The sequence below is a fragment of the Acinonyx jubatus genome, chromosome B1 (genome assembly GCF_027475565.1).
Source record: "Acinonyx jubatus isolate Ajub_Pintada_27869175 chromosome B1, VMU_Ajub_asm_v1.0, whole genome shotgun sequence".
Taxonomy (NCBI): Eukaryota; Metazoa; Chordata; class Mammalia; order Carnivora; family Felidae; genus Acinonyx; species Acinonyx jubatus.
In genome coordinates this window covers 36953820-37025908 of record NC_069382.1, presented here as the reverse complement: position 1 = coordinate 37025908, position 72089 = coordinate 36953820, and the positions used below count along the sequence as shown (strand labels likewise).

General features: G+C 35.6%; 1 protein-coding gene across 1 annotated transcript; it reads left to right on the top strand.

Annotated features, from left to right (window-relative positions):
* The first annotated feature begins 33697 nt into the window (after positions 1-33697).
* On the top strand, positions 33698-59746 carry LPL (lipoprotein lipase). Its single transcript, XM_015068753.3, has 10 exons — positions 33698-34006; positions 41206-41375; positions 45822-46001; positions 47506-47617; positions 48371-48604; positions 49830-50072; positions 52041-52161; positions 53354-53536; positions 55336-55440; positions 57822-59746. Coding segments are annotated over exons 1-10 (1437 nt in total). The 5' UTR covers positions 33698-33918; the 3' UTR covers positions 57823-59746.
* Positions 59747-72089: the final 12343 nt, after the last annotated feature.

Here is a 72089-nt window from a genome sequence, read left to right as displayed (position 1 = left end):
TTCATTCCCCCATTGTTGGAGATTAATTGACCATATCGTTATGGGTTTATTTCTGGGTTTTCTATTCTGTTCCATTCATTTATGTATCTATTTTTGTGGCAGTACCATACTGTTTTGATCACTACAGTGTTGTAATATGACTTAAAGTCTGGAATTGTGGTGCTTCCAGCTTTGTTTTCCGTTTTCAAGATTGTTTTCACTTTTATGGGTCTTTTTTATTTCCACACAAATTTTAGGATAGTTTGTTCCAGTTCTGTGAAACGTGCTGTTGTATTTTGATAGGGATTGCATTGAATATGTGATTGCATTGGGTCATATAGACATTTTAAGAATATTTATTTCACCCATGAGTATGGAATGCTTTTTTATTTCTTTGTGTCATCTTGGATTTCTTTTTACAGTGTTTTATGGTTTTCAGACTGCTGGTCTTTCACCTCCTTGGTAAGTTTATTCCTAGATATTTTATTGGTTTTGGTGCAGTTGCAAATACGATTGTTTTCTTAATTTCACTTTTTGCTACTTATGCACTTACTACAACAAACTTGCACATTGATTTTGTCTCCTGTGACTTCACTAAATTCATTTATCAGGATGCTATATAATAATAAATTGGACAACCAGACAAGAAAATATAAAAATTGTAAATATTTATGCACTAAACATTACAACACTAAAACAGTTTACAACAAATATAAAGAAAATTATGAATAGTAATATAATAATAGTAGAAGACTTTAACACCCCACTTACATCCGTGGTCAGATCATCCAAAGAGAAAATCAACAAGGAAATAGTGGCTTTGAATGACACACTGGACCAGATGGATTTTACAGACATATTCTAAACATTCCATCCTAAAACACCAGAATACACATTCTTGTCAAGTGCACATGGAACATTCTGCAAAATAGATCACATATTAAGCAAGAAAACAAGTCTCAACCAATAAAAAACAAAAAATAAAAGTCATAGTATGCATCTTTTCCAAACACAACAGTATGGACCTAGAAATTAACCACAAGAAAAAAATCTATAAACACCACAAATACATGGAGGTTAAATAACATGCTACTAAACAATAAATGGGTCAACCCAGAAATCATGGAAGAAATAAAAATTACATGGAAACTAATGAAAATGAAAACACAACAGTCCAAAATCTTTGGACTGTAGTTACAAAATGGAAGTTTATAGAAATATAGGCCTACCTCATGAAGCAAGAAAAAGCGCAAATAAACAACCAAACGTTCCAGCTAACGAAGCTAGAGAAAGAAAAACAAACAAAATAAAAACTCAGCGAAATGAAGGAAGATATAAAGTTTAGAGCAGAAATAAATGATATTGAAACTAAAAATATAGTAGAACAGATTCATAATACCAGGAGCTGTTTCTTTGAGAAAATCAACAAAATTCATAACTTTTAGGCAGACTCATAAAAAGTTAAAAAAAGGAGAGACTCAAGTAAACGAAATCACTAATGAAAGAGGAAAAATAACAACCAACACCACAGAAATACAAACAGATGTAACAGAATATTATGAAAATCTACATGCCAACAAATTAGACAACTTAGGAAAATGGATAAATTCCTTAGAAACATTTAACTTAACAAAATTGAAGCAGGAAGAAGTAGAAAATTGAAACAGACCAATTGCCAGCAAAGAAATTGAATCAGTAAAGAAAAACCTTTTAACAAACAAAAAGTTCAGGACCAGATGGCTTCACAGGTGAATTCTACAAAACATTTAAAGAGGAATTAATACCTATTATTCTAAGACTATTCCTTTTCAAAAATTAACAAGGAAGGAAAACGTCCAAATTCATTCTATGAGGCCAGTATTACCCTGATATCAGAACCAGATAAAGACACTCTGAAAAAGAGAACTACAGGCCAAGACCTATGATTAACATAGATGCAAAATATTCAACAAAATACTAGCAAACTGAGTTCAACAGTACATTTAAAAAATCATTCACCATGATCAAGTGGGTTTTATTCCTAAAATGCAAGGTTGTTCAATATTAGCAAAACAATGTGATATGTCCCATCAATATAAGAAAGGATAAAAACCATACGATTCTTTTAATAGATTCAGAAAAAAAAAAACATTTGAAAAAGTACAACATTGATTCATGATAAAAACCCTCTGCAAAGTAGGTTTAAAGGGAACATACCTCAACATAATAAAGATCGTGTATAAAAAACCCATAGCCTACATCATACTCAATTGTGAAAAACTGAGATCTTTTCTCTTAAGGTCTGGAACAAGACAAGATATCCACACCCATCACTTTATTTCTTTCCTGTTCCTTTTAAGACTCTGTATTTATCCTTAATCTTTGACGTTTTAATTATTATGTGTCATGGTGTGGACCTCCTTGGGTTCATCTTGTTTGGAACTCAGTGCTTCTTTTACTTGGATGCCAATATTCCTCCCTATTTTATAAAAGGTTTCAGTTATTATTTCTTCAAATAAGTTTTCTACAACTTTCTCGTTTCTTCTGGGGCCCCTATAATACAAATGTTTGTTCACATGATGTTGTCCAAGAGGTCTCTTAACCATCCTCATTTTTAATATTTTATTTTTATTTATTGGAAAGAGAGAGAGAGAGAAAGAGAGAGAGAGAGAGAGCACATGCCAAAGTTGGGGAGGGGTAGATGGAGAGATAGAATCTTAAGCAGGCTCCGTATCAGTACATAGCCTGTCACAGGGCTTGATCCCACAACTCTGAGATCATAACCTAAGCTGATCAAGAGTCAGGCATTCAACTGACTGAGCCACCCAGACACCCCAATTATTCTCATCTTTAAAGTTCTTTTTTATTTTTGCTGTTCACCATGGGTACTTTCCATTACCCTGTTTTTTAGAATGCTGATAAGTTTTTCTGCATCCTTTAATCTATTATTGATTCCCGCTAGTGTGTTTTTTATTCTAGTTATTGTACTCTTTAATTTTGATTGGTTCTTTTTACTATTTTCTATCTTTTTATTGACAGTCTCAAAAAGATAGATTTATCTAACAGCTTATCTCTGTTTCATTTAGTTCTTTTCCTGATATTTTTTTTCATGTTCTTTCTTTTGGAGCATATTTTTATGTCTCCCCTTTTGTTTGACTTCCTGTGTTTGCTTCTAAGGATTAAGGAATTGATATGTTCTCTTAAACTTGAAAGAATGGTCTTGTGTTTGGTGTCCACTATGTAGAATGCATGTGCTTGGTGACTTTTGCTGTCTGGCTGGAGCTGTGACTGTATATGATACTCTTAAACTTTGGCTTTATACAGAAAGAAGAAAATAATAGTAGTAATAGTAATGATAATAATAAATGAAAAAAGAATAAAAGAAAAATAAGAGAATAAAAAGGTTTCAAAAAATAAGAAAACAGCCAACTAATCTTTGACAAAGTAGGAAAGAATATTCAGTGGAATAAAGACAGTCTCTTCAGCAAATGGTGGTGGGAAAACTGGACAGCGACATGCAGAAAAATGAACCTGGACCACTTTCTTACACCATACACAGAAATAAACTCAAAATGGATGAAAGACCTAAATGTAAGACAGGAAGCCATCAAAATCCTTGAGGAGAAAGCAGGCAAAAATCTCTTTGACCTTGGCCACAGCAACTTCCTACTCAACACGTCCCCAGAGGCAAGGGAAACAAAAGCAAAAATGAACTATTGGGACCCCATCAAAATAAAAATCTTCTGCACAGTGAAGGAAACAATCAGCAAAACTAAAAGACAACCAATGGAATGGGAGAAGATATTTGTAAATGACATTTCAGATAAAGGGTTAGTATCCAAAATCTATGAAGAACTTATAAAACTCAACACCCAAAAACCAAAGAATCCAGTGAAGAAATGGGCAAAAGACATGAATAGACACTTCTCCAAAAAAGACATCCAGATGGCCAACTGAAACATGAAGAAATGCTCACCATCACTCATCATCAGGGAAATACAAATCAAAACCACAATGGAATACCACCTCACACCTATCAGAATGGCTAACATTAACAACTCAGGCAACAGCAGATGTTGGCAAGGATGCAGAGAAAGAGTATCTCTTTTGCACTGCTGGTGTGAATGCAAGCTGGTGCAGCCACTCTGGAAAACAGTATGGAGGTTCCTTAAAAAACTAAAAATAGAACTACTCTATGACCCAGCAATTGCACTACTGGGTATTTATCCAAGGGATACAGGTATGCTGTTTCAAAGGGGCACATGCACCCCAATGTTTATAGCAGCACTATCAACAATAGCCAAAGTATGGAGAGAGCCCAAATGTCCATCTATGGATGAATGGGTAAAGAAGATGTGGTGTATATATACAATGGAGTATTACTCAGCAATCAAAAAGAAAGAAATCTTGCCATTTGCAACTACATGGATGGAACTAGAGGGTATTAAGCTAAGCGAAATTAGTGAGTCAGAGAAAGACAAATATCCTATGACCACTCATATGAGGACTTTAAGACACATAACAGATGAACACAAGGGAAGGGAAGTGAAAATAATATAAAAACAGGGAGGGGGACAAAACATAAGAGACTCTTAAATATGGTGAGCAAACAGAGGGTTACTGAAGAGGTTGTGGGAGGGAGGATGAGCTAAATGGGTAAGGGGCATTAAGGAATCTACCCCTGAAATAATTGTTGCACTGTATGCTAACTAACTTGGATGTAAATGAAAACAAAATTTCATGCCATGTAAATTGTATCTCAATAAAAACATAAAGGACTTGAAAAAAATAAGAAAACAGGAAAGAAAAAAAAGAAAGAAAAGAACAAAACCAAAAAGAACACAAATTAAATAAAACAAGACAAAGTTTAAAAATAATAGATAAAATAATGTAAAGAATTTTTTAATTTAATTAAAAAACAAACAAAAATATGAAAATACCATGGCTTATATTCTGTGTCCCAGCACCACTGATTTTATATAGATAGATAGATTAGATAGATAGATAGATAGATAGATGTATAGACAGATAGATGATAGTGGCAACTGTGTAATGGTAATGTAAATGGTGTTAAATGTATAAAGGAAACATAGTATCTAGGATTCAATTCATATGAAATTAAAGATGTGTGATGCCATATCTGTTTTGTGCAGTGATTCATCATATAGTAAGATCCTTTTTTAAAAATGTTTTTATTTATTTTTGAGACAGAGAGAGTACTAGTGGGGGAGGGGCAGAGAGAAAGGGAGACACTGAATCTGAGGCTGGCTCCTGGCTCTGAGCTGTCAGCACAGAGCAAGGTGGGGCTCAAACTCGTGAGCCGTGAGATCCTGACCTGAGTGGGAATCTGATGCTTAACCAACTGAGTCAACCAGGCACCTCTAGCAAGACTGTTATATTAGGTTCATACACAACACTACATGTATAGGCTAAAAACTAGAAAGAAATTACTAAGCTATTGGTAGATTTGCAAATATCCAGATATTTAATGTTATGTAGACAACTTATCTGAATAACTTGTATAAACTCTTGTAATGTAAACAAATTAGAAACATGAGGTGCTATGTTACTGAAGAGTTATTTGTCTCCCAACTACAAAACAAACCAATAGCACAAAAATAATAGATTTTCTTGTAGATACCCAGGCAGTGAAATATATTACACAAAAACAGGTTCTTTTTACATCTTTCTATAATATGTCTTCCCAAAACATGGGCTGATCCCCACTGAGATGTAGCAAATTATAGAGACTTCACAAGATCATTTATCCAGTTCCCTATCTTAAGCCAAAGCACTGTTAGTGGAATTTTTAGATTACAATTTTGACCATTAAAAAAATCAACCCAAATTTGTAACATTTAGGAAAATGAATCCTATTTGATTACATCTCCAAGGGCAAACATTTTTATAATAAAAAATTTTAAGCATAGAATAATTTCATAGGCATAGCAAAACAGCAATAAAATATGAGTGCTCTTTGTAAAGCTCAAAGAATGTAAAACCAAAACCTAAACCTAAAACAACAACTAAACAATCTTACTGCCTGTTTAAACAAATCCGTAAATGTACATGCAGTGCAAACTCTGCTTACCACAAACTAAAAAAGCAAAGACACAAAAAATTGAGACCACATTATTCACATATAACATAGTCTTCACTTCTTAAAAATGATGCTATATTCTAAAATCAACAACACAAGAAACAAGTGTTGGTAAGGATGTGGGGAAAGAAGAGTCCTTGTACACTATTAGTGGGAATGCAAACTGGTGCAGCCACTCTGGAAAACAGTATGGTGGTTCCTCAAAATGTTAAAAATAAAACTATCTTTCAATCCAGCAATTGCACTAGTAGGTATTTACCCAAGAATTAAAAAATAGTAACTCAAAGGGCTACATGCACCCCAATGTTTATAGCAGCATTATCTACAATAGCCAAACTATGGAGACAGCCCATATGATGAATGGATAAACAATGGAATATAGAATGGAATATTACTTAGCTATAAATGGGATGAAATCTTGCCATTTGCAATGTTGCAGAGGGAGCTAGAGAGTATAATGCTAACTGAAAGAAATCAAAGAAACACAGATACCATATGAGTTCATTCTTATGTGGAATTTAATAAACAAAACAAATTAGCATATGGAAAATATAGAGAGAAAGGGAAACCAAGAAACAGGCTCTTAACAATAGAGAACAAACTGATGGCTCCCAGAAGGAAGTTGGCTGCAGGGATGGGTGAAATAGGTGATGGGAATTAAGGAGTGCACTTGTTGTGATGAGTACCAGGTGTTGTATGGAAGTATTGAATCACTATATTGTATAACTGAAACTAATATTACACTGTATGTTAACTAACTGGAATTTAAATAAAAACTTAAAAAAATGATGCCATATTTCTAATGGAGAAAAACATTAAAATTCCAAACAATTTTCTTTCTCTGTCTTATTTAAAATAATTGAGATGTTTAAATTTAGAAGCTAAATAAGCACCCAGCAAGTATAGATGACGTTGAGAAGAAAAAAAATAGATTTGGGAATAGAGTACATTCCCACTTTCTAGGAAATCCTCTTAGCTGTGCTATCCTACTTGAGTTTATTCTAGAAATTTGAGGTTTTGATTATTTGTATTCACTAGTTACTTTTCAAAAAAAAAACCAAAGGAGGGAGAAATAGCAATGCTGAAACATGTTCAGCCACATCATATATGCCTACAATGTCCTGGTATAGGATTAAATCCAGGGAATGCCACCTGTCACTTAAATCCAGACCACTGGACATTACAATTTGAGCTGCCAGGAGCACCTGAGTGGCTCAATCAGTTAAGCATTCAACTCTTGATATCATTTCAGGTCATGATCTCACAGTCATGAAATTGAGCCCTGCATGGAGCCTGCTTGGGATTCTCTCCCTTTCCCTCTGTCCCTCCCCTGCTTATGCTCTCTCTCTCTCTCTTTCTCTACCTCACAATAAACAAACAAACAAACAAACAAAAACAAAACAAACAAAAAAAGAGATGTTGATATTCCAAAGCATTAAAGAGACAGAGGTTACAAACTGGTTGTCAAATAATTCTATAGTCTTCACATTTTCAAATAACATCTAAGCATATGCCCTTCAGAGCATCTTAAAGAAAACATAAGTAGGAAGCCAAACATCAATAAAGATTGTTTCCTGATTGACTCTTCTAAAATAACACAAAAGTATTAGATCAAAAGGAATAGCTCTCCTATAAAACTTCAGGCTTCAGGATATTCACAAGCACAGAAATATAAGATAAAAAACATAAACATAAGGGAAAGGAAGCAAAAATCATATAAAAATAGGGAGGGGGACAAAACATCAAAGACTCTTAAATATGGAGAACAAGCAGAGAGTTACTGGAGGGGTTGTGGGAGGGGGGATGGACTAAATGGGTAAGGGGCATTAAGGCATCTACTCCTGAAATTATTGTTGCAGCATATGCTAACTTGGATGTAAATTAAAAAATAAAATAAAGTAAATCACACAAAAAAGTAATAAAATAGCATGTGCATGTCCAAAAAGAAGAAGAGGAAGAAGAAGGAGGAGGAGGAGAAGAAGAAGAAGAAGAAGAAGAAGAAGAAGAAGAAGAAAGAAGAAGGAAGAAGAAGAAGAAGAAGAAGAAGAAGAAGAAGAAGAAGAAATAGAAGAAGTGGCAGAAGAAGAAGAAGAAGAAGAAGAAGAAGAAGAAGAAGAAGAAGAAATGTAAGAACTCTGGGGTGACTAACAAGCAACATAATGCATTGTTCCTTCATTTTCATTGGTAAATTCCTGTGCAGAGAAGTGGCCTTGGGATCTAGATTCTGAATTCATGTTCTGGTGCACTTCTTAGAGCTATGACTTTTGAAAGGTAAAGTTCTGAACATTAGGGAAAGTTCTTACATGTTGCCATAGTATAAACTAGGCCAGAACAATTCTGAGTTTGCTTTTCACTAAGATGTCAGTACAGTTTCAGAAACACCATCAATTTGAATAAACATAATGTGAAACTTATTTCTTGTTATTACTTTTAATTATTAGCTTTGAAAGTTTACTTTTGAGGTGCAACATAACATTTCAAAATACTACTATGTTATACTTTAGAAGGAAGGAACATCAAGAAGCTGCAAATAATCCCTAAACTCAACACATATATAGCACTCTTCATTTTACAAAGTCCTTTAAAAATGACCCATTTGACTTCAAAACACCCCTATGAAGGGGGTAGGATAGGTACTGTTATCTCGTTTTTACAGATTGAGAAACTGAGTCTCATACTGTTTAGGTAAGTTGTCAGCCTCTAGTTCATAATGTAAGTAGAAAAATAAGAACTTGAAATTTACCCCCTTAGCAGCATGGAATATCAATGATCATTGTATCTCACTTTCCTTAAATAATAATAATAGGAATAGCAATAGTAGTAGTAGTAGTAGTAATAGTAGTAGTAGTATAACAATAATAATAACAATTTTAAAAATAATAAAGCCTTTATACTTGACCTCTGTTAGCTTTTCTTTTGGTTCTCCTAAGCCACAACTAATTTTAGACTTTATTTAGTGCAGGAAAATTATAATTTCCCTTCAATTCTCATTAAAATATTGCACAGAAAAGCCATTATCAACAGAATTTTTATTGAGGATTTGTGATGTGGTCAGTAATGGGATAATAAATGTTTAAGATAACAAGCTGAAATTTTCCATTTTACTTATGTAACATTAAATATTCATATATATAAAAGTATGTATAATGTTTGATACATTTATATGCATCAAGATATGTAGGTGAAACACACAGGCAACTGGATCTTTCACTTTTTCTAGATATTTTGGCATTTTACAGAAAGATTAAAGATTTAGAAGAAAGAACTAGAGAGATCCAAGATCAAAGGAAAAAAATAAAACTACTATTTTGAATCCTCTGTTCTTCACTGTGGATATTGTTCTAATGAGAAGAACTCTGGGCTTCCAGGCAAGAGAGACAGATGGTAGTACCAGGTCCACCCCAATAAATGTCTTTAGGAAATTCATTTAGTTTCTCAACCTCTGAAGTTGGTAAATGTAAGTATGGACTCTTATCTGGAGGACAAGTATGCTCAACAATCTTAAAAAAAGGCACTAAAATGAAGAAAGTTGTTAAGGGTGAGAAATCAGTTGGGATATGGAGGGATTTTGAAAGTAAAAAAGAGTGAAAACAATTGCACTTAAAACAATGCAACAGAAAAGGTACTTCACTTTCCTTCCATGGGAGATCCCAGGGTCTTGCCTCTTTGTGACCAGCTCCAAGCTTAGCTTCTCTGGATGATAGGGATTTTTATTGTTGTTATGTCCAGATATGTCTTCAAGGTCTGGCGGCTAGTGACTAAAAATAAATTTGATTATCTTCACTCATCCTGCTTCCTCCTCAACAGACACACACACACACACATACACACACACGCACACACACACACACACCCACACACACACTAATATACCTAATCTATGCAAGAAAAAAAAACCTTCAGTGACAATTTACATTTGGAAAAGAATAATAAGAAATATGGTGGAGTTATCCTGTGTTTGACTTCATATGAACTGCTTGAGGGGAATAGCAAGGACTCCCTGCTATGCTGATAGAGACAGCTTCTTGGTCAGCTAATCTGACCACTTTCTGTTCTGCTTTCTTGTCTTTATTGAGATATAACACAAACCATACCATTCACACATTTAAAATGCAAATTTTAATGGTATTTTGTATATTCACAGATCTTGCAACCATCACTACAGTCAATTTTAGAATATATTTATTGACTCAAAAAGAAACTCTGTACTCTTTAGCTGTCACCTCTCTTTGCCCTGCCCTCTCTAATCCAAATGTCTTTTGATGTCTTTCTCTTATTTGGTGTTCTTAGACACATCTAAGTTAGTACTTGTAAATGATTCTTTCTGGGGGTTAGCAATAGTTTAACACTTCACTTGTTATTAATGTCAGTGGCAGGGACTTAAAGATTCTTAGGTTCTGAACAATAGAGTAAGTTGTTGGCAATAAAATCACCTTCCTAGCCTTTAGCTCTGTTTGCATTTGAAAGCAGTTACAAATTTAGAAATCTTTTTGAAACCAGTTCTATTTCAATTTTTAATTAAAAATTAAATTGTTGGTGGAGCCAACATGGTGGAGAAATAGGAGGATCCGAAGCTCCTTTGTCTCTCAAGCAAAGCAGTGTTTGAGCCAAAGGACTTTGAACTCCAAGAGTCCAGGAGGCAAAGAAACAGAGTACTTCCAGGGACCCATAAGGACAACCTGACAGGCCAAAAGTGTGTGATTGCAAACTGGGAGAGACGAAATGAATGAGAGGAGGAAGCCCCTTCTGCAAAGAGACAAAAGGAAGAGAAAGAGAGGCTCGGGAAGCATAGGACTGTATCTGGACAAAAGAAAAAATATTTGCCAACAAACTGGACAACCTGGAAGAAATGGACAAATTCCTAGACACCCACTTACTACCAAAACTCAAACAGGAAGAAAAAGAAAATTTGAACAGACCCATAACTAGTGAAAAAATGAATCAGTTATCAAAAATCTCCCAACAAATAAAAGTCCTGGACCAGATGGCTTCCCAGGGGAATCCTACTAGACATTTAAAGCAGAATTAATACCTATCCTTCTCAAGCTGTTCCAAAAAATAGAAATGGAAGGAAAGCTTCCAGACTCATTTTATGAAGCCAGCATTACCTTGATTCCCACACCAGACAGAAACCCCACAAAAAGGGAATTACAGGCCAATATCCCTGATTAACATGGATGAAACAATTCTCAACAAGATACTGCAATTTGAATTCAACAGAATATAAGAAGAATTATTCACCATAATCAAGTGGGATTCACTCCTGGGCTGCAGGGCTGGCTCAATATTTGTATATCAATGAATGTGATACATCACATTTATAAAAGAAAAGATCAGAACCATATGATCCTGTCAATAGGTGTAGAAAAACATTTGACAAAATACAGCATACTTTCTTAATAAAAACGCTCAAGAAAGTCAGGATAGAAGAAACATACCTAAACATCATAAAAGCCATATATGAAAAGCTGAGAGCTAATATTATCCTCAATGGGGAAAAACTGAGAACTGTCCCCTTGAAATCAGGAACATGACAAGGATGTCTACTCTCACCACTGTTGTTTACCATAGTGTTGGAAGTCCTAGCATCAGCAATCAGACAACAAAATGAAATAAAAGCATCAAAATTGGCAAAGAAGATGTCAAACTTTCACATTTAGCAGATGACATGATACTCTATATGGAAAACCTGAAAGACTCCACCAAAAGACTGCTATAACTGATACATGAATTCAGCAAATTCAGGGTACAAAATCAATGTAGAAAAATTGGCTGCATTTTTATACACCCATAATGAAGTAACAGAAAGAGAAATAAAGAAACTGGTCCCATTTACAATTACACCAAAAACCATAAAATACCTAGGAATAAACCTAACCAAAGATATAAAAGATATGTATGCTGAAAACTATAGAAAGCTTATGAGGGAAATTGAAGAAGACACAAAAAAATGGAAAAACATTCCATGCTCATGGATTGGAAGAATAAATGTTGTTAAAATGTCAATACTACCCAAAGCAATCTACACATTCAATGAAATCCCTATCAAAATTGCACCAGCATTCTTCTCAAAGCTAGAACAATCCTAAAATTTGTATGGAACCACAAAAGACCCCGAATAACCAAAGTAATATTGAAGAAGACAACCAAAGTGGGAGGCATCACAATCCCAGATTTTAGCCTCTACTACAAAGTTGTAATCATCAAGACACTATGGTATTGACACAAAAACAGACACATAGACAATGGAATAGAATAAAGAACCCAGAATTGGGCCCACAAATGTATGGCTAATTAATCTTTGACAAAGGAGGAAAGAGCATCCAATGGAAAAAAGACAGTCTCTTTAACAAATGGTGCTGGGAGAACTGGTCAGCAACATGCAGAAGAATGAAACTAGACCACTTTCTTACACCATACACAAAAATAAACTCAAAATGGATGAAGGACCTAAATGTGAGGCAGGAAACCATCAAAATCCTAGAGGAAGAAATAGCAACAACCTCTTTGACCTCAGCCGCAGCAATTTCTTGCTAGACACATCTCCAAAGCCAAGGGAATTAAAAGCAAAAATGAACTTTTGGGACCTCACAAAGATAAAAAACTTCTGCAAGGGAAACAATTAACAAAACTAAGAGGCAACCAGCAGAATGGGAAAGTATATTTGCAAATGACATGTCAGATAAAGGGTTAGTATCCAAAATTTATAAAGAACTTACCAAACTCAACACCTGAAAAAACGAATAATCCAGTGAGGAAATGGGCAGACGACATGAATAGACACTTTTCCAAGAAGACATCCAGATGGCCAACAGACACATGAAATGCTCAACATCACTCATCATCAGGGAATTACCAATCAAAACCACACTGAGATACCACCTCACACGGGTCAGAATGGTTAAATTAACAAATCAGGAAACAAATGCCAGTGAGGATGTGGAGAAATGAGAACCCTCTTGCACCTTTGGTGGGAATGCAAACTGGTGCAGCTGCTCTGGAAAATAGTGTGGAGGTACCTCAAAAAATTAAAAATAGAGCTACCCTACAGCCCAACAATAACACTATTAGGAATTTATCCAAAGGATACAGGAGTGCTGATGCATAGGGGCACATGTACTCCAATGTTTATAGCAGCACTTTCAATAATAGCCAAGTTATGGAAAGAGCTTAAATGTCCATCAACTGATGAATGGCTAAGGAAAATGTGGTTTATATACACAACAGAATACTACTTGGCAGTGAGAAAGAATGAAATCATGCCATTGCAGCAACGTGGATGGAACTAGAAGGTATTATGCTAAGTGAAATAAGTCAGTCAGAGAAAGACAGATATCATATGTTTTCACTCATTTGTGGAACTTGAGAAACTTAACAGAAGACCATGGAGGAGAGGAAGGGGAAAAATAGTTACAAAAAGAGGGAGGGAGGCAAACCATAAGAGACTCTTAAATACAAAGGGTATTTTATGTATTTCTTTCTAGCCTCTGTTGCTTTTGGTCTTTCTTCCACATTTAAAGGGTCCTCTTTAATACTTCTTGCAGGGATGGTTTAGTGGTCACTAACTCCTTTAGTTTTGTCTGTCTGGGAAACTTTATCTCTCTTCTATTCTGAATGATGGCCTTGCGGATAGAGTATTCTTGGCTACATATTTTTCCCCTTCAGCATGTTGAATACATCATACCACTCCCTTCTGGTCTGCCAGGTTTCTGTGGAGAGATATACTGCTAAACTGATTTGTCTTCCCTTGTAGGTTAGGGATTTCTTTTTCCTAAAAGAAATGGCTTCAGGATTTTTTCCTTATCTCTATATTTTGTAAATTGTACTATGATATACCTTAGTTTGGTCAGCTTTTGTTGAATTTGATGGGAGTTCTCTGTGCTTCCTGGATTTGGATGTCTGCTTCTTTCCCCAGATAAGAGAAGTTTTCAGCTATAATTTGGTCAAATAAAACCTTTTCTACTTTTTCCCTCTCTTCTTCCTGGATTCCTACAATAGGAATGTTATTGGGCTTTATGGAGTGGCTGAGTTTCCTTAGTTTACATTTTAATCCAATACTTTTCTTCCCTCTTTTCAGCTTCATTATTTTCCATAATTTTATCTTATATATCATTGATTCCTTCTCTGTTTTTTCCATCTTCATTGTCATTGCATCCAGTCAGTTTTGCTTCTTGGTTATAGCATTTAAAATTTCAGCTTGACTTGTTTTTAGTCCTTTTATCTATGCAGAAAGTGATTCTCTACTGTCTTCTTTGCCTTTCTCAATCTAGCTCGTGTCCTTACTGTTGTTTTAAATTCTGGTTCAGACATACTACTTCTGTTCTGATTAGATCCCTGGTCATGGCATCTTCCAGTTCTTTTTTTTTTTTTTTTTTTTGATAAATTACTCTGTCTTGATATTTTGCCTAGACCTGTGGTAGGTAAATCTATTGTGTTTCCTGCTTTAGAGAATAATGGCTATGACCCAATACTGTCTTGAACATGGTGCTTTAAGAAGTGTTTCAAAGTGTGCACTCTGCTGTTGTGTTTTGGCTACTCCTTCCCTCAGGTCAGTCCTCTGCAGTTTCTCCTTGCATGCAGTGGGAAGTGTTTGGACTTTGTTCACCATGTGGCAAGTTTTAACTATGTGAGTTTTGGTCTGCTTGTTAAAAGAGGCTATATGCCATTTCCCCTAGAGCTGAAGCTTTGCAGCACTCTATGATCGGTAGACTTGGTGCATGTGAGGGGTTTGTGCTGGTGTTCTAGGGGAGGGGCCTACTGTGCTTGTTTCAGGCAGACTTGTCTAAGAAAAATGTGCCCCCTCTTTGGGGATGCTGTGCTGCTCACTAAGGTCAGTTAGTGCTGGTATGTGGGAAGAAAATGGCATGGACCCACTTGCTCCCCCCTGGAGTAGAGAGTTCACACCTGTCATTTTTCAGGAAGCCCTCACAGAAGAGCAAACAATCTCCACTTTTTTGTTCCCAGCTTCCATCGGATCCTTGGCTTCACCCTATCAGTGTCCAAGTTGTTTGCCTTCCAGGCAGCACAGTTCTCCTGTGTTTTATCTCAGGCATGTGGCTGGGTTTCAAAACTCTAAATTTTAGAGACCCAACATAATGTAGACCTGCAATGATCCTCTGGTCTTGCCACGCTGTGTTTTACTCCAGTTTGTCCCAGAAAAGCAGTTGAATGACCATGTAGTGATTTGGAGTTTATGGTAAAGCACAGCAAAAAGCTGCACCAAGGTTTGCTGCCATATGCTAATGAACAGGGTAGCATGTTGGCACCTGCCAACTTTTTGTCCCCGGAGAGGCCAGTGACAATTCTTCCAAATTCACTCTAAGAAGGGGAACTGTAAGAAACAGACTTTTAACTATGGGAAACAAACTGAGGGTTACTGGAGGGGGAGGTGGGTGGGTTAAATAGGCGGTGGGTATTAAGATGGACATTTGTTGTGATGAGCACTTGGGGTTGTATGTAAATGATGAATCACAAAATTCAACACCTGAAACTAAAAAAAAATTTAAAAAAGGCAATAAAAGCAAATAAACAAGTGAGACTACATCAAAATAAAACCATCCGCACAGCCAAAAAGACATTTCAAAATGAAAAAGCAGTCTATAGAATGGAAAAAAGTATTTATAAATCACATGTTTATTATGGCATTAATAAACAAAATATATAGAGAACTCATACAATTATAAAAAATCAAGCAATCCAATTAAAAATGAGCAGGGGACCTGAATAAACAGTTTTTCAAAGAAGGTATAAAGATGACCAACAGGTGCATGAAAATATGTTCACCATCACTAATCATCAGGTAAATGTAAATCAAAACCACAATGAGCTATCATCTCACATCTGTTAATATAGTTATTATCAAAAAGACAAGAGATAACAAATGTTGGTGAGCATGTGGAGAAAAGGGAACCTCTGTGCCTTGATACAGCCATTATGGTAAACAGGGTGAAAGTTCCTAGAAAAATTAAAAATATTTACCATATATGATCCAGCAATTTTACTTATGTGTATTTATTTAAAGGAAACAAAAGCATTAACTCAAAAAGGTGTATACACTCATGTTCATTGCAGCATTATTTACAATAGTCAAGACATAAAATCAACTTAAGTGTCCACGGATGAATAATTAACAAATATATATATATATATATTCATATACACACAGAATATTATTCAGCTATACAGTGAAAGAAATCTTGTCATTTGCAACAAAATGAATGAAACTTGAGGGCATTATGCTAAGTGAAATAAATCAAACAGAAATGCAAATATTGCATGATTTTATATAAACCAAAAAATTAAATTCATAAATACAAAGAACAGAAGGTGGCCAACTTCCAATTATGAAAAATAAATAAGTCCTGGGGATATAATGTACAACGTGGTGACTGTACCTAATAATACTGTATTGTCTATTTGGAAGTTGTTAAGAGAATAAATTTTAAAATTCTTACCATGAGAAAAAAAATTAGTAACTATGTGTGGTTATGGATGTTAACTAGACTTATTGTGGTGACCATCTCATAATACATACAAATATCGAATCCTTATGTTGTATACTTCACACTAATATAATACTATAAGTCAATTATATCTCAATTACAAATATAAAGAAAGGGCTAAAAATGATCTTATACAAACAGAATTAAAGGAGGAAAGTCAGCTGGGGTGCCCGGGTGACTCAGTTGGTTAAACACCTAACTCTTGATTTCAGGTCAGGTCATGATCTCATGGTTTGTGAGATCTCATGGTTGTGAGATCTCTCTCTCCCTCTCTCTCTGCTTCTCTCTCTTTCTCTCTCTCTCTCTTTCTCAAAATAAACATTTTTTTAGAAAAAAGAAGAAAAAATAAGGATTGTGACAAGATGAATAGGAATGCTGAGGAAGAGGTCGAGGTTGTGAAGATAGTTTTAAAAGAATAAAGAGAAAATAGGAATGAGACAAGAAAATGCTGAAGAAGGAAAAAAGACATAAATGAATTCTTGAAATTGAATTGATGATACAGAGAGAGAGAGAGAGAGAGAGAGAGAGATGGAACCAGAGGGAATAAAAATCAAGTGTGAGGTGGGGTGGGAGTTGGGAGCTCTGGGGAATTACAAGGCTGAAAATACCAAGTGTATTAGCAAACAGAGAAAAATGTTGAAGAAAAAAGATTTGGAAAAATTGGGTCTTAGATATACAAAACTTATAAGCTTATTTAAAAATTAAAAATACCATGTCTTATAAGAGGAATAAAGGAGACTTTCTGCTGAAAATAAAAATAAAAAATATAAGAAAGAAATATAAGCTTATTTAAAAATTAAAAATACCATGTTTTATAAGAGGAATAAAGGAGACTTTCTGCTGAAAATAAAAATAAAAAATAAAAATTAGCAAAGCATTGGGCTTTTGAGTTGTAGTTCTGATATGAATAAGTTTGGTGGCAACAGGCAGGACACTGCTTGATGGCTTGGTTTTCTCATTCAAAAACTAAGACAGGATATCAATCTCTTATAATCCTTTCAACACAAAAAATTCAAAGAAGTAAAACAGAATAAAGTAAAAATTTAAGAATATACATATGACTTTAGTGTTTGGAGTTCACTGAGCTTATTTTTTTAGTTGATATTTAGATGATGTTTGAAAAGCATCTCAAGAAAATGCTCACAGATGCCATTTGCCGACTATATAGTGTGGTGGTATATGCAGACACACTGGTAGAGTTGAACATATGATTTAATATTTCTGGCACTGTTCTGTCATTATACTGTGTATATTCCTATATCTAGAGGGTCATTTTCTATAACTGGCTGTCAGTTTCTATAATTGGTCAAGATAAACTTTGGGTCATTTCTAAGTTCAGAATTAGGGATGAGGAGTGTAACATATAGAAGTGCATGGTTTCTTATGTGGAGATAAAGCAATTGCAAGTTGGGAGTAAGTAAAGGATTGATAAAGAGCCAAGAAGAACAAGGAGGACAGCCAAGTTGAAGGAGTAATGGTGCTCCTGGATGCATTTTTGTAAGTCTTCCAAGAATTTGACTAGATCTCAAAATAATACACTTTTTTTAAAATTAAAAAATATCCCTTGGGTAAAATCTTAGGAATTTTTAATATATTTTTTATATTCCTAGGAATATTTTTTAATTTAAAAAAAGTATATTAACTTTTTTAAAAATTAAAAAATATCCCTTGTGTAAATTCCTAGGAACTTGTAATATTTTTTTATATTCCTAGGAATATTTTTTTAATTTAAAAAAGTATATTAAAGTATATTATTTTGAGATCTAGTCAAATTCTTGGAAGACTTACAAAAATGCATCCAGGAGCACCATTACTCCTTCAACTTGGTCGTCCTCCTTGTTCTTCTTGGCTCTTTATCAATCCTTTACCTACTCCCAACTTGCAATTGCTTTATCTCCACTAAAGGGATACAGGAGTGCTGATGCATAGGGGCACTTGTACCCCAATGTTTATAGCAGCACTTTCAACAATAGCCAAGTTATGGAAAGAGCCTAAATGTCCATCAGCTGATGAATGGATAAAGAAATTGTGGTTTATATACACAATGGAATACTATTTGGCAGTGAGAAAGAATGAAATCATGCTATTGCAGCAACGTGGATGGAACTGGAAGGTATTATGCTAAGTGAAATAAGTCATACAGAGAAAGATACCATATGTTTTCACTCATTTGTGGAACTTGAGAAACTTAACAGAAGACCATGGGGGAGGGGAAGGGGAAAAAAAAGTTAGAGAGGGAGGGAGGCAAACCATAAGAGACTCTTAAAAACTGAGAATACACTGAGGGTTGATCGGGGGTAGGAGGGCAGGGAAAGTGGGTGATGGGCATTGAGGAGGGCATCTGTTGGGATGAGCACTGGGTGTTGTATGGAAACCAGTTTGACAACAAATTCATATTAAAAAAATAAAAAAAATAAAAATTGTATTTGTCATTTCAAAAAAATAAAAATAAAAATAAAAAATAAAAAATAAAAATAAAAATAAAAAATAAAATAAAATAATTAAAGTAAAAATAATTTTTCTTTTTCTTTATCATTATTAATGTTTTTGTAATCAGTTGCATTTGAAATATAGTTTTTGAGATAAACTTGACAAGAAAGTCAGCAGTATTACCAGAAAAAAAAAGAGAGTTCTTAAGTGGCATGAGTTCAAAGCTTACTGTAATTTTACAATAAAGGCAGTGTAGTCTTGGAATAAGTGTAGACAAATAAATTAAACAACAATTTGTAGAAACCAGACATACCAGATCAGTTGATTTTCAGAAAAGGTGCCAAAGGGGATAGAATAGTCTTTTAACAAATGATGCAACAATTTAAGAAATGATACAATAATTTAATATGCACATGGAAAATAATAAAACTATATATTTATCTTATAAAATTATAGATTATAGACATTAATATAAAAGTGAAAACTATGAACCTTCTATGAAACTACATAGTAAAATATCTTTGTAAACTTCCAGTTGGCAAAGAGTTCCTCAAGAAAAAAAAAAACTAAATAAGGAAAAAGAAAGATAAATTGGAATTCATTAAAGTTAAAACCTTCTGCTCTTCAAAAAAAAAACCAAAAGACTGTAAAGAATATAAAAAGGCACACCACAAACTGAGAGAAAATATTTGTAGTAAGTATATCTGATAAAAACCTAGTCAGAATATATCAATTTAATTCCATAATAAAAAAGATCAACACAATTTTAAATTAGGCAAAATGCATGAACAAAGGATAACCAATTGTCAATAAGCACATGAAAAACATGCTCAAAATCATTAATTATCAGAGAATGTAGAATACAACTATGTCACATCACTCTGTACACTTGAATGTCTAAAGCTTAAAAGACCAAATACATAAAGCATGAGAATATGGAGGAATTGGAATTCTCATAACTAGCTGCTGGCAGTCCAAAATGGTACAACTATATTGGAAAATAGTTTGACAGTTTCTTAAACAAACTTCTCTATGATCTAGTTATTTACTAGTTATATACCCAAGAGAATATATATATGTGTGTGTGTGTGTGTGTGTGTGTATATATATATATATATATATATATGAACATATATAAATATTCATAAAAGCCTTATGTGTAATAGCAAAACCATGGAAATAATCCAAATATCTACCAATAGGTGATTAGATAAACATGAATTCATATTTCTACAGTGAAATATTACTCAGCAATAACAAGGAACAAACCACTCATATACAAAATAATATGCATGAATCTCAAAAATATTAGTTTGACTGAAAGAAACAGACATGATAGAGTGTATACTCTGATTTCCTTTATATAAAATTGTACAACGTTTGAGACAACTCTCTGCTGTGATAAAAATATTCTATATCTTGATTAGGGTGGTCAAAACCTATTGGAGAAGAGTGACATCAGCAAAATGGCACAGGAGGAAACTCTGAGTCCTTGTACTTCCATGAAGACATCAAGATACAATCAAAACCTTGCTAAAAGAAACTAATAGGAGCTCTGAAAAATAGTTACAAGTCTATAGCAACCAAGTGAATACTCAAGAAAAAAAGACACATTTAAATTAGTAGGAAATTTTGTGATGTTTTGCTTGCCTTTTCCCTATCTCCTCTTCCACACGTTCCATGTGGACAGGCTTGGTGTAGAGGAGGAAGCAGTCCAATTCCCAGTTTCCTCCCTTGAAGTGAAAGGAATAAAGCAGACCATATTTGGAAGATTCTAACCTATATGGGGGCAGTCTGAAGAACTGCTCTCTTTTTCTTCACTCATATCTCAGGCAGAAGGCTCAGGAAAACTAATGGGAGACTTAAACCCAGATGCCTGGGGCAAGAGATTACAGATGAAGACATATGGTAGACCACTGAATGCAGCAGCCCAGTTCCCAATCCCTCCTTTGAACCAAAGGAAGCAGAGAAGATCTTGTTATATTCTAACCAGACGGTTTCACGAAGGACTAGTTTCAGTTTCTCCTAACTCAAATCTCAGGTAGGGACAAGCGTCAGTAATGTTTTAGGAAGACTAAGACTCACAGACACCTGGGGAAAGGGATTATGGATAAATGCACAACAATAGAACATCCAAGAAGAAAATATGAGGTAAGACTTGATACCTATTATGATGGCTATTATAAACTAAAATTAAACTAAACTAATCCCAAACAGAAAATAACACGACTTGGTGAGGGTATGAGAAATCAGTACCCTGTGCATTGTTGGTGGGAATGTAAAATGATGCAGTTTCTGTGAAAACAGCATGACAGTTCTTCAAAAAAAATTATAGGACTACTGTGTTATTTAGCAATTCTACTTAAAGGTATGTATATATTCAGAAGAATTGAAGGTAAGGACTCAAATAGATATTTATACTCCAACAAGTTGAAACAACCCAAATGTTCATTGATGGAAATATGCATGAAAAAAATGTTGTATATGCATACAATGGAATATTATCCAGCCTTAAAAAGGACAGAAATTCTGACACATGCTACAGCATGGATGAACCTTGAAAGCATTGTGTTAAAAGAAATAAGCCATAAAAAGATAAATATTATATGATTCCACTAATATGAAGGACCTACAACAGTCAAAATCACAGAGAAATAAATTATAGTAGTGGTTACCAGGGGCGGGGGAGAAGAATAAATTGAGAGTTATAATTTAATAAGTACAAAGTTTTGATTTGGGATGATGAAAAAGCTCTGGAAATTCTTAGCGGTGAGGATTGCACAACAATGTGAATGTACTTAATACCGCTGGATTGTACACTTTACAATGCTTATAACTGTGAATTTCATGTTATATGTATTTCACCACAATTAAAAAAACTCATTGAGTAATTTTGGTGGGCTTTGAGCTTTAAGCATGATCTCTAGTTGCCTAGTGCATGGCCTGGGAATGATTAAGACAGAGGAATATTGCCTCCTGGGTACCAGGCTAGATGGAGGAAATATGGCTCTAGATTGGTTAGTTTGCATTATCAAAGGCATGTCCCCAGCTGGGTCTTTTGCTATTTCTAAGAATTGGCTATCCCAGTGAGGGGCAGTCTCTCCTCAGCCAGAAATATTAAGATGCCCAAACATCATAATACACAGAAAATTAAAAATATATATGATACAGACACTTACCGAACATTTCACTTAGCAGTGGCAGAATATTCATTCTCCTTAAGTGAACATGGAATAGGATATACCATATGCTACACCATAAAATAAGTCTCAGTAAATTTAAAAGAATTTAAATTATACAAAGTATGTTCTCTGACCACAGTGGGATGAAATTAGAAATAAATAACATATGGAAATTCAAAGAACCTAGAATAACCATACCAAGGTTAAAATACAGAATAAAGTTAGATGATTCACATTTCCTGCTTTCAAACTTACTGCAAAACCATAACAATCAAGACAATATAGTACAGACTAGAAGACAGAGATATAATCAGTGAAATAGAATCAAGAGTCCAGAAATAAATCTTCACATTTGTGGTCAAATGATATTTTTAAATAGGTTTGGGGAAAGAATAGTCTTTCCAACAAATGTTGTGGAGCATGGGATATCCATGGTCAAAACAATAAGCTGGGGCCTCTATATGACAGCATACATAAAAATTAATTCAAAATCGATTACAGATCAAAATGTAAGAGCTAAAACAATAAAACTCTTAGAAAAAACAGGGATAAATTCTTGCAAACTTGGAGTAGACAACCGTTTCTTAGATATGACAACAAAAGCACACATTATAGAAGATAAAAAATACATAAATTGGACTTCATCAATATTAAAAACAACAACAACAACAAAAATATGTGCTTCAAAGGACACCATCAGGAATGTGAGGAGACAATCCACAGAACTGGGGAAAAAAATCACAAATTATATATGTGATAAAGAATTTATATGTAGAATACATGAAAAAACTCTTATACCTCAATAATAAAAGACAAATGATCCAATTGAAAAATGGGCAATAGATCTGAATGCACATTTCTCCAAAGAAGATATACAGATGGCTAGTACGCACGCAAAATGATCCTCAACATCATTAGCTATTAGGTACATGTAAATCAAAACTACAATAACACTTCACACTAACTTAGATGTCTATAATAAAAAAACAGATAATAATGAGTGTGAGGATATAGAGAAATTAGAACCCTTATACACAGCTGGTAGGAATGTACAATGGTACAGTTACTTTAGGAAGTTATCTGGCAATTCCTCAACTAATTAAACACAGGGTTACCATTTGACTCAACAATTCTACTCCTAGGTAAAAACACATGCATGTCCATACAAAAACTTGTATCCATGGATGTTTATAGCAGCATTATTCAAAATAGCCAAAAAAAGTTGGAACAATCCAAGCGCCCATTAACTGAAAAATGGATAAAATGTGGTATATCCACACAATGGAATATTATCTGCCATAAAAAAGGAATGAAGTACTGACACATGATTCAACATGATGACAAAACCATATGTTATATCATTCCATTCATATTAAATACTGAGAATAGGAAAATCTATAGAAATCAAAAGTATATTTGTGACTGCCTAGGGATGAGGAGCTTGGGGGAAATTGGGATTGACTGCTTATAGGTTTGAGGTTTGGGTTTTAGATGATGGAAATGTTCTAAAACTGATTGTGGTAATAGTCATGGAACTCTGTGAATATACTAAAAGACATTCAATTATTACTTTAAATAGGTAAATTGCGTGGTATGTAAATTATATCTCAAAAAAGCTGTATCTTTTTTTTTTTTTAAGATAGTAGGAAGGGTGGTTACAGGTAGCAGAACGTTACCAGGATAGGTAGAAAAAAGCAATGAGATACAAGTCATTGGGAGGTGGGCAGGGCTGCCATACGGTAGGTATGAATGATGCAGAAGAGACAACAACATTTCAGGTGTGAAGCACCTGCAAGTTTAAATTTTAAACTTAACCAGCACTAGCAATGATTGAAGGTGGACCCATGAGACTTTAAATGAGAGAGAATACAGGAATATCCTAGTCTGTTCTACCACTAGGTAGAGTCTTAATGAGCATGATGATGAGCATATTATATCTGGAAGCTCTATTTTCTTAAGGTTTACACCAGGTTTCTCAGTGTCAAAATTATTGACATTTTGGGCTGGATAATTCTTTGCTATGTTGAGTTGTATAAAGATGTTTAGCAGCATTTCTGGCTTCTACCCACTAGATGGCAGTAACACCGCCCCAGCCAGCTTTCTTGACAAACAAAAATGTCCCCATACATTACCAAATGTTGCCTGTGGGCCAAAATCACTCTTGGTTGAGAACCTATTTTGTGTGTGTGTGTGTGTGTGTTTATTTATTTTTGAGAGAGTGAGAGAGACAGCGAGTGGGGGGGAGGGGGCAGAGAGGAAAGGAGACACAGAATCTGAAGCAGGTTCCAGGCTCTAAACTGTCAGCACAGAGCCCTACTGGGAGATTGAATTCAGAGACCATGACCTGAGCCGAAGTCTGAGGCTTAACTGACTGAGCCACTCGGGCACCCGGAGAACCTGTGCATTACATGGTTTTAAAGGGTAGGAATAAATGCTGTACTGGTAAATATTTAGCCTACTCTCTTGGTGAAAAAAACAAAAAAACAAAAAAACTTTGTACTATTTGCCAATTTCTGTGGTGTAAATACTCCCTTAGTGGCTTATTTAAAGCTACAAATGTTATGCCCAGAATTCGTGATCCCCAAAGACCACTAGGGAGCCGAGTCCGATGCAAAAGCAAAGAGCCTTTATTCGAGCTAGCTCGAGCTCAATCCCCTACCTGCACCGATGCAGCGGTGAGATACCAGGGAAAGAGAGCGAGTTTCAAAAGGACAAAGGTTTTATTGGGGCCTGGGGGCAGTTGGTGAGGTAATGGCTATGGCCTCAGCCGATTGGCTGGGGAAGGGTCCTGGGGAAGGGTCGAGTCCTGTTAGGCAGGTGAGGGGGGGGTTACTCAAGGGGAGGAGGTGTGGTCAAGGTGAAGGACACAGAACAAGATGGAGTCGGCTGGCGTAGGCCCGCCCTTTCACAAATGCCATCAACCTACTTACATAATTCCTAAAGATTTAACAATCAGCTTTAGCAAGCTGATATAAGTCTGTTTCAGCACATTACAGATAAGGATTCACAGTTCTTGAGTGAATAGAGCATTCCAGCTGAGACTGCTGATGACAGTGATCCCTGTGCCAGGATCCTAGCAACCAGGAATAGGCCCAGAGTTCCCACTTTTGTGATCTCCTCTCCTTTCACTGTGGACTTCGCCACCTAGTCTCAATCTTCTCTATCAAGATCCAATGAGATTTGCTTTCCTTGGAATTTTTCACTAAATCTACTACAGCTAAGTCCAAGATGGAAAAGTCTGCATTCAGGCAGGATTGAGATGATGAGATTGCCTATTTTCTCCTGGCCAGTCAAGCAGACAAACTGGGTTCATGGCCTCTAGAGAAAGCCCTTAATAATGTGGACTCAAGGTCCTGGCAGATTTATACCCCTCTTTCAATGCTATTAGGTTATAAGTCAACTGGGTTGACCTGTAGCTTGGAATAGTCCAAAAAGTGCATCTAGAGTAGGGTATGTGCACTGGTTTGGGATGGTTGTGCAGAATTTTGGGCAAGGGTCAATTAAATCTCTATGTAGTGAGAGGACATATGGCAATTGGTGTGTGAAGTCAGAGAATAAAGCTTTTAGAAATAATTCCAAAGATCAATTTGCGTGCTGACTTTCCTGGTGGTTCTTTGAGAATTGCCCAGATCTAAGCAAATTCTCAATTCTGACTATGATGACTTAGCCTTTATAATAGTGAAGACTGTTCACATTTCTCACAATGTATTATTATTAAATTGTTTACATATCTTGAACAAAAAGTATTAGAATTGATACTGAACAACATATACATATTTTTTACCCCAATTTTATGTAATTTTAGCTTCACAAACAAGGGAACTCTAAGCTAAAGACTAATAGAATAATAGCTGATAAATTATATTGTAGTCCTTTTTTTAAAGTTATTTTTAAAGTAATCTCTATACCCAACATGGGGCCCAAACTCACAACCCCAAAATCAAGAATCACATGCTCTTCTGACTGAGTCAGTCAGATGCCCCTATATTATAGTCTTTTCATTGGTCTTTTTATTTTTCAAATTAATTTTTAAAATTTAAATCTAGGTTAATTAACATATAGTGTGATAATGGTTTCCAGCAGTAGAATTTAGTGATTCATCAATTACATATAACACCCAATGCTCATCCCAAGTGTCCTCCTCCTATGTTTATCTGTTTCTTAAATTCCACATGAGTGAAATCATATGATACCTGTCTTTCTCTGACTGACTTATTTCACTTAGCATAATACATTCTAGTGCCATCTACATTGTTGCAAATGACAAGATTTCATTCTTTTTGATTGCTGAGTAATATTCCATTATATATAGGTGTGTACATTATATATAGTGTGTACACACTCACACACACACATGCACACACACACAATACACCTTCTTTATCCATTGGTCAGTTGATGGACATTTGGGCTGTTTACATAATTTGGCTATTGTTGATAGTGTCGCTATAAAAACTGGGTGCATGTGCCATTTTTGAATCAGCATTTTTGTATTCTTTGGATAAATGCCTAGTATGTACTGGAAAACATATACATAATCTTTGATAAAATAGTACTCTAACTCTACTAGTGATGACAAAAAAAATCATAAAAATGGCAAGGTTAGTTTTTTTTTAAGGTTAGTTTCATACTAAAATATCAATAGAAGTAGGAGAAAAAAAATCACTTATAAAATTATATTGGTTGCTATAACGTATCTAAGTCATGTAATAAAAGTAGAAAGCACTACCATATAATTGCAAATATTTATGACAGTGCAAGCTTAGATAGATCCTCTTGATTTGGTTCTGATTTGCATTTCCCTTTACTTCATTTGTGAATGGCATTACACTGTCATGTTCAGTAATCCATAAGTTTATTTAATTTATCCTTTTAATTATGGATTTTTTACTTAACTATTTTGCTAAAGAAACTAGAAAATAAATTTTAAGATAAATATGAATGCCTTGCAGTATGTACTGATTTTTGTCTTTTAAACTTTTCTTTCCTTTCTTTCCCTATTCAATCATTTGTTTGTATAAATGCTTGATTACCTATGATGGTACCCAACTCTATGTTTAGTGCTAAGGAAACAGAAGCTATGATTGAGATTTCATCCTCAACTTTGTGAGGGCATAATCTCATGCAATTAATAGACACTAAATAACATCATATTATATGTATAATACTCAACAAATGAATACTATTTTGCAGCAAAGGAGGTCATGACAAACTCTCAGAGGGAAATCTGGGAGACTCTGTAAATAAAGAGCTACTTAATAATCTGGCATCCTTCAAAGGCTTAGAAATAGAGTTAGTTACCATTATTACTCAGCAATTCTACTCCTCCATGTATACCCAAGAGAATTAAAGACATACTGCTTACACAAAAACTTGTACATGAATGTGTATTAGCAGCATTACTCATGATGGCCAAAAAGTGTGAATAACCCAAATATTCATTAATTGATACATGGATAAATAACATATGTTATATGCATACAATGAAATATTATTTGCCAATGAAAAGAAATGAAGTACTCACTCATGTTTCAACATGAATGAACCTTGAAAATATTATACTAAATGAAAAAAGCCAGCCACAAAAACCACATATTGTGTGATTTCATTTTTATAAAATATTTAGAATAGGTAAAACTATAGACACAGAAAGTAGCTTAGGGTTGGGACTGGGGAAGGGAGAAGAGGGGAATGGCAGTTAATTGGTACAGACCTTATTTGGACATGAATAAAATGCTCTAAAATAGGTCATGTTCACACAACTCTGTGAACATACTAAAAACAATATAATTGTATGTCCTAAATGGATACATTGGATGACACATGACACATCTTAATAAAGGTATTTTATATTACATTAGTCATATATGAAAAGCTCTTATAATGGCACATATAGCAAGTGCTACATGAGAACTAGCTGTTGTTATTTAAAATAAAAATTAAAATGAGAAACAATTTTTCACATTCCAGGTTGCTAGAGATTAAGTAATTCAGTAATACATAGTGACGGCCGGAATTTCCACAATCACTCAACTCTCCTACACTGTAGGTAGGAATATAAATTTGTGTAGTTTCATTAAAGGACAAGTTGCTTTACTTATTAAGATGATAAATATTCATACTTTTTTACTCAATAATTTTGAAGAATTTGTCTTTTTTCATTATAGCCTAGCTTATATTATCAAAAGATCTAAATAACTGTGAACAATGTCTGGTTTAATAAATGATGGTACAACTATGTAAGAAAAACTTATATGGCCATAAAAATTTTCAAACAGGGAACTCTTCTTCATAAGCTCATCTATAAGTCACATATTAAATAAAATAATTGCAAAACAGTGGTTATGGTGTGCTCACATTACGGTAAAAAGATGTGACTTTGTAGATGAATAAAACATACATATGTACACATTTATGCTTGTAAATGCATAGACTTTTCTAGAAAGGTAAACAAGAAAGGGAACTGCTATGGGTAGTTGCTTCTAGACAAAGACTAGAAGACTGAAAGTATGAGGTCAGAGAAAGACTTTTGTTTGATTGCACACACTTTTGGACTGCTTTAAATTTTTTGTCTTTTGTGGTTTTATTTTGGTCAAGAATATATTACATTTTTAAATAAAAGGCTAATTAAAAGGAAGAACCAAAATATATGAGGCCAGCAGAAAGCTCCAGTCAGAAAAAAGTTGTCCTTCATTTCTCTAACGCAAATAATTTGGCTTAACTAGACTAGATTATGACAACAAGTTTCATAACTACAAAATTCAGTAAAAATTAAAAATAAAAAAAAATCTTGTTGTCTCCCCCATTTAGCACTGTATTATCTTTTACTCAGTGTTATTAATTCACCCAACAACTATTGACCAAGAACCTCTTAACTTCCCAGCGCAGTTTGGTGCTGTGGGAAGTACCACAGAAGTAACAAGAACAATACTTTCCTTCATGTTACATATAATTTAACAAAATAAACAAGAAAACCTCAAGTAATAAAAGAGCCTAATGATTACTCAAGTCAATTCTGTCTGAAGGCCCTTGAAAAAGCTTTTTGGAGATGTTAGTGTCACCAGGAAGTCAGCAGGGGGCACTTCAAACATATCTTGTGCTGAGTCTGACTTAGCTCACTTTCAGCTTAGGGCTTTGATGTTTGGTCTGAAGTTACCTCAGAATGTGAAGCCCTAAGCGAAAAACACTGGTGGTCTTACATATTCAAGTCATGAACTAAGTCTCAAAAAAAGTGTTCTTTTATTTCCTACATGGATTTAAATTTTAAGTTTTCTTTTTTTGAAAAAAATTTAAAATAAAACTACTTATAAATGAACATGGATTATAAGTCCAGTAGGTTATTTGTGGGGACATTCCTTTTTTGTTTTTATGACCTGTCTTCTAGAAAAGACTTACATCCTTCTCCCCTTCAGCCAGTCACAGTTCTGCTGTGACAGCATCTATCTGGTATGTTCTGATGTGTCTCCCTCAACATAAGGCCTTGTTCCAAGACATGCCATTGAAATGCATTGGCTTTTGTTATTGCTGTTCTTTCTTTCTTTTAAAAATTATCTTTTATTTCTCTTCTGAACTTTATTTAGAAAAATCTTTTAATGCTAATGTTAAAGCATTAATGATTTTAATGATTTATTTATTTTTATTTTTATTTTATTTTTTTTTGTTTGTTTGCTTTCTTTTGTTTTTAGAATAAGGGAAGGGTAGAATATCCCCAACTCAAGAAAACTAAAATCCTTAAACTGTGTCTGGATTATTTAACACCATACTTCTATTGTTTGAAGCAATTCTTTCCACACTCCACAATTCCTTCACCCCAAAGCAAAGAAAGTAACACTGGTTCCTTTATTCAAACCTGGTAAAGGAAGGAGACAGTAGCAAATTGGCTAAATATAATATTTATTTGTAGTTTATATTTTTGAAAATACAACATCCACTTTACCAATGGAGAGCTATACTCTCTGAATTTAGCCATCTTTTGAACTGCTACTTGGAATTTCTTCAAAATAACTTTGCTAGGTAATAAATAAAAGAAGTCTACAAGACCAGCATCCCCACTTAACAACTGCCCAGTAGGACAACTCCAGTCTCAGGCACCACATCCCAGACCTAAGATCTCAACTTCATCCTCACTCTCACTGTGACATCACCATCCTTGACAGATGCAACTTGTACTCCTCCCTGTCTACAATTTAATGGTTAAGTGGCACTGGAAAAGTCTTTTATGACCTTTTTTGGTTAACATTTTGGTTTTTTTTTTCTTATTAAAAGTCAGTAGACTTCAAGTACTTTTTGTATTTATAAGTTTATATTTATATATATTTATTTATTTAAATATATTTATATATATTTCTTTTCATTAACCAAGTTCTTTTCTACATTAAATGTAATTTTTGTGATAGAGACCAGATCTACTTCAGTACAGATGTTCTTTTAGACCCTAGACATTCCATCATATTTTAATGTAACAAAAAAATATGCAAAAAATATATGCCTTAAATTATGCATGTACAACACACATCTGCTTCTCAGCCTTTCCTAGCTTATAATTGCAGCATGATTAACATATAACCATCAAATACATTTTTTTCTTTCTTGGGATTGCCAAAGAAAAAAACGTATTTTATGACTTGTGGTTACTGTTATTTATTCTTCCTTGAGTTTCATCTTCCCTCAACTGTGCAATGGGAATATTATTAAGTCCAGGGTATTTTTTTGTAGTGATTAAACACAGAAAGGGTTGTAAAATGCTCAGTGTGTGCAAATAGTCCCTTAATCTAAATAATAGAGGATATGCAGACAGAACTTCACTACTGGAGTTTCTGGTCCTTTTTTTAGGTATGCCCATTGAACTTTTTATTTACATTATTTTAAACTTATACTAGGAGCAAGCGTCGTGCTGTTGAGTGCTGGTTTGTCAAACGTTTATAAAAAGTTTAGCTTTTTTAATCTGAAGCTTTTAAAATCTGTTATAAAGGAAATGCCAATTATGGAAACCGTCATGCGTCATGCTATGGGTAATCAAATAACTTTGCTGACGTTTGGACTAGGCATTTCACTGAGGCACTTTGCTAACATGTGGAGACCAACTTGGGCCTCCTCAGAACAACTCAGGCCTTGAGAACAGCCAATCAGGAGAGCGCGTTGCCACCACACCCATCTGTCCACTGCTTGTCCACTGATTGGAGCCAACTGTCTCCTTTTTTACCAGGCTGAATTGCTATGAGTTCATTCTTCCTGGAAATCTCTGCAACTCTTGTAGACATGCAGCATAACAGCACAGGCAGCTCCAAATCTGGTGTCATGTTTATTTTATTTTATTTTATTATTTTATTTACTTATTTTTTTTAAAGTATAGATTGAGAGGTGAAAGCACTTCATTTATTTATTCTTTCCTTTTTATTTTTTTTTCCTTCCCCTCCCCCATGGTCTTCTGGTAAGTTTCTCAGGATCCACATAAGAGTGAAAACATATGGTATCTGTCTTTCTCTGTATGACTTATTTCACTTTAAAGGTAAATTTATGGAGGGTATGTTATTGTTCCTAGGAAAGGAGAAATATTGAGCATCCCAGGAAAGATATTCTAAAGGCAGTTCACAGTTACCAGATGGATAGGATAAGCGTGCATCTGAAGATGAGGTACAAGAGTTCAATTACAATGCAATTCCCTTTAAGTTTCTAACCACCCCCCCACCCTCAACACACACACACACACACACACACACACACACACACACACGCCTAAAGGACTTCATCAGTAATTCACCTTCTCTCTGAAACTGATAGTCATACTTACTGACTCAGGCAGCTTCTGCAGAGTGCCAAAAACCAAATTGAATGGGTAAAAAAAAAAAAAAAAAAAAAAAAGTTTGGTGAGGGGAAAAAAAGTCAACATCCTATTTGACGGAATTGATTAGTCTTTTCCAATGTAGACACCTAACAGATTTGCTTTTCATTTGTATGGAAAAGATGTTTGTGAAAACAGAAGCAGTAAACTAGATAGCCCAATTTCTCCTCCCAAAATAAAGCAAAGAAGGAAGGCTAAGCTAAAAGTACACTGCCTGAAAGAAAGTGAAAATTTCCCATTGTTAACTCTTCCCCTGTGTCTCACTCCCACCTTTCAATACTACTATTCATCCATCCCTCCAGTGCTGAGCTCTACTCTATTTATGTGGAATCTGCTATTTTGCTGTCATCACCCATCACATTTAATTCACATGTTAGCCTGGAAATTCACTATGGCAGGTCAAATAGAAGTGCAGCTACTGAGCACTGACCCATATGCTAATGCAAATTCTTTACATACAGAAAGATATTTGAAAGTATTATGAACATTTTGGTGAAAAAAATATGCAATGTGATTTCATTATTCTTATTTTACTTGCATACCTCAATACAACATTTTTTAAATGTCTATTTATTTTTCAGAGGCGGGGGGATGGGCAGACAGAGAGGGAGAACACAGAATCCAAATCAGGCTCCAGGCTCTGAGCTGTCAGCCCCAAACGTGGGGTTGGAACTCTGGAACCATGGGATCATGACCTGAGCACAAGTAGGATGCTTAACTGACTAAGCCACCCAGGTGCCCCAATAGAACATTTTAAATAGTTTTATTAAGATGTAATTTAGGTACCATAAATTTAGGTACATAAACAAGTCAATGTTTTTAGTATATTTAACTAAAACCATAATGTAATTTTAGAATATTATTTATCACCTTCCCCCCAAAACTCCTCCACTCTTCCCCATCTCCAGGCAAACACTAATCTACTTTGTTTCTAAGATTTGCCTATTTGTGGATATTTTATATAAATGTGTTTTCTATAAACACATACAATATGTGTTTTTCTTTTTTTTTAAATGGGCTTCTTTCAGTTCACACGACAATCTAGTTTTAAGTTGTTTGACCTCAATATTCTGTCTGTGAGGATAAAATGTCATCCTTGAATTCTTTTATGAGTTTGAGGATTGGGTACAATTTTCATGACAGAAAACTTAAAAACTGGTTAAAGCAAGAGGGCTTTTCTGCGCCAGGTATGTTAATCCATTTTGCCAATGTTAATATACAAGATTGTGCAAGCATGAGCCACGGAACAATGTGTGTCCATGGATCCCTAAATTGACATTGTCCAGGAGAATTTTGGGGGAAAACAAACAACAACAAACACACTGCAAGTCACAAACAGGATCCATTAAAAGACAAGTGTAGTTTAAATACTTATGAAATGTAGTTTAACAGTTTAATTGCCCATCTTTGGAAAACTGGTGATTGAAGAGTATTTAACATAAATCCATATAAATTTGTGTTTCGTAGATAGGGGGCCTTTCTGAGCTAGAATCCTTAGGAAAAGCAAATAGGAACTTTACAGAGAAAGTAAATTCTCCCTTCTGCCCTTTCCCCCTCTTTTCTCTGGCAGGGTTGATACTCATTACAGTTTGCTCAAATACTTGGAAGAGAATTTAGAGCCCTCCCCCCAACTTCTGATTTTAAAGCCAATAGATGATGAGGTTTATTTGCATATTTCCAGTCACATAAGCAGCCGTGCAGTGGAAACAGTGTCAGACTCCATTCTCCCTTCTCCTCCTCAGAGGGAACCTGCCACTTCTAACTGCCCTGCCCTCCGTTTTAAAGGGCAACTTGCCTCACGCTGAACCGCGCCTCCAGCCTGCTCCCGTCTCAGGCTCAGCTGGTCCAACACTGTTCGCGCTCCTGCCAGAGCCCTGTAGCTCCTACAGAGAGCCCTGCCCGGAGATGGAGAGCAAAACCCTGTTCCTGATGGCTCTGGGCATATGGCTCCAGAGTCTGACCACTACCCGTGGATGGGTGGCTGCCGACGACAGTAAGTTTTGCGTGTACACTCCCCTCCACCTGCAGACTTCACTCTGTGGCCACTTCCACAAGTTACAAGGATGGGAAGGAGGAAACTGAAAGGGGTTGCAGAGGCACCCTGGAAACTTTCCTAGCCAGAGCGCCAGGCCGGGAGAAGAGTCACTGGGCTGGGATCCGGGAGGGGCAGGGAGGGAATTCTCCCTCCGATCTTGCTAGAGTCTTGCTGGAGTCTTTCCCTCGTTGATCCTTCCTATCTGGCTGAGGCCATATTTCCGGGTACGTAGGCTCAGAGAAGAGTAGCGGGTAGCATGAAGGGCGGACAAAGAGAGGTCGGAGGAAGGACTTAAATGGTGGAGATCCATAATAACTCTCTCGCATGCGGGCTCTGGAATGAAAGGCGCGCGGGTCAAGGTGACCCTGGCGCAGCCGCGACCCGGGCTCCGGCCTTCGTGAGCACCGACAGAGTGGCGGCTTCTGTAAGAGAAGGCCACGAAGAGGAGGGGAAGAAGCGTTGTGGGTATCTTAGAAGCACCGGGCACCAGCTCTCTGCCTTGACAGCGTAGTGGGGGACTGAGTCGCGTAGGTGGCAGCGAGTCCTGCTGTGCCAGCACCCTGCACCCCTTCCGGAGCTGGGAAGCTCGCCAGTTTCCTTCCTTCCTTCCTTTCTTTCTTGCTTTCTTGCTTTCTCTTTCTTGCTTTCTCTTTCTTCTTTCTTTCTTTCTTCCTTTCTCTTCCTCTTTCTTTCTTTCTTTCTTTCTTTCTTTCTTTCTTTTATTGAAGAGGGAGAGAGCGTGCATGAGTCGGGGAGGGGCAGAGAGAGGAGACGTAGAATCCCAAGCAAGTCCCTTTCAGCTTAGAGCCCCACGCTGGGCTGAACTCAGGAACTTTGAGATCATGACCTGAGGGGACTGAGACACCCAGGCACCCCTCCCTAGCTTCCATTCTTGCAGATGCAACTTTTCTTAGCACCCAGAAAACCTAGGGAAAAGTTGACCCTCCTGATAACGTGTCGCAGGGACTAGTTGTCTGTCGCCACTGACTTGGGGGTTACGGGTTTTGCAATTGGCTACCCTTAATGTCCTGGGAACTCAGTCCTGCTCTGACCTGAGAAGCAGCTGCTAGCAGTGGGGCTTCAGGGAGTTTACCCTTGAACCGCAGTCACCACCCTGGAGCCCCTGGCTTGCTAGGGTTAAGGTGCTACAGGAGAGATGTGAATTTCTTTATTGTAGGGAACACACAGGCCCAGCTCCAGACCCTTCCACTATGGAGGCAGCAGGCCTGCCCTTGAACTTTGGTTCATCTAATATGCAACAACAACCAAAAACCAACTGAAGCAAGTTATAAAAGGAGGCAACATTTTTTTCTCTCTTCCCTGGTAAAATTGCAGTTAGGTCAGTGTCACTTGGATGTGCTCTCAGGTAGCATGTCCACAGACGTTCAAGTTATAGTTAAGTTTGTCCATGACTTTTCAGTTGAAAGTTTATTTCAGCAGTGTGTTGTGATAGAACATTTTTGTTAAGGTTATTTAAAAAAAAGTAGATTTCATTAATATGATTGAATAAAAAAAGTATCTTTTCTGTCAGATCAGTTTAAGAATATTGGAGGTTCAATTAGAAAGTCTTAAATATCTTATATAGTGTCATGTTCCCTTCATAGTTCCAAGAAAATGGTAGGAACAAACTCCAAATTCTTATTTAAGAAAATACACCATGGTGTGATGTTCCTTTTACCATAAACACCCGAATATGTGTTGTCCACAGTTTGTTTTTGCTGGCTCCTTAGCAATTCATGACCCTAAATTCCTGGTCTAGTCAGTGTCACCTTTCTGGTTTTTAGATTCCTAACTCTAAAATGAGGAGTTCAGACTGCACTCAAAATTCTCTTAGGCTGGGGCGCCTGGCTGGCTCAGCCGATGGAACATGCAACTCTTGATCTCTGGGTTGTGAGTTTGAGCCCCACATTATGTGTAGAGATCACTTAAGAAAATAAAATCTTGAAAAAAAATTCTTGTAAGTCCCTCTAATTCATACTCTTTGATTTAAGTAGACACTTTGTGATTGATGAATTAAATTGGATTTTAACCAACACGTGCTTTTCCTGGCTGTAAATGTATTAAGGGAAGAATCATTTTTAAGTACACTTGAAATTAATCCCTCCTATCCTTCCCTCCCACTCTCACTCCACCACCCCCCACCCTTTATATTATGCCTTTCCCATCACAGCAAATTTCTACCCCTTTTCTCCTCCAAATGAATTCATCTAGGAATGTAAGAATTTCATAGCCAAAGGATACAAGTGTGAGAGAATGGTAAGCAGCACCTTCTCTGGGCTCTGCCTTTACTTATTCTTGATTTTTTTCTAAGATGAAAGTAAGGATATGAGGCACTACCCTCAGGCTCTTTGTTCTTGGAGCCACCTCAGTCTCTGCAGAGCCTCATTAGGAAACTTGAAGAGCTAAGCAAGGAGCATATGGGTCAGTGCTCAGTAACTGCACTTCTATTTGACCTGCCATAGTGAATTTCCAGGCTAACATGTGAATTAAATGTGATGGGTGATGACAGCAAAATAGCAGATTCCACATAAATAGAGTAGAGCTCAGCACTGGAGGGATGGATGAATAGTAGTATTGAAAGGTGGGAGTGAGACACAGGGGAAGAGTTAACAATGGGAAATTTTCACTTTCTTTCAGGCAGTGTACTTTTAGCTTAGCCTTCCTTCTTTGCTTTATTTTGGGAGGAGAAATTGGGCTATCTAGTTTACTGCTTCTGTTTTCACAAACATCTTTTCCATACAAATGAAAAGCAAATCTGTTAGGTGTCTACATTGGAAAAGACTAATCAATTCCGTCAAATAGGATGTTGACTTTTTTTCCCCTCACCAAACTTTTTTTTTTTTTTTTTTTTTTTTACCCATTCAATTTGGTTTTTGGCACTCTGCAGAAGCTGCCTGAGTCAGTAAGTATGACTATCAGTTTCAGAGAGAAGGTGAATTACTGATGAAGTCCTTTAGGTGTGCGTGTGTGTGTGTGTGTGTGTGTGTGTTGAGGGTGGGGGGGTGATTAGAAACTTAAAGGGAATTGCATTATAATTGAACTCTTGTACCTCATCTTCAAATGCACGCTTATCCTATCCATCTGGTAACTGTGAACTGCCTTTAGAATATCTTTTCTGGAGAAGTGTCTATTCATGTCTTTTGCCCATTTCTTCACCGGATTCTTTGTTTTTTGGGTGTCAAGTTTGGTAAGTTCTTTATATTTTGGATACTAACCCTTTATCTGATATGTCATTTGTAAATATCTTCTCTCATTCCTTTTTGTAATGAGAGGATTTGTAAATATCCTCTCTCATTGCCTTTTAGTTGTGCTGATTGTTTCCTTCGCTGTGCAGAAGCTTTTTATTTTGATGAGGTCCCAGTAGTTTATTTTTGTTTTTGTTTCCCTTGCCTCTGGAGACGCGTTGAGTTAGAAGTTGCTGTGGCCAAGATCAAAGAGGTTTTTGCCTGTTTTATCCTTGAGGATTTTGAGGCTTTCTGTCTTACATTTAAGTCTTTCATCCATTTTGTGTTTATTTTTGTGTATGGTATAAGAAAGTGGTCTCCAGGTTCATTCTTCTGCATGTCGCTGTCCAGTTTTCCCAGCACCACTTGCTGAAGAAACTGTCTTTATTCCATTGGATATTCTTTCCTGCTTTGTCAAAGATTAATTGGCCATACATTTGTGGGTCCAATTCTTGAGTCTCTATTCTGTTCCATTGATCTGAGTATCTGTTTTTATGCCTGTACCATACTGTCTTGATGATTACACTTTTGTATTACAGCTTGAAGTCTGGGATTGTGATGCCTCCTGCTTTGGTTTTCTTTTTCAAGACTGCTTTGGCTATTTGGGGTATTTTCTGGTTCCATACAAGTTTTAGGATTGTTCGTTCTAGCTCTGTGAAGAATGCTGGTGGATGGAACTAAAGCGGATTATGCTAAGTGAAATTAGTCAGTCAGAGAAAGACAAATATCATATGACTTCACTCATATGAGGGCTTTAAGACACAGAACAGATGAACACAAGGAAAGGGAAGTAAAAATAATATAAGAACAGGATAGGGGGACAAAACATAGATACTCTTAAATATGGAGAACAAACAGAGGGTTACTCGAGGGGTTGTTGGAAGGGGGATGGGCTAAATGGGTAAGGGACATTAAGGAATCTACTCCTGAAATCATTGTTACAGTATAAGCTAATTTGGATGTAAATTTAAAAAAAATAGAATTAAAGAAAAAAGAATATCTTTTCTGGGATGCTCAATATTTCTTCTTTCCTAGGAACAATAACATACCCTCCATAAATTTACCTTTAAAGCGCTTTCACCTCTCAATCTAATTTCATCTCTGTGAGTTATTATCCATGTTAAGTAAATACCTTGTCTTTGTTTATACACTTAGAATTTTAGCTATTTAAGAAGTTAGAAATAAAGATTACATAGTCAAGAAATACATTAACTTGTAACTTGCCTGGTATCCAAGTCCTACCTTAGTGCTGAATAAAGCCATCTGATGGGAACAAGTCAGAGTGGTTACGTTGCTATGATAAGTTGAATTCAGGATGGAAGCACTTATAAAGGAATATACCTTAGGCAGCCCCCTTCCGACTACCCTAAGGTAGCTTTAATTTCTAAGGGGATCTGATAAAAAAGATCTCTATCCCCTTAGAAAGATAAGTGCAGTCATTAATATCATTTTCACGTATGGAAATCAGTAATTCCCTTAGTAACAATTGAGTCAAATCACTTCATCTGTCTGGCAAGAGCAATTCTAGTGTATATTGGAACAACTAAAAGTAACAGCTGGCCCATATCAATTGTGTGAAAAGATAGGCTTGGAAAGTACATTCATCTTTAGGATGCTGAGACACTCTTACAAACACCAGCAGTGTGAACATTTCTGTCAGCATGCCAAAGAGAAAGAAAAACTGACTAAACACTAATACCATTTATGATCATGTATAGAACTGACATAGAATTGAAAACAGCACACAGCATATAGAGTGGTGCAATCTTCCTGTCAAATGCTTCATTATGCTTTCTGTAACTTAAAATAAAAACTAATCTCCTTGAGAAGTGAAATAAAAGTCTCCAAATACAAATTTGTTTGAGAATGTAGGAATTTCCTTTTTTTTTTAATGTAGAAGTTATGTACCGAACAGGAAATGTTGGTAGTGGAAAATTGGACCTCTCAATGGGCTATGCAGGTAATCTGTATAGAATCTATGAATTTAATAGACTTTTTTTCATGGAAATTCACAAAGCTAGCCTTAATAATTTCTGAGAATATCCTTAGTTATTTCAAAACCACCAGCAACTCTAGGGCCATCATGTTGCATAACTCTAGGGGAAAATAGACCAAAGTGAGTGGCATCCTCTGGAGCTATGTAAAGCAGTAGTCTTAAATAACAGTTTAACAAATAGGTGGTGGGTGGGATATGTCTGCCAGGTCACTTGGATGATTTCTACTTCGAAAAGATTGATAATCAAATATGTTAAAATAAGATTATTGAGGAAGGATGAGTTATTTGATGTGGAGAGATGAGACAAGGTGAAACTAATTTAGTTTGAAATTTTCTAAAGCGCTTCCTAACAATTAAAAAAAAACCTTCTTGGGTATTTAGAGCAGAATAAGATTTAAAAATCTACATTTTTTTCTACTATCAGGCAAATAATAAGGCCATCAGAGTACTACCTGGTTAGGAAGGAAAAGGAAGATCTGCATCTTCAAATAAGATGGAAGGCCAAGTGTATTTTTGATGGGTGAATGGCTTTCAAGTGCAATTTTACTATCTGTAAATAAAAAAAGCCTTAAATAGCAATAGTTTACCACACTCTCTTATTTGAATAAATTATCTTAGAATGTTCAGGTGCTAGAGATGAGAGAGAGAGAGGGAGAGAGAGAGAGAGAGAGAGATATCAACTTGTCACCTATAATGAATGACTTAGCAAGTAGCCACAATATTGCTTTAGGAATTTTAGAAAATAATTAAAAAGGAAAAAGTTGACCAGTACTCAGCTAGCTACATGAATACCTGTATATTCATTATACCATATCATTCTTGTTTTTATTTTGGCCTGGATTTTGCAATGTTATTTGAAATTACAGATTTTCAGCATTTGAATTGTGAAAAGAGTAAATTTAGATTAAGAAATTAGAAGTACCAATTATTTATCATCTGAGTTTTAAGTAGAGGAATCTAAAATCTACAAATTATTACCATTTTATAGTAAATAATTTTTAATTTTTTTCTTGACAAGAAAGTAAATAATTTCCCCTAATATAACTTCCCTTTGATTGTGTTTGCTTTGTAGAAGAGTTTGATTTTATTTGCAGCAAAATTTATTTCAAGCATTCACTGTGGTATTAGATGAAGGTTTATCAAAATTTAGAGTTATTGTCAAGAGATTCAAATGGTAGGCTGAAGTTTATTTCTCTCCTTATTCACTTTGGGATTGACTATGAAGAATCAAAGTGGATTCTTTCCCAAACCTGCTTTGCTGTAGTTTTGTAACTACAAAGCTATAAGCTATGACTTTGTGTAAAAGACAGTAAAGACATAAGAAATAATAGAAAAAAATATTTGGGTAAAGTATTAACCAGTTCACACATAGTATATGCATTTTTGAACAACCCACTAAATGATTTTTCAAAAATATTTTTAACTGAGGTACCTTGCTATGGGGGTGGGAACAACTTCATATAAAAACTTCCTCAAGCTTCCAAATTTTCTTACTGCTATTATTTTTTAAAGTTATGTTATTGCAAAGGAAACAACCTTTTCTCAAGCCTATTATACAACATTTTGGGAAAAACATTATGTTGATATAATCCAATATTGAAAGAGGGTGAAAAATAATATATGAAATAAGTGGAATTTTACAATGCAAGAGCCATGAGCCAATGTTCTTTAGAAGAATGAGTTTTGAATTGTAACCAAGAGACCTGGATTCTGGTCTCTGTCAACTTCTATTACTAATGGAGAATTAGTCATTCTCTTGCTTAACTGACTGAGCCACCCAGGCACCCCAAGTCATTCTCTTTCAATCTACATTTATTAAAAAAAATAGAAATAAAAATATCATTGGTGGTAGTTGCTTATAAACCTAAAACATACCATAACAACAAATAAAACAAACAACCCTCCAATTAGCCACCTATCCAAATTTTCCTTTTCAGGAATTACAGGAGGAAGAGATTTTATAGATATCGAAAGTAAATTTGCTCTAAGGACCCCTGAAGACATAGCTGAAGATACTTGCCACCTCATTCCTGGAGTGACAGAATCTGTGGCTAACTGCCACTTCAACCACACCAGCAAAACCTTTGTGGTGATCCATGGCTGGACGGTAAGACAGTCTTTTTAGAAAAGAGATTGGGGTGACCCAGGCATCTTGACTCCGTGATGAGTTGTTGGGAACCCTGTGATGAGTCTTCATATATCCTGTACTTCTGCTTGCTTTCCTATGGCCTTACTTCATTTTTATTAAAAAAAATTTTTTTTTAATGTTTATTCACTTTTTGAGAGACAGAGCATGAGTGGGGGAGGGGCAGAGGGAGAGGGAGACACAGAATCCAAAGCAGGCTCCAGGCTCTGGGCTGTTAGCACAGAGCCTGGTGCGGGGCTCAAACCCATGGACCGTGAGATCATGACCTGAGCCACCCAAGCGCCCCTCCTATGGCTTTACTTTAAACTTGAGTACAGGCAATTCTGGCTCAGGGTGGGATTATGGAATCTAAAATCACAGGTTCATGAGTATTTTCCCCCAGATAGTGCCTACCTTCATTTTACCACAGTCCCTAGTTGGTGCCCTTGAATCAGCCATTCTTGTGAGTTGGGAAAACAAGGCTTTGCTCACCTACAGAGCAGAATGTACATTTTCAGTTTAGGAAACCAGTACACACCTGGTATGATCCTGATTCATGTAGCACATTGCCAAAGCACATGCTTTCCTAAGGGAAACAACCTGTCAGAGGGAGGAGAGGGTTAGAGTGGAGTGAGGAAGTATTGATTCTGGCTCTGGCTTTGCCATTCTCCAGCTCTATGAAGTGACTGATGCTACTTCTTATCTCTGGGCCTCAGTTGACTGATGTGTAAGACAAAGAGGTTAGACTAATTGTCCCTCTACTTCCAACATTCTCCAATTGTAAACTTTAGGGAACTTTTTATAGATGACAGAGGGCTAGCCAGGGAAGTGTCATGCAAAATGATTAGAAAAGGTGAAAACTGTGGTTACATTTAAAGAATGTGAATAGGTGATGTGGATTAAGGAGTGCACTTGTGATAAGCACCAGATGTTGTATGGAAATGTTGAATCACTAAATTTTACACATGAAACTAATATTACATTGTATGTTAAGTAACTGGAAATTAACGCTTAAAAAAAAGAAAACAACAACAACAAAATAAAGAATGTGAATAAAGTAGTACTCTCTAAATATGTGGCAGTCACTTTACATGGTTCAGTTCTTACTTAACTACTTCAGTTGGTTTTTAATATTTTAAAACCCCAGTTAGCAGATTTCATCTTTTATATAAAAAGGAGTTATATAAAATGGGACGTTAAAGAGAAATTATCTTTCCATTATGTCGGAGCTTGTGAATATAGTAAAGATACTAAATATATCCTAATGAGATGAATTAGAGAAGGATTGATAGACTTCTAGTCTTGACTTATTTTCCTGTGTAACTTAAGTACGTACCATTCTTATTAACAATATAGGATAATTGCTATAACTTTATGGAGATGAAGGCGACTACTAACAGAATTTAGATGGATGTTTATTTTTTAAACATCTATTTACTAAGTTAACATAAATTACATATCTTATGATAAAATTATATATTCAAATTATTAACATGGATCTTTTTATATTTAAGAGATTCAATAAGAAAAAGTAATTGTTGGTAGTTTTAGAGATGTTTTGATTGTATATAGAGTTTTAATACCTTTGTAAAAAGTATAATAAACTTAATAAACATTTTATATGGCACAATAAATTGAATGTCTCAGACCTCACATTCTTATCTCCTGAGAGAACTTGATGCTTTAAGAATTTTTAAAAAGCATAGTTCCTTCTCATGCAAAGATGACATAACTAACCCAGTATCAGTATATAGTGCCAATTTCTATTATGGGTCCTTCTGCCCACTAAACCCACCATATTCTTCATATCATGTGTCCTGACATTTTGAGTGCCTGAGTTCAGAGGCTAGGCCATTGGCTGTGGGACTGACTTTCATCATAAAAAGCTAGCTGGTTGGTCTATTCAGGAACTAATCTAGCCATAGAAAAGCTTCAGTTCAACTGTGAATCTGAGAATCAAAGATTTAAAAACTTTGTGCTGATTTAAGGAACCTTAGAAAAAAACCCTAGAAAAACTTTTTAGAGTTAAAGAAGGTTTCTTTTACACCCCTTTGTTCAGGGGTACTTACAGCAGTATTTTATGTTGAATTAAAAAAGAAAGGAGTATCTGTTGGGATGAGCACTGAGTGTTGTATGGAAACCAATTTGACAATAAATCTCTTATTAAAAAATAAATAAATAAAATAAAATTAATACAAAAAATAAAGTTCTTCCTATGATTAAAAAAAGAGAAAGGAGTAGATTCATTTTTAGACAGTTAATAAAAGTATCAGTCACTGTAGAAATAAGTTGGGTTTTTTGCTCTTTGATAGATTGCTTAACTTGGAAACATTGATAGTACGGAAAAACTTATAATAGGAGCTTAGAGCAAGCAAGATTTTTCTGCCTTATCTGAGGTAAGCTGTTCAGCAACTCAAGATCATAAGACTAAGGGAAATGGGGAAATTCTTTAGTTTTGCCATGGAAAATCCAAAAGAATGCTTAGCATGTAGTATGCTTAGGGCACATCCCAGAAAGCTGTTTAGACACAGCTGTCCTGGAGCTTTGCCACCTGCTTAGGTTTCATAGACCAGTGCACTAAGCACAGAGTTCTCATTGTGGTAGGAGGCCCTCACGCCAGCTGAAAGGAGGAGTGGTTAATGTTTCATTCTGAAGAACTGACATCATCCTCTCTTGAAAGGCAGTTGAAAAGTGTGGCAAACCCCCAACCACTAAGAGAGGAGAAGAGAAGACAGGACCAATTCACAGGAATTTGAGGCTAGGTCGGTGTTCTAGCCTGTTTCCTCAAAGACCCAGACTGTGCTTAGACTTAAGGCAGCCTCACCGAAACATGTTCAAAGAAGGTTTATTAAATGAGTTTCTAATGAGCCAACGTCACCTTTGTACCTTTTTTTTTTCTTTTTCTCTTTATGCTTGAAATGGCAATAGCTTTAATTATATCACTGCAGGTAGATTGGAAGTCAGAATGGTTGCAAGAAGACATTTATGAGGTGGTGGGTAACTTCAAGATCATCTGAATCCAACTCCTTTGTTTTGTAGGTGTCCTAAAAGGTTAAAACAGTGCCTACATTCATAGAAGTAATTATTGGAAGAGCTGGGACTGGAACCAAGATCTCCTGAGTTTCAGGCTTGCTTTTTCCTACCACAGCAATGAGGTGAAAAATTGTGCAGTTGTTAGTGTCAGGAGTGAAACAAGAACTCAGGTTTTGATAGTTTTAGTTTAGAGAATAAAGTAAACAAAATGGAAGCATAAATCTGAAAGAATCCACCATATAAGATCAAAGTTCCAAATGAAGCCCACTGGTTTGGGAATTCAAGACTCCTATATTTGCTTTTGGAATTATTCTAAGAAGAATATAGGTTTTATAGATCTCCCTTCAAAAGCTGCCTTAAACATATATTTCAGAACCTTCTTTGTTGAGTACGTATTTGAGTAACTTTTACTATGGCTACAATATGATTTCTATCAGGTCATGGTAGAGGTGGGGAGATTTGGGGATTTGAATCAAGTTACTGCTACATGCAGGCTCATGGAACGATGGTGGAGAATTTTATAATGTGCTTTTTAAAAAATGTGTTTTGATTATTTTAAAGTGTGCATCTTTGCAGAAGTGTCTGATGTCCTCTCTGAAAGCATAAATTAAAATTTTACATAAAAAAAGTTAATGTGAGAACTCTATAGTTCTTTTGACTTTGAATTTTGGGGCTTTCTTAAACAAGAGGTAAAGAATTACAGTTGGCAGTATCCTTATCTCCAAACAGAGCCAATCTAATTTGAGAAATGTGACTATTAAACCTCATTAATTTCCATTCTGAAAATTAAGAATTTGAGAGAACTGTAAAAAAAAAAATCTGAACTGAAACTGATCATTTTCTTATGTATTAACAAACAGATTGATAAATAAATTTACCTTCTGTTAGAATTAGCGTGCTTAAAACTTTTTTTCATCAGCACATCAAATGTTGTATGTAAATAAATGACTCTTAAGAAAAAAAAAGTGCATTCACATCCTCCAAACTAATTTTGTTGGGAATAAGTTATTAGCCTAGTTGAAAGTAATCGAATTAAATTATTATAAAATAGTCTATAGCTCCAGTGCAAAATTTTAACTTATTCAGATTGATCTTTCATATAAATTACTGGTTTTACAGAATTCATAAACCAAGCTTTTAAAAATTGGTGGTGTAAACCCTAGTCTGCCATTCCTCACCTCAACACCCTTCTTTGGCGTACTCAAATTTGCCTCATAAAGGGGAGTCACAAGTCTCTGAACACTGTTTTGCATAGTTTGAGTTTTCTTCCTGAGTTAATGGACAACCTTTCAGATTTGTTTGTTTTCTTTCCATTCAGCGTAAGTATATTAGGCTGTCATATCTATAACAAGTTGTATGTGGGTATTTTAAGAAAGCTTGCATCATCCTTTTCAGGTGACAGGAATGTATGAGAGTTGGGTGCCAAAACTTGTGGCTGCCCTGTACAAGAGGGAACCAGATTCCAATGTCATTGTGGTGGACTGGCTGTCACGGGCCCAGCAGCATTATCCAGTGTCTGCGGGATACACCAAGCTGGTGGGAAAGGATGTGGCCAAGTTTATCAACTGGATGGCGGTAAGATTGGGGGAAGAAGCCTTACATGTCCAAAACAGATCTCTTGGCCAGAGTGGGACAAATGGCTGGTCTTTGTTACTTTTCATCTGGGGAAATTCAAATCTTCAGAATAAGCATGGTTATTTTTCAGCCAGAAAGCAGTATTATGATAAGAATGATAAAACTGTAAAGCCAAAGCATAGTCCTGCCCTTCCCTATCGATATTCTCATAGTGAATAGATCTGGTGAGACCAAGAAGTGACTGGGCAAAACAGACAAAAGCTTGTTATTTCAGGGCAAAGGGAAGATGTCAGGTTCAGCCAAATCCTTCCTTACCAGTTGACTGGCACATGGAAATGTTATCTTGGCTTTGACCCATTAGAATACCAATCTCTTTCATGAAAGTATTAATAATACCTATTGTTTAGTGTAGATTAAAGATCCAGATTTTTGTTGAGGGTTAGGGGAGTGATGGATTTGAGCTGGGAAGAAACTGGCAAGAAAAGTCTGTAGATATGAGATGGCTAAGGGTCAGGACTTCTGACTTAGCTGCCACTTTTATTCACTTTTTTCCTGAGGTCATCCTCTGAAAAAATTATCTTTGAAATGTATCTTGGCATTGGTTGAAAGGAAGCTAATACTCTGACAGGGCCAAAATATTTAAGCCAGATATGTGGAGGTAAAAAATAAGCTGTGTTTATTGGACTGACTGTTAGAAGATAAAAGTTCTTGGGGTACCTGTGTGGTTCAGTCGGTTGAGTGTCCAACTCTTGATTGTAGCTCAGGTTATGGGCCCAGGGTTGTGGGATTGAGCCCCGCATTGGGCTCTTGCCCTGAGTGTGGAGCCTGCTAGAGATTCTCTCCCTCTCTCTCTCTCTCTCCCCCTCTCCCCAACTTGAGCACACTCCCTGTCTCTAAAACTAAAGAAAAAAAAAGATTAAAGCTCTTTTCTTGACTCTTTTGCCTATCAGGAAAGTGAACCTGGGAAAATCAGATCACCTGCCTCGACCTCAGGCTTATTATCTATTGAATAAAGAGGATGGACTATATGTGTCTGCGATCCATTCCTGCTATAATATTTTCTGGTTTTAAGACATTTCCTGGCTAACTTAAAGAATAAAGTGATGTAGGGTATTTAGAGTAGGGAATACTGGCTTAAAGTTAAATATATATTTAATATATGTGTGTATCTACATATAGATACACACACATATACATATATCTACATATAAATATACAGCTATACATACACATGTACATGCATACATATATTTTCAGATAAATGAAAATTCACATTTCCATACATTTCAATATCAGATATATGGAAAAAGTTTGTAACTTAAATATGTTGTTAAAGAAAGAGAAAATCTCAACACCAAAGTGTTTCTTTGATCTATACCACAAAATTTAAATAAGTAGAATTAATTTTCAATATAGCCTGCATTTCCAAAACAATATTTTTCATTTAGTTTTGATCTTTTGTACAGAACTGTAAGAACCCCTTTTTTCTTTTTCTCTTCCAAAGGAGGAATTTCACTATCCTCTGGACAATGTCCATCTCTTGGGATACAGCCTTGGAGCCCATGCTGCTGGCATTGCAGGAAGTCTGACCAATAAGAAGGTCAATAGAATTACTGGTAAGAAAGCAGTGCCAGTAGTCTATCACAGAAGAGTCGAGATGCCTGTCATTTGGAAATAGAATAAAAATGTTTGTCAAATATATCTATATGTGTGTGGTGTTCCTCTCTGCTTGCCAAGCCATTTGATTATATTATGGGAGCACTTTTTTTCTGGAGAAGGAGAGAATATGGGCACTAGCTGTCCTAGACATACCACCTACTGTCAGAAGAAAGAGCAGAGTTAAGCACAAAAAGCCCAGTGGTCTCTGGGAAGCTCATTTCCATCCTCCCGGGCTCTGTGCTTTGGTGTTATGTATGTCACATTTCACATCAGTACTGGGATAAATGAAAAAGGACCAACACCAGAGCCTGTTTGGAAAAAAGAAGGCAGTCAACCAGGGCAAAGGTAGTAGATGATTTGGCATGCATAAAGAAAAAGAACGAACTCACCACTCTTTGAAGTCCTTTTCAACAGGTTCAAAAATAATTTACAAAAGGAGATCTAGCTGTTCTGAATGAAATTGCTATTTAATAGCAAGTTTCAGAGACTCAAATTCCTTTCAGAAAGAGCTAAGCCTACTTCTATGACTCTCAGTAACTTAATGATCCAATCACTAGGATAAGGAGCTAATAAAAATCTATGTGGCTGCCAGTTACATTCAAATGAACAATCGAATGCCAAGGTGACATTAGCATTGTCTAATGCTAATGGAGACTAAAATTAATGGGAATTAAAAAATATGTGAGGTCTTTTTTTTCCCCCTCATTAAGGACTAGATCCAGCTGGACCTAACTTTGAATATGCAGAAGCTCCAAGTCGCCTTTCTCCTGATGATGCAGATTTTGTAGATGTCTTACACACATTCACCAGAGGGTCACCTGGCCGAAGTATTGGAATCCAGAAACCAGTAGGACATGTTGACATTTATCCTAATGGAGGCACTTTTCAACCAGGATGTAACATTGGGGAAGCTATCCGTGTGATTGCAGAGAGAGGCCTTGGAGGTAAATATGATTTAGAAGTTAATTAAACATAAGTGTTGTTCTTAATTCTTATTGACTCAGTCTTCTACCCATTCCCCACAAGTATGCAATGTGTATGCAAATGTGTATATTAAAGTATACACATTTAGCCAAGATAATTTCTGAAGAAGCTATCATATTCAGCATAATCGCCTTTATACCTTAGTACTTCCTTTGATCAGATAGACAAACATTTTTTTCTTTTATGTATTATATTATAGACTACAATACTGAGTGAGTACTGAGCTTCCAGAGATAAAAGAAAAGAAAGGTGAGATCTATACAAGAAAACTCCATTGCCTTGGATAATAGCAGCATAAAATGACTTCTGGCACATGTTGTTATATTCTGAATATAGTTGTGAAACCATAAGGTTTATTTTGAATTGATTGAAAATAAAGGGCATGTTAATTAGTCCAAATTAATTTTGTTAGCCTTTTAGAGAGAAAGTAAAAATAAGAAACAAATCGCCATTCTCTAAAAATAAATATTCCAAAATTTAAAGAAGAAAATATAATTTAATATTGTCCTAATATTTACTTCAATAATCATGTTTGTGTTAAATTTGTAATTTGTTTTAAGGGATCTTTGCATCTTTTGTGGGCAATTAAACTTACCTGTAGATATTGACTATAGGTCTTTTGTGCACATGTTATAGGACTTACAGCATAATGCTACTATTTTTAATTGTTATAGAAGCTTATGGTAATAGATACACTTTTATTACATTACTGATTATTTCTGTGATTCATGTAATGCAAAAATCAGTAGTGACACAACCTCCAATTATACATAGAATCTATGTTAAAATACTATTCATTTAATAATTCTGCCTTTTGTGATATTGTTTCTAGGTCCATGTAGAAGTATTTTATGTTTTCAATATAAGAGAAGGATGTGACAAACTGGGGGAAGTCAACTTCTGCCTTGAATGTCTCTTACTTAGATCCTCATAAACATACAAATATAAGACAGCAGAAAAGTCAAAAGTTCTCTGCAAATTTGCAATTTTAACACTCTTAGAGATAGGTAAGAAACTCCCATCAAGAGTACCTCCTTAAATAGGACTTACATCAAGGAGTCATAGGACTAGATTCTTAGGTAATTTTATTCTGACACCACATTTAACTAGTTTAGACATGTGAGATGAAACACTCATTGTGGACTTTCATGGAATTAAATTTTCTTTTTGTCTCTTGTTCTCCAGATGTGGACCAGCTAGTGAAGTGTTCCCATGAGCGCTCCATTCATCTCTTTATTGATTCTCTGTTGAATGAAGAAAACCCGAGTAAGGCCTACCGGTGCAATTCAAAGGAAGCCTTTGAGAAAGGGCTTTGCCTGAGTTGTAGAAAAAACCGTTGCAACAATTTGGGTTATGAGATCAATAAGGTCAGAGCCAAAAGAAGCAGCAAAATGTACCTGAAGACTCGGTCTCAGATGCCTTACAAAGGTAGGCTGGAGAATGTTGTAAATGAGGAAAATCAGTTTGATCATATTTTTTTATCACACTCATTGCATCACATGTACTGAGTCCATTACAACAGAAGTAGTGCAATGATTTTATTAAACCCTGAACCCTCACTGTATTTCTGTTGCTAGAGAGGGAGTTGTACTGGTCCATTTTACTGAAGCTCTCAATTCACATTGCCAGTAAGGCCCAGGGTACAACCTGCATTAACCTCTGTAATAGTCTTGCTTGCCACCCTTCTCTGTAATTGTGACCATTAGCATGGGCTAGCCCATTAGAACCAGGCTCAGAGCTCATTTGAAACCATCTATCTATCCAGGGCCAGAAAACCAAGGCCCAGGAGGCCAAATCTAGCCCCTTACCTGCTTTTGTAAATAAAGTTTTATTAGAACACAACTACACACATTCATTTTTTGTTTTTAATTGACTAAGGGTGATTTTGTGCTACCACAGTTAAGTAATTGGGACAGAGACTGTATGGCCCACAAAGCCTAAATTATTTACCATCTGGCCCCTCACAGAAAAGGTTTGCCAACTCCTGAAGTTTGCTTTAGGCAAGAGCTATCTGTATTTTAAAATTCAACTATTCCTGGGAGAGAGAATATACCAAACCTGTAAGATATTTCCATTTTGTCATTAATTTGTTCCCAGGTGAATTTCAAACTTGGCAGCTTATTTAGAGCAAGATTTATACAGATTGAGGGGAGACAAGAAAGAAGATAATTAGGTAAATCTAGCAAGAGGAACTAATCCAGAAAAGCTAATTTATGTGGAGTCCAGGGAGAAGTCCAGGGGAAGGGATGATACTGAAATACAGTTTTCCAAGGTAAAAATGTATCTGATAGAGGCACCCACTTGTAAAGTGTGTTAGAACTTCTGTAGAGGTGCATTTGGTTGCCCAGAGGTTTAGAGCAGCAATAGTTCAAGGAAACCTTTTAAGCAATGAGGAAGCCTTTAGTTTCCCTGACTTTTCAGAATGAGAAAATGTGTGTGAGGTAGATAGGAGGGTGGAATCTTTTGGAGACCTGGTGGGTATTACTCATCCCCAGGCATCCTGCTCAGTGCCATGCAGTGCTCCATCACTGTTCTTGGGGTCACTGCAGCAGTATCAACTTCTCCTGCTCTGGTCTATGGTGAGTCCTGCAAGGGCTCCACTGAAGAGAAACAGTTTCTCTTCTACTCGTTAGTAGCTGTGTGTTAAGCCTGCTGTGTTTCTTATCTCCTTAACCTCCCTCCATTCCATCTACACAGGGGTTTTAGTAGAGATAGAGAGAACAGGGAGGAGATGATGTAGAAGTTCAAGTACTTGCTTCCAGAAGCTCTCCCAAACACTTTAAGAACTGGCAGTCTTTATAGCCTCACTGATGATTCAATGAATAAGTTTTATTGTGAGCCTGCTATAATACCTACTCTGTGCTAGATGATGGGGGGATAAAGAGGATAAACATGATCCTCTGACCTGAAGGAATTTACACATAGGGTAGAGTGTCAGACATACTCATAAAGCATGAAAAAACACAATCACAGTGTTCCATTAACAAATGCCAAATATGCTTTATACAGATATTCAGGGACAAGATGGCCAAGGAAGGGTATAGTTCATGAAGAAAGAATCATGTGTAGTTTGGTTTCTTGATTTGATTTCCCTTGTACCCAATCAAAGATGACTACAATCTAGGGCTGCTTGACAATTCAGATATACCTAGATTCTTCCTATGCACTGAAATCACACTTTTCTAAAAAGGAGTGGAATTCAAGGTCTGAAAATTTGAGTAACAAACACTGTACAGACATGAAGAAATCTTTCCAAGCCACAGTGATGGTTGTGTGCGAGCACTTCTTATTTAATCACTAGTGAGGTAGTCTGTGGTTCTGAATTGCCTGCTTATTTGGGGGCTGTGATGTTTCCATAAAAACTGATTAGCACTTGTTCCAATTTTTTCCTTATAGTCTTCCATTACCAAGTAAAGATACATTTTTCTGGGACTGAGAGTGATACACAGACCAACCAGGTCTTTGAGATTTCTCTGTATGGCACTGTGGCTGAGAGTGAGAACATTCCTTTCACCCTGTGAGTAACCACTTGGCATTACCTCCAGCATGTGGGTTTATCATGGCACTGCTAACTGCCTTTGGTCCCTAGAACAGAAGAAGAGTAGAAAAAGAGATATTCAACAGAATTTTTAAAAAGTGTTTTATTTATGCAATTTGAGAGAGAGAAAGAGCATGAGCAGGGGAGAGACAGAGAGAGAAGGAGAGAGAGAATCCCAAGCAGGCTATGCACTGCCAGTACAGAACCTGACACAGGGCTCAATCTCACAAACTGTGAGATCATGACCTGAGCCAAAATCAAAAGTCAGATGCTTAACCAACTAAACCACCCAGGCGCACCACAACAGAATTTTTTTTTTAAGAAAAAAGCTTTATGGAGACACCTGGGTGGCTCATTCGGTTAAGCGTCTGCCTTCGGCTCAGGTCATGATCTCGTGGTTCGTGAGTTCGAGCCCTGTGTTGGGCTCTGTGCTGACAGCTCAGAGCCTGGAGCCTGCTTCAGATTCTGTGTGTCTGCCCCTCCCCTACTCATGTTCTGTCTCTCTCTCAAAAATAAAATAAACATTAAAAAATTAAAAAAAAACTATGACAAAAGATATTCACATTGTGCATACAATAGCATAAATTAGAAAATAAATAAGTACCCAACATTGAGGCAATGGTTAATTGTGGTTTAATAAGTCACTAAAATCTATCTAGTTTCTAAAACCTATAATTATAGAAAAACAGGTAAAACATGGTGAAAAATGGAAGGTAAAATATGAAGTAAACTAAGAAAGAATAGAGAATTGTATGTATGCTATGATTGTAACAAAGTAAAAATGTTCACATAGCAGTACAGATTGAAAGGGGATATATGAAAATGAATATAATGTCTCTGAATGATTCATTTATGGATTTTTTCTTAAGAATTGTATTAAATAGTTCACACTTTTAGTGTAAAAGTTAGAATAGATTAAAAGGGTGTAGATGTCTTTTAAAAGTCACTAAATGCCATTGATCTTCATCTGGAATATTTTTTTGGACACTTTTTGTATTTTTAAGATATCTCCCAAACAACAAAGCTATTTATGCCTTGGGAGGAAGAAAAATGAAAAAAAAAAAGCAAAACAAAACAAAACAAAAAAACAAAAAAAAAAACCAAAAACAAACCCCCCCCCCCAAAAAAAAAACCACACAGAACTAACCAAATATGCTGATTTTTTATTCAGGCCTGAAATTTCTGCGAATAAGACATACTCCTTTCTAATTTACACGGAGGTGGATATTGGGGAACTGCTAATGTTGAAACTCAAATGGAAGAGCGATTCATACTTCAGCTGGTCAGACTGGTGGAGCAGCCCTGGGTTTACTATTGAGAAGATCAGAGTAAAAGCAGGAGAGACTCAAAAAAAGTAATTAAATCAATTTCTTTCCATTCACGTTAGGCTTACCCTGTCATTACCTTGGGAGGGTACTCTTGGAGCCTTCAACGTTCAGGTGGAACTTTAGTAAGCTTTGTATTTAAAACTATATCATCTAGATAATTACACCTATAATTTGGGGGAGGAGTGTTCTTTTATTATCATTACTAGGGAAGTAATAGTATTTCTGAATTTCATGAAAGAAAACATAAGCCCTGAACTGGTCATGATTATTGACCGAGAGCTGACATGAGGATCTCAGCTTCTATTTTAGCACTGTTTCTTTTTTTCAATGTATGAAATTTATTGTCAAATTGGTTTCCATACAACACCCAGTGCTCATCCCAAAAGGTGCCCTCCTCAATACCCATCACCCACCCTCCCTCCCTCCCACCCCCCATCAACCCTCAGTTTATTCTCAGTTTTTAAGAGTCTCTTATGCTTTGGCTCTCTCCCACTCTAACCTCTTTTTTTTTTCCTTCCCCTCCCCCATGGGTTTCTGTTAAGTTTCTCAGGATCCACATAAGAGTGAAAACATATGGTATCTGTCTTTCTCTGTATGGCTTATTTAACTTAGCATAACACTCTCCAGTTCCATCCACGTTGCTACAAAGGGCCATATTTCATTCTTTCTCATTGCCACATAGTACTCCATGGTGTATATAAACCACAATTTCTTTATGCATTCATCAGTTGATGGACATTTAGGCTGTTTCCATAATTTGGCTATTATTGAGAGTGCTGCTATAAACATTGGGGTACAAGTGCCCCTATTTTAGCACTGTTTCTTGCAAGTACAAAACAGTTGTGGAAAGAACCCTAGAGATGTCACTTTGATGTTCAAAGATTAAAACCAACATCTTCAAGAAGAATGAGATTCCAAGGTATCTTCATCCATCTCCCCAACCCCACCTCACATATATCTATAAAGAAATTGAATACAGAGCCCCAGGGATTTGAAAACTTGTACACTAAATTTATAGGGATTTTTGCAAACTATAGTGTTCCATTATTGGTAATAAAAATGACTCTTAGTGAAATAAGTCATACAGAGAAAGACAGATACCATATGTTTTCACTCTTATGTGGATCCTGAGAAACTTAACAGAAACCATGGGGGAGGGGAAGAAAAAAAAAGTTAGCGAGGGAGGGAGCCAAAGCATAAGAGACTCTTAAAAACTGAGAATAAACTGAGGGTTGATGGGGGGGGGGGTGGGAAAGAGGGGAAAGTGGGTGATGGGCATTGAGTAGGGCACCTGTTGGGATGAGCACTGGATGTTGTATGGTAACCAATTTGACAATAAATTTCATATAAAAATGACTCTTTAAATTAGGATTGATAAATTATTTCCTTCTGGTCATTTTCTTTTATAACAAACAAAACAAAACAAACAAAAAGGAGGTTGTGGATGGAGAGGCTCTGCAGAGCATTTGTTTCTCTAACAGGGCCAGTTGAAGGATGATTTGTGAATTCCTTAATGTAGATACAAAGAAGTGGTAAAGTGGATCTTGTATTATCTCATGGTGGAAGCCTTGTGATTTTAAGGTTGCTCCAAGCTGTCCAGATTGACTACCTTTATTGCTGAACTGTGATTAGGCCCTCAAATAACCCTATGATTCAGATGTATTGCTGACCAGAATGACCTAACTTTAAACAGTGAGCTATTAGAAATATCAAAACAATTAATCAGACTGATCATGTAGGATTTAAAGATCCTTGACCAAACCATATATTTGTGAACAGTTGTTTCTATTTTCCCTTATATGTTTACATCCATTTTATTCTACAGGGTAATCTTCTGTTCCAGGGAGAAAGTATCTCATCTGCAGAAAGGAAAGGCATCTGTGGTATTTGTGAAATGCCATGACAAGTCCCTGAATAAAAAGTCTGGCTGGTGAGCATTATGGACTAAAGCTCTCTGGATATCCTGAGCTTGCCCTCTGAGGGACACTGCTTCATACATTGCTCTTAATCTTATGACTAAAGACTTGCACCGATTCTTGTTAGAATCTTCAGGTGGTCTTTCTTAGCCCTTCCATATTTACACATCAGACTTACCCATTTACTTTTCTCAATACTTCCTCTTTTTTCTTCCTCTTTCTGTTCTTTTATTTTACTTTTTGGGCTGCCACAAAATCTTCACTGCTGCATTTTCTGTATTATATCTCTGCAAACTTTATGGATCCCGTATACAGAGCATATGACACAATAGTTATAATCATGGCTGAGGGTGTAGCCCCTCCCCAGATGTACCCAGGGGAGCAAAACATCAGCTGCAATACATAGGCCTTCTTTTTTTTAAGTTTATTTATTTTTATTTTGAGAGAGAGAGAGAAAGAGAGAGTATGCGCATGCACGCACATGCAAGAAAAAGTGGGGTAGGGTCAGAGACAGAGGGAGAGAGAGAATCTCTGTGCTGACAACACAGAGCTCCATATGCTGTTAGCATGGAGCCCCATGTGGGGCTTGAACTCATAAACCCTGAGATCATGACCTGAGCCGAAATCAAGAATCAGATGCTTAGTCAACTGAGCCACCCAGGTGCCCTCACATAGTCCTTCTTGATGCTCCAAGTGGCAGCAGACTCTAGGACAGAGAGCCAAAAGGGCAGCCATCAAGTACCCATCTCAAAATCACCAAAGATGGGGAGCTAATGGAGTTAGAATTCAGGAGATGGTTCTCTTTTCTATCTCAAAACAATCCCCTGGCCCTTACCTACATGATCTTTAAGACTAATCCACATGACAGTTGTCAGCCAAATCTTTCTAGAGTGTAATATTAAGTGGAGATTCACATGTGACCTTTCCCAGCCCCTCCTGAATTCTCACATTATCCTACTTTAATTTCTCTGCTCATTCTCCTGCCAGATTCTGAGTACTAATGGGTTAAAGTAAAAGGGGAGGAAAACTTTGATCATGTCATACAAACCAGTGGCACAAGAAAAGAGGGGAAAGGCTAGGCACAACATAATCCTGATGTAGGAAAAACACTTCTGATTTGTCTTCTCTCAGTTACATTTATAGACAAAAGTACAGAATAAGAATTTCCTAATCAGAAAATCATATTAAAAACCCTATAGGGAATATCTCTATTATTGTAAATTTCTATTTTATGATGTAATTTATCCATGGGTAATTATGGATTATATATAGATTAGGAAAAAATAGGCAAAAAGAAAATACAATCACTCTGACTCTCTCCTCCAGGGACAACTCCCAATTAACATTAAATGTATATTGTTTTAGACCTTCTCTATGTATATATAATATTTATATATTTTTTTCATTTTTTACAAAAATAGAATTATGACATACTTTGAACGATAAGATGAAGCCACTTTATGAAAAACATTAACGTAAGAGCACTCAAGATATATTTGAAATAGAGTAGTTAGTTAATGGTATTCAGCCAGGCAGAATAACTGAATATTTACCTAAGTGGAGACTGTTCTACTCAGAGGCTCATTGCTTTGTTTTCCCTCATCAAAAATCTGAGACAATTTCACATTTACTTTAACTTTTAGAAAAGGAATCCTAAATGAAGCTTTAAACATGCATTTATGTCACATACAAACATACACAAAATCACATATACTTATATGTTCTCCCCAAATCAAATACAACTTTAAATCTCTGTGTAAATGTAAAAGCAAAACCTGAAAGATTAGGAAATATCTCCAGCTATTTTAAAAGTATTTCTGGTCATACTATTTATATAAGTCACAATAATATATCTGAGAAAATCTAAGGGTACATTCTTTATCTGATAATAAGATTACTGAGACCACAGATATTTAGGCAGCTGTTTTTATACATCTGAACTTTACGCGGAAGTAATTATGAACAAGGCTTGTAACATTCTGCAGTTTTTCTCTTCTGTGACTATATTAATCAAAAGTTCTCTGTCTCTTTTCTTCTGATAAAACTCTTCAGAAGTTTCATTCCTCAGGAAAAGAAAATAATCAGCCATTTCATTTGGCAAGTTTTAGAATTAAGAATCTTAAATCATATCTTGTTTGAAATCATTTGGTTCAGTCCTCTGAAAATGATAGTCCTTATTGGGATATAGCTAAGTAGGTATTAGAGTGTCTTTCATTCCTACAAGCCTGCCATTATCCACATGTGATCCATTGTCCACATCTTTCCTGGGTATATATTCACAACCTTTGTTCTGATCTTCCAGTTGAATGCTTTTATATCATGAAGGTGGGAGGAGGGATGATTGTAGAACACTAAAGAGGTAATAAATTGCTCCTCCTCTTCTGCTTTTTCTCAGAAACTGGGCAAATCTACAGAAGGAAGAACAGAACACGAATTCCATGAAGAATGGAGTAACTTTTACATCAGATGCCCAGTGCTTTGGATGTTTCAAAGACAAGTTCCCTGAGTATTAATCCCAGCTCTGCTTTGTTATTTTAGGATATAATCTCAAATACAAAAAAAAAAAAGTGACTAATTCAATTTGAAGGGTATAGTGGCCAAATAGCACATCCTCCAACATCAAAAGATAGCAGATTTGAAAATCACTGTTTTGTCCTTTGAGAAAGAATTGAGAGCCATTTGGGCCCATGGTAAAATAATAAACCTTCTTTATATAGTAAGTTTAGTCAATAGCCTAAAGTTGAGTAGAATTTCATATTTTATTTGAAATTCTGCATTTTCTGGACTGATACCTTCTCAAAGTTTTCTCCAAGTCTGAATATAGAAAATGATTTTTTTTTGGTGGCATGAGTTGCACCCATTAGTGCAAAATATGTTTTTTTTTGTTTGTTTGTTTCTGTGTTTTCCAGGATTTAACCAGGGACTAGTGACTTGGAGAGAGGAATAGAAGATGAAGTTGATAAATCACTGAAACTTTAAAACATCCCTGCAGTTGGTTGCATCATTTCTAAGTTACCAATTAAAAGAAATATAAAATTTAGATCAATTCAGTCTTAATAGGCTTTATAGTTTAATCTCTCCCCCTCCTTTGTCTCAAGATTGTATTTTAACAGCATCTTCTATGAGCCTGCTATTGCCAGCTCACAGATAATTTTAAACATGGGGAAAGAAAATGATACCACAATTTCATTATCAGATTTCTGAAATTGTTTTCATCAGTTTGGGGTCATTTAATATCTTATAAGCCCTATTCAATTTTAAGTTTATCTCAGTCATGCTTTAGTCATACTTTGAGGATGTCTCTTTCTTCCCTGGTTTTGATAAGAAAATATGTGTTCAAGATCAAATTTTGAATCATGCAAGTTTTAGACAAGGACCATTTTTACTAAGTTAAGAGATGAAAAAGTATATTTCCATAAACAGTGGTTAAAACCATTGTGGGCAATTAAAAGAATCCTCAATCGCCATAGTTACATGAAATGCCATGAGAGTTATTGTTTTTAACAACTAGTCAATAGTGAGTGAACAGTTATTTATAAATTAGGTATCATACTTTCAGAATGATTTTCTCTATATTAATATGAATTGATAAAGAAGTAAAATATCTCAAAGGCTCTTGCTGGGAATCCAAACTGTAAACGTGTGTGGATATCTTAACATATATTCACATATGAAGCCCTGCATATGTGTTTATTATTCAGCATAGCTTGGAAAGTAAAAAATCAAGAGATATAGTATTGGGACATATTGGAGTAGAAATTATTCCAGAAATGCCAAAACTTCAGCCTTTCTTTTGAGAAATATAGTTATGCCTATATAAAGTAATACAAACACTGTGATTAATGTCAGCCAACTTGGAATGAATTTTTTCTAAAAATAAAATGTTGGAGATTTGTTGTTGTCTTCCCCCTTTATTGCTAATTCATTAATTTCCTGGATTTGGGTTTTGAACAAGGATACATAAACTTGAGAAAATATGGATCAAATCAGTGTATGGGCCTAGGAACTCTGACTTTTGCAGACTTCACTATATATGTATATTAACAATGCTTTGGCTTTAAATGTTATTTATTAGCTGTAAATATATGTGTGTATAAGTAAAGGGAGATTATATATATTGGAATGGCTGTGACTATCTGCGTTTATAGACAGGTGGTGCTAACTTTTGTACATGTCTTTATCAGTGATAGTCTCAATGAGCCAACTTACTCTGATGAAATAATACCATAAAGTAGGCTTCTTTTTTCTTTAAGGAAACTTAATTAACTATGTTCAGAAATGGAATCTGCTTTTAATAAAATTGACAAAATGTTATTTTAACACTAAGTCATTATTTTGTATTGTTTTAGTCCCCTAAATAGATATTTATTCTTAGGAAAGATTCATTCAGCATATTTTTTACTGAGTAAAATTTGCTGAGTAAAATTACTATGCTTGGTGAAAAAAATATAGCTTCTAAGAATTACAGTGCACATTGTGTTTTATTTTTATATTTACATTTGTACAAAGCCTTAGAGATCCTTTAAACCAACTATAAAAGAAAATAATACAGATTTTTTCCCTAAATAAAATACATGAATTTTACTTGTCTACACTTACTTTTTAAGTAGTAAAATATTAGATTAATTTAAAAATTTTTGACCATTTTCTAGAATGAATTATTTTTATTTCTGAGGTCTAATTATTACCTACAAAGTGAGTTTGTGTGATAAAATCAACTATTTGATATTAGAAGGTGAATTTTTTATAAACTTTTTTTGGGGAAAAGAATAACATACAGCCATATATGCATCTACGTAGGGATTGCTTCTTAGTACAATCAGGAAGAATTTAATCTACAGAACAATTGTTTCATTGGCCACTGACCCAAAATTTCATGGTTGGTTAGGCATAAGACATTCTGGACTGGGGTCTCCCTGACAGGAAGAGACTCTCCAGTTTAAATTTTGCTCACAGCCCATCAATGCATATTGATATAACCAAAAAGACAAATAATAACAGGAGTTGGTGAGGCTGCGGAGAAATGTAAGCCTGCATACATTGCTGAGGGGAATGTAAAGTGGTGTGGCTGATGTGGAAAATAGTTTGGCAGTGTTTTGAAAAATTAATTATAGAGTTTAACCCATATGACCCACTGATCCCACTACTAGGTATACACCCAAGAGGAGTGAACCATATCTCCAGAAAGCTTTAACACAAAATATTCATAGCAGCATTATTCATAAGAGCTCCAAATGGGAAGGAACCCAAACATCCATCAATGGGTGAAGACATAAAGAAAATGTGGTATGTTCATACAAAGGAATATTGTTGAAAAGTAAAAGAACAAACTGCTGATATCTGCTACAAATTGGGTGCATCTCAAACACTTTTGCTGTATGAAAGGACCAGATATGAAAGACTCCATATTGTATGATTTCATGTGTATGAAATCCAGAAAAGGCAAATTTATAGAGACAAAAAGTAGATTTAGCTGTTGCTTGGGAATGGGAGTTAGAAGAACAATTGACTACAAATGGATATAAAGGATCTTTTTTGGGATGATGAAAATTAGATGATGGTGATGAGTGCACAACTCTGTACTTCACTAAAAAATATTATATTATACACTTAAAGTAGGTGACTTTTATAGCATGCCTCAATAAAGGTCTTAAAAATGTATATGCATAGAACTGGGGGGTTGGACACAACCACTTTACATATATAACCTATGAAAACTATAATTTAGGGGCACTCCCCTCTTGCCCTTACAGAAGGAATCTTCAGTGTTTATCTAGCATCCTCTAACACCAGCCTTGTTTATCCAAAGGCCCAACACATGGCAGTTTGTTATAAGTAAACACTGCCATATCCTTGTTCTATTAAAAATGTTTTATTTTAGCCCTGATTCAGTTAGACATAAATGGGCCCATTTATGATGCATTGATCATACTGTAGAAATGCTATCATAAAGATAACCATTCTCTAAATGAATCTTATTGGGAATTTCCTATATTTAGAATGTCATCAAATACACATTTTTACAAGTAGCATCTTTTTAGAAATCACTTAATACAATATTCTCATTTTTTAGTTGATATAATCAGCTCAGAGAGGTTAAGTGATTTGCCTGATGTTATACTGCAAGTATACACACATGAAACTAGAATGGATTTTTACTGGTTAATAACTTATGTTTACATTATCTGGCCTCCCAAATACATTAAAAATATGTGCTTAGGTTTAAATTTGCCTCATATACAGAGCACAGTTAATTCACCATTAGAAGATACATTCTGGGACTTCTACTAGGATAAGATGGATTTACATTAATCCCATCACACCTTTTGTGACTATTGACACAGCATGCATGTAATGGTGAAGCTTCCCACTAAGTACACTCTCTACCATGGATACCAGTAGTTAATTACACCTCAATTCTTTATTTTGTTATCACAGTATTGTACGCATAGAACTATGTGTCTGCAGATCAAACACATATATAGAACAACTGGAATAGTGTAGCAGTTGGCCATTAAATTGGCCCTCAAAATTCCCATGCTTTGATATTCCCATCCTTGGGTAGTCACCTCCCACGTTGACCTATGTGAACAGTAACAGTTGGAAAAGGTACGTCATTTCTAAAAGTGATGGCTATAAAAGCACAAGCTCTGTTTTGGTTGTTCTCTCGTGCTGTCTCTGCTCTTGGGTCACTCACTCTGGAGGAAACCATGTTGTGAGTGTCCCTATGGAGAAGCCTATTGTAGTGAAAGACTAACACCTCTTGTCAGCAGCCACAAGAATAAACTTGGAAGACATACATATGGCCAACAGACACATGAAAAGATGAACACCACTAATCATCAGGAAAGTGCAAATCAAAACCACAGTGAGATATCACCTTACACCTGTCAGAATGGCTAGAATTAAACAGACAAGAAAAACAAGTGCTGGTGAGGATTTAGAGAGAAATGAAGCTTCGTGCACTCTTAGTGGGAATATAAGTTGGTACAGCCACTGTGGAAAGCAGTATGGAGAGTCCTCAAAATAATAAATATAGAAATACCATATGATCCAATGGTACCCTAAATGGGTATTTATCCAAAAAAGCCAAAAACACTAATTTGAAAAGATATATTCACCTCTATGCCATTGCAAAATTATTTACAATAGCCAAGATATGGAAGCAGCCCATTTGCCTACCAATAAATAAATGGATAAATAAAATGTATATATATATATGTGTGTGTGTGTGTATGCATAAAGAAGATATATATATATATTCACACACACACCATATATGTATACTATATATACACAACCATATATATCTACCATATATATATCTATATGTATATATACTATATATATATAGTATATATACTATACTATATATATATAGTATATATACTATATATATATACTATACTATATACTATATATACTATACTATATAGTATATATATACTATATAGTATATATATACTATATAGTATATATATACTATATATATACACTATACTATATATACTATACTATATATATACTATATATACTATATGTATATACTATACTATATATATATACTATACTATACTATATATATACATATATACTGTATGTATATATGTATATATATATATAGAGAGAGAGAGAGTATACACACATACACACACACACACACACACACACACACACTGGAAACCATAAAAAGGATGAGATCTTGCTGTTTGCAACCATATGGATGGACTAAGCATATTGTGCTAAGTGAAGTAAGTCAGATAGAGAAAGACAAATACCATATGATTCACATATATCCAGAATCTAAAACCAAAACAAATGAATAAACAAACAAAAAGTAGAAACTTATTCATAAATACAGAGAACAGATTGATTGTTGCCAGAAGGGAGGAGGATAGAGAGATAAACAAAGTAGGTGAAGGGTAACTGGAGGTATAGACTTCCACTTATGAAATAAATAAAGTCAGGGGAATAAAAGGTACAGCACAGAGAATATAGTCATTGGTATTGTACTAGTGTTGCATGGTAACTGATGGTCACTACATTGATGGTGAACATAGTATAATACATATGCTTGTCCAATCACTATGCTGTACACCTGAAACTAATGTAACATTGCATGTCAACTGTAATTCAATAAAAATATTGTGTTTCATGTTACTTTTAGTATTTATTATTCTTTTGATATCTTTTATGTCCTTAGTGATATTCTCTGTTTCATTTCTGATATTTCTAGTTGTGTCTTCTTTTCTTTGTCAGTTTTTGTAGAGGTTTGTCAGTTGTATTGATCTTTCATTTAAAAAATTTAAAATTAAAAAATTAAGTGATATGGGTCATATATTTTGCTTTCATAGTTACCTTAAACTAAAATAAGTATGGTTTTATACAATCTGTAACCTCCTAAGATATTTAGAGACAGATAGCTACAAATGTTCCAGACATAACCTCTCTTTTGTTCATTAGGGAAAGACTTTTGGAAAACAGAAGGAAACAGATGGATGCTGGAAAACAATTTTGCAAATTCTTAAAAAGCTAAACAAATGCCTACCATATAGTTCAGCCTATCTACTCCTAGAATTTACCAAAGACAAATGAGAGCATACGTTCATACAGACTTGATAGGAATGTTCTTAACAGATCTATATGTACTAGCTGGAAACTGAAAGCTGCCCAGTAATTATCAACATGTGAATGTGTAAAAAAAAAATTGTGAACTACTGATACACTCAAAAACATGAATGAATCTGAAAATAATTATGGCTGTGTGAAAGAAGCCAGGTAAGAGTACATACTGTATTATTTCAGTTATCTAAAATTCTGGTAATTTCAAATTAATCTATAATGACAGGATGTTGATTAGTGATTATATATTCCATTTCAAGTTCTCCCATCTTTGACCACTACTTCCTGTCTTTCTATCTAATCAATCTACTGTTCCCACCCCAAAAATTCTTCAAATGTTTTTGAACCTCCAGTTCATTGATTTATCCATCTCTTGCTTCCTTACATATTCTCACTTTGATCCTTACTCAGATTTTAAGGCCCAAGGTCACTTTTGCTCTACTACCCAAACTTCCAAGGTCCTTGCCATTCTGTCCCTGAATTGAACTTCTTACAGCAAAATGCAACCCTGAATAAATCCAAATTATCACTTTCTCAATGACTGCATCTGAACAGCAGAGTGTGACTGGAAACACACAAATATGTACATGAGAGTGCATGTGTGCAGGCACACATAGACACACACACACATCTCTGGTCACTGTCTCACTTTAAATTTGTCACCATGTCATTTAAAATGTCCCTTATGACTGCTCAGTAATTCTACTACGTTTACAAACATTCTTTTACTCTCCCAGATGATTATTTCATCTCAACCCTCAATAGCTCCTCACTTCTTTTCACTCACAGCTGATGGCTTAGCTTCTTATTTTACTGAAGATACAGATGCAATCATAAGGAGAACTTCCATGTATTCCACTCCTCAATCTACCAATCTCCCTGCTACTATGTCCATGTACTCTGCTTTCTCTCCTGATATAAGATGTTTTCCCTATCCCTATCTAAGGCCAATTCCTGCATTGTATCTCCTGTGTATATTCATTGTATATTCCTGTGTATCTCCTACCCAGACATTGCTCTAATGTTGTCCCTGTTCTTTTCTGCCCCTCAGTTTTTGCTTCTCTGCTAAATCATTTTGTCAGCACAAAAGCAAACTATAAAAGTTTCTGCTTAAAAACAAAACAAAATTTCTTTGATCCCAGTCCATCTCTATTTCTATGTCTTCCTTTAAGACAAAACTGTCTGATTTGTCTTTACTCACTTTTTCTACTCCCCCTTTCCTTTTTCAAAGTCTAATCAAAATGTCACTTTTATTCTACCAACCTTACTCTTATTAAGATTACCATGATGCTAAGCCCAATGGTAATTCTCCTCTTGCTTACTTGATTTCCCAGCATAATTTGATCCATCTAGTTGCTCTTTCCTTGAAACACTTTTTCATTAATCTCTGGAACTATTTATTATCCTCCTCTCTAATTATCTACTCATTCTCAATTTCCTCAATGAGATTGTTCCTGCTCATCTTCCTTACCTTTGTAAGTTTGAGTGTGCCAGTGTTCAGTCCTCAGCCCTTTCTTCAAAATGATCCTAATTTAGTTCCATAGCTTTAATCACCATGTGTCTGATGATGAATCCAAAACTTATATCTTCAACCTATATCTCTTTTCTAAATTCCATACTTGCATATACCCAATTGCTAATTAAATATCTCCAGTTGGTGGGGGGCGGAGGGGGGGTGGGGGGTAGACGGGGGGAGCACCTGGGTAGCTCATTTGGTTAAGCTTCTGGTTTCAGCTCAGATCATGATTTCATGGTCTGTGAGTTCAAGCCCTGTGTCAGGCTCTGTGCTGAAAGCTCAGAGCGTGGAGCCTGCTTCAGATTCTGTGTCTCCCTCTCTCTTTCTGCCCCTCCCCTGCTCATGCTGTCTCTCTCGCTCTCAAAAATAAATAAACATTAAAAAAAATTTAAAAATCCCCAGTTGGAAACTCAGTTATAAGAAGTTCTAGGGATCTAGTACACAGCATAGTGACTATAGTTAAAAATATGGTATTGTGTACTTGAAAGTTACTGAGAGTACATCTTAAGCATTCTCAACACACACATACACACACACACACACAGAGTTAACTGTGTTATCTGTTTGAGGTGACGGTGTGTTAATTATCTTGATCTTGGTAATTATTCTATAATGTATATGTACATCAAATTATCACATTGCAGACTTTAAAGATATATATTTGTCAATTATTCCTTAATAAAGTTAAAAATAAATAAATGTCTCCACTTGGCTTTCCAATAGGCATTTAAAATCTAACATGTTAAAAACATAACTACTGATTATAAAACCTACTAATTTCCTATTTTTTCACACCTAGTTAATGGCAAATTCCTTCCTCCTGTTCTTCAGAAAGAACACCTTGGAATTTAATCTTGAATCCTTTTTTTCCCCACAGATGTAGTCAATAAGTCAAGAAATCCTACCAACTCTGTTTCAAAGTATATCCAGAATCTGACCATTTTTTACTCTTGTTAATGCAATCACTATCAAGTTTTACCTGGATTATTGCAATAGTCTTCCCTTTCTCTGCAATTGCCTTGGTTACCCATTGATATAGTAATAATATAACAACCACATGAACTTTTCAGAATATAGTATAACATCCCATTCCTCTACTCAAAACTTAATCTCTCTACTAACAACAAAACTTTAAATTGTTATTGTCTTATGTGAACAAATATGTGTGCAGGTATGTGCATGCACATATGTGTATGTGCAATTTGTTCCATTTTACATTTAGCCCACTTCTAGTTAATTTTTATATACAGTGCAAACTATGGATAGAGGTTTTTGTTGTTGTTATGGTGGTGATTGCTCTTTTATTTAACATAGTCAAATTGTTCCAACAGTATTTGTTGTAAAGACTGCCCTTTCTGCATCAAGTCACACTGGCAAATCTGTTCTATGATCCTCACAGATTATTTACTCATAATGATTAATTTTTTGGCATATTTGGACTCTGAACAGGCTAAACTCAGAAAACCTGCACAAAAGTTCTCATGTGGAGATTTCCTTATTTTATCATGGCTCAAGATTTTGTTTTGTTTTGTTTTGTTTTTGTTTTTGTTTTTGTTTTACCTTCTCATCCCAGGCTTCTGGACCTACTATGGAAATCTGCCTAAGATGTGAGATTAAGGGTAGTACCTAAACCTAAATTCTTCCTCTGACCTTTCCCATTCCTTTGACAGGGTTCCAAAAGAGTCTAGAGAGACTCTTTTTTAGGCTTAGAAATCTTTTAATTGCTAAATTAAGGCAATTATTTAGTGAAAGGTAATACACAAATATTTCACAATAAAAATGAAACTCATTCTTGGGACAAAACAGAATAAATTGTTTACGGGAATAAGATCAGTAATAAAATTAATGAAATTTGACTTCGTAAGCTAAGAATGGTGAAATTTTCCTTACAGTCTTAGTTTTCTTATAAGGGGATAGTATGGTGGCATAAATCATGTCATAGATGAGATTCTGAGGGTTGGCATATGATCTGCACCTGAGATCTAGAAGTTATGATTCTAGGCCCTCACATGCATCTTATTTTCTAATCCTTATAATAATCCTTGATATTGGTATCATTGCCCCATTATAGCTGAGGAAATGTTATGCATAAAGTCCAGGCTCACACTACCAGAATGTGGCTGCCAGGAGGTGTAATCCCAAGACCATCTCCAGAATCAGGCTGAGCTAAATCAAAATTAGGAGTTCTTTAAGCCCCTTAATGGTATATAATGGTCCAAACTGCAAGTCAAGGGAAGTGGATAAGTAGAGAGATAATAAATTATTGTATTTCCTATACTTTTCTAATTCAGCCAAGTAATTCTTCATTAATTTAATATGGAAGCTCTGCCCCAGACAGCATGGGCTCTTAATCTTTCTCCAAACAAAGCTTCTTACTGTAACTTACACATTTTTGCTCATGTGGCTCTCCCTGCCTAGAATAACCACCGTATCTTCTCTGTATATTTAATGACTACATTCACTGTTCTGAACTCCCTCCCTCAATCTTTTTTCTTCCATTACCACATTACCACTAAGATCAGTCAGCATAAATGTAGCATGTATTTGTTCAGATATTGCTTTAATAAAAATAGTAGATACCATTTTCTCTGCATCATCTATGTGCCACACACTGTGCAAGTCACTTTGTTTTATTATCACAAAAGTCCTCTAAGAAAGGTATTTTAATCTCCCCTTTATTGATGAGTACATTGAGAAGAAGAGAAATTAAGTAACTTAGAAATTAGAGACTCATAGCTAGTAAGTGGACAAGTTGGCATTCAAACCCATGTCTGGCTTCAAAGTCATCGTTTTCCTTCTAAGTTTTAAGCCTGTTTGAGCATGTCAGTGCACATAAGAATGGTCCACCAGAAATATATTGGCAGGAAAAAATTCTCCTAAGGGAAAAAAAAGGCCTGAATACACAATAACAACTCATAGATGAGGGATCAGGATGGAAAAGAGAGACGTTTGAGTTCTGCCATGTGTCTGTTTCTCCTATTATCTTGCACCTCAGCCCCTATGGAGGTATTCCTGAGATATAGGGAGAAGGGATTAATCTGTGGTTGGCTAAATTTAGCATTCATAGTGTGGTGTCTCGTAGCACCTTTGGCCAAACATTTTCCCAGTAAAGTTTAGTGCACAGGAGTCTCTGGTGTTTTTTGAAAGCTTCACTGGTTTCAGTGGGGACTCAATCAGAAAACCTTGACATCTCTGTCACTTAAATAATTCATTGGTGTTGAGCTGTAACAAATGATATTGTTAACAGCTGGAGGTACAGAGGAAGGAAAGTGTAGAGTCACTTCAGGCTGACAAATTTTAGTAGGCATCTCCTACGTGCAGGCAATTTGTAAGGTGCTAGGATCATAGTACCTATGGCAAGTTTTAGCAGGCTTATGGGAGTAGATAGGAAAGCTATGTGTGACATGGATCTTCATATGCTTCGTGTGCCCAGAAGTGGATGCCTTTTTTTAGTTCAGCTGCCCACAGTGGGCATTTTTTTTTTGGTAATTCATTTAAAGGCACTGTACATGTTAGCACTGACTTTACTTACTGCCTTGTCCTTCACCAAAATTAGGTAAGATTTAAAGATGCGGGAGGTATCTGGCTATGAAGTAGGGGCTAGAAAATGCTGTTATATTTGTGCTCTGACTCTATGTTGCCTCCATCATTCTATTTTCCCAGAAATGAATTTACATAGTTTGTCTTGCCTTCTGAGATGGATACTGGGCTTCTTTAATAATAATGATTACATTATATATCTACTTAAAAAAAACCCTCAGAGTATAAAAATAAATATACTTACATTTATATTAACAACTCTTTGTTAAATAGTTGCACAAATAAATGGATGGTGACTATCGTGAATACTTTTTTCTTTATTTTTTAAATTTTAATTCCAGTATAGTTAACATACAGAGTTATATTAGTTTCAGGTATATTATATAGTGATTCAACAATTCCATACATTACCCAGTGCTCATCATGACAAGTGGACTCATTAATTTCCATTACCTATTTCACCCATCCCCCACACACCTCCTTTGTGGTAACCATCAGTTTGTTATCAATAGTTAAAAGTCTGTTTCTTGGCTTGTCTCTCATTTAAGAAACAAAACAAATGAGCAAAGGAATAAGAACTTTTCAAACTCTGACTAGTAGCTTAAATGAATGAGACTCTTCACTTCACCCTATCTCTACCTCTATAGGTTTCTACAAGTAATGGGTATAATTGAAATTGACCAGCATTTGGGGTGCTTGGGTGGCTCAGTCAGTTAATCATCTGACTCTTGATTTCAGCTCAGGTTATATGATCTTGTGGTTCATGAGTTCAAGCCCTGCATTGGGCTCTGCACAGTGTGGACAGTGCTTGGGATTCTCTCCCTCTTCACTCCTCTGCCCCTCTCATGGTCTCTCTTTCTCTCACAATAAACTAAAAAAAAAAGAAATTGACCAGTATTCATTCTTTCTGGGAACAGGGCATTTAGGATGTTCTAAAAATATATTCTTTAATTTATTAAAATGTATTTCTCATGATGCTGTAGTTTTAGATTTTGCTTTTTTTGTTTTTTACATTGTTTTTACACTGAAATAAACATAAGCTTTTCCTTCACTAAAAAAATGTATTTTCAAGAATGTAACAAACATGAACATAATTAGCTTCAGGAAAAGATTTCCCCATATTTCCTAAGAAGAAAACAAAAAGGAACTGAGACGCTGACCTAAAAAAGCTAAATAAAGATAGGGTGAATTGAGTTGGGGTTAAAAAAAATAGAAAGCAGAAGTTAGAAAGAAGGAAGGAAAATATTCATATCTTAACACTTTATAGTTAATGTTAATTTTAAAAGAAAAAAATAACTTTATTTTCTGTGTGTGCCAACATCATGTGAGATAGTGTCATACCCAAGAGCAAAGACAGTAGAGATTAAATAAAGAGGTCATCATTGTGAACTCAGCACTTTGTTATCTAAGGGCTAGAAAATTAATCTCTCAGTAGCCCCACGTTGGAGAGTCTGGGTTATAAAACGAGGTCCTTGGATTCCTCTATATGTGAATTTGGGCTAAGATGCCAATGACAAGCATATTATCAGAGGTATGAAGCATTCTATTTGAAACTAGAGCACTAATCATTTTAAGGTGATCATGACTCTAAGGGCACATTTGAGCTCCATATACATGAAATAGTATCAGTCTGGGTGGCACAGTCGGTTAAGCATCTGGCTCTTGATCTCAGCTCATGTCATGATCTCACAGTTTGTGAATTCAAGCTCCACAACGGGCTCTGCACTTATGTTGCACAGCCTGTTTGGGATTCTGTCTCTACTTCTTTCTGACCCTCCCCCACTTGTGCTCTCGCTCAAAATAAGTAAATTAAATACACAAACAAACAGTATCAGTCTACTCCTTGATCTTTACCGCTCCTGTAACCTTAAAGGTATGATGTGAGTGAATGAGGATGATACCTTTTTATTCATACCGGTGAAAGAAGACACACTCAAGCTATATTGAATATTTGTTATGAAAGAAATTAGGAATAGATCACTATTATTATAAGTGGACATCTTTCCACAAGATGATTTTTCAAAGGAATTGATAAATTACAATGTTTTCCGTATTTTCTCATGTTACATTTCTAAAATCTTATCATAAAAATAATGGAAAAAATGTGACCCATTTAAGATTAGCTGAAATATGAATTTCACACATACCAAAAGAAAAACCAAAAGATAACAAATTGCTGAAAAAATTGATAGTAAAAACCAAGTTTCTAAAAATCAATTAAATCACACACACACACACACACACGCAAAGAGGGAAAAGGGGCAAAAAATGGGAACAGAAAAGTAAATGTAAAAAGACCCTCAAACAGATGGAAAGATAGTATCTCATACTTAGAGATAAACAAACAAACAAAAAAACCAAAAAGCCACTTTATATGAACTTATATTGGGAAAATTATAAAGTTTAAAGATACACTTTGTTAGCAACCCTGAAAGGAAATAAGAACTCTCTTACATTTGTGGCAAGACAGTGCATTGGTACAATTCTCATGGAGGGCAATTGGTAATTCCTATCAAAATTATAAATGCATATCCTTTTCCAGTATCCCTGCTTCTAAGAATTTTATATTGAAGATTCACATCTGCAAAAAGATATTAGCATAGTGCCACTCATCACAGTTTTGTTTTTAATAGCAAATTTGTGAACAACACGTATGTCCATTAATTGAAATTATTTGCAACCATAAAAAAATTGAGGATGAAAAATCATTTGTCAAAATTTGGTATCCATTCATGATAAAACTCTCCAAAAATTAGAAATAGAAGGGTATATTCTCAATTTGAAGAGCACTGTATTAGTCAGGGTTCTCTAAGAGAACCTAGAAAACAGGTGATAGAAGTTATTCCAAGTCCAAAGGCTTGAAAACTGGGGGCCAATGGTGTAAGTCCTGATCTGAATTTGAAAGCCCAAGAACCAGGGATTCTGGGGCAGAAGATGAATGTCTCAGGTCAAGCATATAGGTCTTCCTTTTGGTTCTATTGCGAC

Coding starts and splice junctions, on each gene's coding strand:
- LPL (XM_015068753.3), top strand. CDS start 33,919: ATGGAGAGCAAAACCCTGTTCCTGATGGCTCTGGGCATATGGCTCCAG. Junction 48,605..49,829: donor TGCAGAGAGAGGCCTTGGAG/GTAAATATGATT, acceptor CTTGTTCTCCAG/ATGTGGACCAGCTAGTGAAG. Junction 53,537..55,335: donor GCAGGAGAGACTCAAAAAAA/GTAATTAAATCA, acceptor TTTATTCTACAG/GGTAATCTTCTGTTCCAGGG.